The following is a 70822-nucleotide window of genomic DNA, read 5'->3' on the forward strand; positions in this document are numbered from 1 at the left end:
CCTCATCGTGCGATGGACTTGGGGGTAGCCACAAACCGGTCAACCTGGCGCCCTTCAGCTGCTTTGGAGGCCCCAATGCAGCTGCCCAGCTGTTGTGTTGGGCCCAGAAACATCTGGAGGACCCCAAGACGGCAAAGGCTGCCTTCGAGGAATTCTCTGCGCAAGCGACAGAGGAGTGAGGTGCCGGCAGGAGGAGACCATTCTGGTGCAAAGGGGCAAATGAAAGCTTGGCATGTTTGGGCAGTCACTTTTCTTCTGGTGACCATGGGGAACCGATTTGACCAAGCCAGACACTTGGCTCCATTCAGGGCAGTGCTGCCGACTCTGACCAGCAGTGTCTGCCTCCAGGCTTTCAGAGGCAGGTTGTTTTTTCTTCAGCCTGCTTGGGACGGGACGGGGAACCTTCTCTGCATGCAAAGCAGGTGCTTTTGCCATCGAGCTGCCACGCTTCCCTGAAGCATAAAGTAAGATCCTAGTCCTCAAGCTCCGGAAGGAGAGCTGGTTTAATGAGCCACACAGGGAAGTGCCTTCGACTCGGCCTCTGGGGTCTTTCCTAGCCGCACCTGGGGTGGTCTCTGTGCAAAGATGGCACTGCCACTGAGCAAAAGGAAATATTCCCATGCAACCTCCTCCCTGGGCACTGTCCAGGTGCCCACCCCCTTGACTTGGAGAGCGCTAGAGCAGCAAGGGCCAGTGGTGGGCTTGGCAACATTGCCAGCTCCTCAGCCAGCGCCCAGAGGTGAGCTAGTGTGGTGTAGTGGTTAGAGCATCGGACCAGTGGCGTAGCGTGGGGGGTGCAGGGGGGGCCGGCCGCACTGGGCGCAACATCTGGGGTTAGGGCAAATCCACGGGTTAGGGGGCGCAAATCCACGGGTTAGGGGGCGCAAATTACTTGCCTTGCCCCGGGTGCTGACAACCCACGCTACGCCACTGCATCGGACTAGGACACAGGAGAGACCAGGGTTCAAATCCCCACTTAGCCATGAAGGTCTCACCTTGGGGGCCAGGCACTGCCCCTCAGCTTCACCCACCTCACAAGGTTGTGGTGGGGATTAAATGAGGAGGGGTGAGTCGTGAATGTCACCTGGATCTCTTGGGGGAAAGGACAGGATATAAATGCCATCAGTCCCTCCTTGCAGCTGCACCAGTTGCAGAACGACCCTCAAGCTCTGTTGACTTGGAGTCGCTCGGAGGATTGATTGATTGATTGATTGATCGATGGGTGGATTTTACTTATATACCTCTTTTCCACAATGAGCTTTGCCCAGAACAGCTTACGCAGTGGTGTCCAAACTTTTTTCAAAGAGGGCCAGATTTGACGAAGTGAAGGGTCGTGGGGGCCAACCAAAGTTGTTTACCGTTTTTTAGGATTGAAGTTGTTGGTTGTTGTTTTTTTACAATTTTACCCCAGATTAGGCCCCCGAAACAGACTTTGGACATGCCTGGCTTACAGCAACCTATTGAAAATACAGATATACAAAACATGGAGCCAATAGTTTGGCAAACAGAATAAATTCAGTATTGCAACAGATAAAACAGAATAAATTGCAAGAACAAAACAATCCAGGCTTAAGTACAGAAATGCAAAGCAAAAGAGAGTTAACCTCCGTTGCGACTTCGGATGCCACGGAGCACCTCGAAGCGGGCAGGTGCCTGGCGAGGCGGCTGCCAAACCGATGCACCTTGCTCTCCACTGGCAGCAGCCTCACCATGCCAACAGGTGCACAGAGTACCAGGGCAGCCTCATGCCACACCCCACCTTTTGCTCGGCTCTTCATCCAGAGGGAAGGAGGCAGGCCCAGGCAGGCATCGGAAGCATGCCTGGTGCGGAGCGCTGGTGTGAAGGGATGGGAGGATTGCAACAGGGGACCCAGGGGCAGGGCTGGGCAAACACCTTTTCGGCAAGCTGGAGCTCTGCAGGTCTCTAGCCCATATCGGGGCAAATCGTGGGCAGCAATCATTCCGTGGCTTCCCAAGCCCTCCCTGTTAAGTGACGGAGAAGGGCAGCTTAAGTGATTGACAGGGTGGAGCAGCTCCCCTGTGAAAAGAGGCTGCAATAGTTTGTAGACTTGTGGAGTTGAGAAGGGAGGCAATGCAGGAATCTCAACTAAGGGATCCCCACCTCTGCTTAAAAACCTGCAAGGAAGGAGAGTCTGCCATCTTCCGAAGGAGTCTGTTCCACTGTCAGGTGGCTTTTGCCATCAGAAAGTTCTTCCTGAGCTTTAGTCAAAATCTCCTTTCTCGTCATTTGAATCCATGGGTTCGAGTCCTCCCCTCCCGATCAGGAGCGAACAAGCCTGCTCCACCCTCCATGGAACAACCCTCTAGATATTTGGAGATGGCCATTGAGCTGCCTCTCGGTCATCTCTTCTCCAGGCGGAAACACCCCCAACTCCCTCACAAGGCTTGTGGGGTTTTTGCTTATTAGTTCAGAGCAAGTAAAAGAGGGCATTCAACGGGGGTCTAAGGCAGGGGTCAGCAACCTTTTTCAGCTGTGGGCCGGTCCACTGTCCCTCAGACCTCGTGGGGGGCCGGACTATATTTTGAAGGGGGGGGGAATGAATGAATTCCAGTGCCCCACAAATAACCCAGAGATGCATGTTAAATAAAAGGACACATTCTACTCATGTAAAAACACGCTGGTTCCTGGACCGTTCGCCAGTCGGATTGAGAAGGCGATTGGGCCGCATCCGACCCCCAGGCCTTAGGCTGCCTACCCTTGGTCTAAGGCAGCCTTTCTCCACCTGTGGGTCCCCAGATGTTGTTGAACCACAACTCCCATCACCCCTAGCTAGCAAGGCCAGAGCTCAGGGATGATGGGAGTTGTAGTCCAACAACATCTGGGGAGCCACAGGTGGAGAACGGCTGGTCTAAGGTTACACATGGTGGTGGTGAGAAGTGGATTGGCCTCTCTCATCATACGGGAACCCAAAGGCGTCACTTGCCAAAGCTGAACATGGGAAGATTCAGGACAGGCAAAAGGAAAGAGTTCTTTCCAGCGATGGAGTTCACTGCCACAACAGCAGCATTCTCCTCTCTCCTGAGCTGTTGTGCTCAGTCCTGCAGGTGGACCTCCCCACCTGCTTGGCTGCTCTGGGGACCGGATGAAGCCCTTGTGTTAACTAGAGGATGCAATGTCCTTCATCAGGGTTGTATCCAGCATGAGTCATACTCAAAGTAGACCAGCCGAAATGATGTCCCAGAAGGCAGTGGACTCTCCTTCCTTCGAGGTTTTGGTTGGTTGGTTGGTTGGATGGCTGTCTGTCAGGGATTCTCTAGCCATGACTCTCACATTGTGGGGTTGGACTACATGGCCCTTGGGGGTCCCTTTCAACTCTAAAAGTATCTAATTGTATTAGTATTAGTATTATTATTTCACTCCATTAGTAGCTAAAAGACTAGCATAAAATTAATAGATTCAGGTAGATAGCCGTGTTGGCCTGACACAGTCAAAATAAATAAAAAAAATTAAAAGATGTCCAGTAGCACCTTAAAGGTAAGGGTAAAGGGACCCCTGACCATTAGGTTCAGTCGCAGCCAACTCTGGGGTTGAGCGCTCATCTCGCTTTACTGGCTGAGGGAACCGGCATACACACTTCTTCAGATCCACTGAAACACAACTCACCAGACCCTTATATATAGTAGGAGGGTGGGGTTTTTCTCAGAAGGGTGGTAGGAGATGGGTGATTGACTCAATGGGTATGGTAAACCAAAAATAACTTTAGCATATGTAATGAGACAAGAATATTCAGATTCTTGCCTCATTACATATGCTAAAGTTATTTTTGGCCATCTGCATACTATCCCTTTCTTTTTCCTGTAGGACTAATTGCAGTCGTTAACAGTCGTCAACAGGTTGACTATACCCATTGAGTCAATCAGCCATCTCCTACTTCCCTTCTGAGAAAAAACCCACCCCACCCTCCCAACTATATCTAAGGGTCTGGTGACTTCTGTTTTTTCCATGTCTCTGAAGAAGTGTGCCTGCACACGGAAGCTCATACCCAGAACAAACTTAGTTGGCCTCTAAGGTGCTACTGCACAATTTTTTAATTTTTTAAAATAAAATTAATAGGTGCAACTTGCTGAGATCCATTTATTTCAATTCGGAGAAGATCACAGTCGGGTGCAATCTTCAGATCTAGTTATTTGTTTTAAATTAAGCCAAGGTCAGAGGCAGGAGGGAGGTGGCTCTGTGGAGAATGCCAAAACCAGCAGAAAACGGGCCACTGTTTGCCAAGAGCAGAAGCCAGAAGTGATGCAAAACAAGTTGACTTTTACAAAACGTTTGGCACCTGGAAGTCAGTCACCCTGCTCTGTCTCCCAAGGCAGTCATTACAAAGAGACATCAGAGTGCCCAGCTGCCTGCAGGTTTGGCCTCCTTTTTTAGATTTGTGACATCTACCTTTTGGCAGGTCCACAGACTCCTGGGTGGCAAATACTGGGTGTCCCCCCAACCCGACAGGAAAATTTTGGAGCGCAGGAACCTGGCCTATACTGCAACACAGGAGTGCTACAGGGTTCCAGACAGAGACAAATATATCACGCTATTCTAGGCTGCATCAGCAGAAGCAATAGGGAAGCCTTAGTCCTGCTCTCTTCTGCCTTGGTCAGACCACAGATGGAATTTGTTGTTGTTGTTTAGTCGTTTAGTCATCTCCCACTCTTCGTGACCCCCTGGACCAGAGCATGCCAGGCCCTCCTGTCTTCCACTGCCTCCCGCAGTTTGGTCAAACTCATGCTGGTCGCTTCGAGAACACTGTCCCACCATCTCGTCCTCTGTCATCCCCTTCTCCTTGTGCCCTCCATCTTTCCCAACATCAGGGTCTTTTCCAGGGAGTCTTCTCTTCTCATGAGGTGGCCAAAGGATTGGAGCCTCAGCTTCAGGATCTGTCCTTCCAGTGAGCATTCGGGGCTGATTTCCTTCAGAATGGATCGGTTTGATCTTCTTGCAGTCCATGGGACTCTCAAGAGTCTCCTCCAGCACCAGAATTCAAAAGCATCCATTCTTCGGCGATCAGCCTTCTTTATGGTCCAGCTCTCACTTCCATACATCACTACTGGGAAAACCATGGCTTTACTATACGGACCTTTGTTGGCAAGGTGATGTCTCTGCTGTTTAAGATGCTGTCTACTGTGTCCAATTCTGGGCACCACAATTTAAGAAGGACGTTGATAAGCTGGAGGGTGGGCAGAAGAGGGCGACCAGGATGGTCAAGGGTCTCAAAAAACCAAGCCTTATGAGGAACGGTTGAAGGAGCTGGGTATGTTTTGCCTGGAAAAGAGGAGATATGAGAGCAATCTTCAGATTGCCACAGGGAAGAGGGAAGAAGCTTGTTTTCTCCTGCTCTGGAGGGTAGGACTCGAACCCATGACTTCAAGTTACAAGATGAAAGTTCTTCCTGATGTTTAGTCAGAATCTCTTAACGGTGGAACTTTTTTCCTTGGGAGATTGTAGACCAGGGGTCAGCAACCTTTTTCAGCCATGGGCCGGTCCACCATCCCTCAGACCATGTGGTGGGCCGGACTATATTTTGAAAAATAATAATGAGCAAGTTCCTATGCCCCCAAAATAACCCAGAGATGCATTTGAAATAAAAGCACACATTCTACTCATGTAAAAACACGCTGATTCCCAGACACGCTGATCCATCCAGGAAGGATGGAATAAGGGGACAGGGGCACTGAATATTTTGTGAATGTCCCATTCCCCGCTGCCACCCACCTGCCCGCCCACCAAGTGTTGTCTGGGGAATTTGAATTCAGAGGGATGTTCTCAGTTCCTGTGTAGGATATTAATGTAAGGTGATAGTGTAGAGTTGCCCCCCCCCCAAAAAAAAAGTACAGAAAAGGGCCGCCAAAATGATTTGGGGGATGGAGCAGCTTCCCTGCAAAGGAAGTTTGCAGCGTGTGGTACTTTTTAGTTAAGAGAAAATATGGCATGATATAAGTTTGTAAAAGTAAGCGTGGCATCAGAACACCAGAACTCCTGGGCATCTAATGAAGCTGACTATTGGAAGATTCAGGATAGATAAAAAAAGTGACGTATTCATGAACTGCGTAAATGAACTGTGGAACTCCCTGCCACAGGAGGCAGTGACGGCCACCAACTTGGATGGCTTTACAAGAGCCCAGGTGGCTGGGCTCTGCCTCCACGCTCAGAGGCAGAAATGCTCCTGAAAGCCCATTGCTGGAACCGGCAGGACGGGAGAGTGATGTCCTTGCCCTTCGAATTCAGCTTGGGGGTTCCCATAATGGGCATCTGATTGGACCCTGTGAAGACAGGAGGCTGGACTAGATGGGCCCCCTTTGGCCTGATCCAGCAAGCTCTCCTTAGGTACTTGGTGGGGATCTGGGGGTCCTGAAGAGGCAGGGGCAGCCTTCATTTGGAGGAAACCTTTGGGGAAATTAATTGGGGCTTAATAATAATAATAATAATAATAATAATAATAATAATAATAATAATAATTTATTTATATCCCGCCCTCCCCAGCCAAAGCCGGGCTCAGAGCAGCTAACAACAATAAAAGTAACACAGCATTCTAAAATCAAATCATTTTAAAATCAAATCAAATTAATGGCAACCATTGGGCTAGAGTTCTGTGAGGATTACAGAGAGAGGGAGTCAGGCTGTGCCTTGGCCAAAGGCCTGGTGGAACAGCTCTGTCTTGCAGGCCCTGCGGAAAGATGTCAAGTCCCACAGGGCCCTGGTCTCTTGTGACAGAGCGTTCCACCAGATCGGGGCCACGGCTGAAAAAGCCCTGGCTCTGGTTGAGGCCAGCCTAACCTCCCTGTGGCCCGGGATCTCCAAGATGTTTTTATTTGAAGACTGTAAGGTCCTCCGTGGGACATCCCAGGAGAGGCTGTCCTGTAGGTACGAGGACATTATCTCGGGAAGATCTGAAGTGGGACGAGCGCAAACTGAAGGAATAAACTGGGGAATTTGGAGCGGACCTTGATTGGCTTGCTTTGGGCAAAATCTAAAGGCTAGATTTGCATCTCTGCATATAAATGAACTGTTGCAAATCTTATGCAGATTTGGGCCCTGCCCAAAATCTTATACATACCCAGAAACTCTGTTGCGGCCCCAGCATCCGGACCTAGAGGTTTGCTCCTTGCTGATCCGGGCCCTGATTCATTCCTTGGCATCTGCAATTTGGGCTGGGAGAATCCCCTGCCCCAACCCCTGGAGAGCTGCTGCTAGTCAGGGTGGCCGACCCTGATGTGGTCTAAGGCAGCTTCCTATGTTCCTGTTTCTGTGTTCGTCTAGAACCATGAGGACTAGAGCCTTGCTTCCATTTCAGGGGCAGCGCCATCTCCAAGAGGGACAGGGAAAGACCTCCGTATGAAACACTTGAGCTGCTGCCAGTCAGTGCAGACAACACTGGGCTTAATGGGTTTGACACAGTAGAAGGCATCTTTCTGTGACTCCCAAAGCTGCATTGCAAATGTGAATAGGAAGCCTCCGTTTCCCTTGACGCCCAGCTGGATTCATGTTTTATATTGTCAGCCGCCCAGTGATCCTCGGGCAAAAGGCAGTATAGAAATTTAATAAAGAGCAGCAATAATTTCACCCCCCGTTGTGCCACAGAAGGTCCCTGGCAAAACACACAGCCTTCGGAGGCAAACAGAAAGCCATCTGCAGTACAAATGTCTTTCTGGCAGGAAGAGCTGTTCAAGAGCGGAGCAGATTTTCACTGGCACACACAAGGCAGCCGGCAGGCAGGATGGCATATGCCAAGGCCTCCCAGCCTGGGCGAGACTCTCAGCTCCCTCCTCCTCCTTCCACCTTGAAGAAATGAATTAAGTCGCAGGGAGAAGAAAAGGAAGATTAATCCTGGAGATTGCGCTGGCGAAATTAGCGGCAGAAGAAAATGACAGGGCTTTGATACACCTTTCCCCCTCCGGCGCACAAAGGGCCACGACTTTCTCAGCCGCCGGCCCCCGAGCGGAACGGAGGGAGCAACGTGCGAAGGGATCAGTCCCCGTTTTCACAGGCTTATTCTCCCTGATGACGACAGCGGGTGGGCGGCAATTCTCAGCCTGCTCCTCCGAGACGGGGGCAAGGTGGGCAAACCCATTTCACACACACCCACACCCCAGAAGGGGAACCAGAGACCAGAAATTGGGACAATTTATAGATTCCTAGAATTGTGGAGTTGGAAGGGACCCCCCAAGGTCATCTAGTCCAACCCCGATCAATGCAGACGTCGCAATGACCCTAAAGGCAAGTCCCGGGACTGCAATCTGGGAAATACGAAAAACAAAACACACACACACGCAGAGGTTTAAATAGACTGAGATTTCCATCAGCCCTGGCAGAGTGGGTGTGGAGGGTGAATCACAGGCTTATGAGATAGCCCTTATACAAGCTGATTCTCGCAGCTTTGCAAAATAGGGAGAACCAACTCCGGCCTACTTTGCAAGGCTGCTTGCAGAGATGACTGAGAGAGGTTTTGGGCAGAGGCAATGCTGGGTATTGGTGAAGGTGGCAAGATTTCAGAGCGGGGGGGGGGCATCTTTGGCCCTCCTCCAGAGGCCATGGGGCTCTCTACTCCCATCAGTGCCCAATGGGCAGAGCGGAGGGGTGTTGGAGCCCAGCAACAACTCCGCCCTCGATTTAGGGAGCCAGTCACTGGACACAACTGAAGGTCTGCCCAGATGTTTAGAAAGTTGGTGAGAGCTTTAACGAGCTCTTCGTCTAGTGTTGTTTTAACTTTTTGAGATTTGCATTTTTCCCCCTAGTGATAATATTCTTTGCAAACCATTTTGAGGGAGGCTTTTTACAAACAAAACAAGCAGTGCCTAAGTTTTAGGAAGTAAATAGATGAGGTCGACAGAAGGCCAGAAAAGGAGATTTAAAAGAATGGGTTATAGCCTAGCTTTTACTCAAAGTAGATCCTAACTACTAACGTTACTCAGGTCAAGATACAGTAAGGGCATCAAGGAGGAGGACGAGGAGGAGGAGGAGGAGTAGAAGACTTTCCTGTGGCTGCCAGCCAGGGGGGCTGTGTTCTTCCTCTGCTGTCAGAGGCATAAGAACAGCCAGTGGATCAGGCAAAACGGCCACATCTAGCCCAGCACCCTGTTCTCACAGCGGTCACATGCCCTTAAGAACCTAGGAATCCAGATAGACTGCCTCTGGAACTGGAAGCTCCATTAGAACATCAAAAGAGCCTGCTGAATCAGGCCAAAGCGTAGGAGCCATTTCTGTAGTTTAAACATTTGCTGTATGAAGAAGTCCATCCTTTTATCAGTCCCGAATCTTTCCATATTCAGTTCTATTGGATGTCCACAAGTTAAAAGCTTTCCTTCACCCACTTTCTCCAGGCCAGGCTTGATTTTATAAATGTCTCTCATTCATGTCGCCTCTTCCTCGCCTTTCCGCTAAACCCAAAATTCCCAAACACTGCCACCTTTCACCATAGGTGAGTTGCTCCATCGCCTGGACCATTCTGGCTGCCCTTTTATGAACCTTTTCCAACTCCGTTTTGAGTTGAGCTGACCAGAACTGTACCAGCCCTCCTGATGCGGCTGCATCACAGATTTGTGCGATGGCATCATAACACCGGCAGCCTCAATCAATATAAGATTAGGATGGCAGAGGTGAATAAGTCACTTGGCTGCTTGTCGCCTCCTGCACCCGGTCCCAGAAGCCTCCAGCTGCCTGGGGCACCCTTGGCCTGGGATGGTGCCTGGCGCCTGTGTGGGCTGCCCTGAATGTGGCCAGGATGCCGATCCTTTGATAGCCTCCTCCATTCCCAGCAGCGGTGGGTGTGCCCCTTACCCAGAAAAAAGGGCTCTGAGGCAACTGTGGCCGCAGCCTCACCAAGCATCCTGGGTAGCAGCCCATCCACCCCACACCCCTCTCTCTCCCTCCCCTCCTGCAGCGGGGCTGGGTCTTCCTGCCCTCCTGATGCCAGGGACTGCCAGCCAGCTCGCCCAGGCCTGCCTTGGCAGGTCCCAGCCAACCTTCTCCCTGCTCGGAGCGAGCGAGAGGCAGCCAGGAGACGAGAGAGAGAGAGAGAGAGAGAGAGAGAGAGAGAGAGAGAGAGAGAGAGAGAGAGAGAGAGGAACCTGTTCTCCCAAGAATGTAGCAGCCGCATGCCATTCGTGGAAGGAAATCCCCCCCCCCCCCCCCGGGTTCCCTGGCTGGCTCACAGGAGAAGAGCCTGCTGGATGGGGCCCGTAGTGGCCCCGCTGGCCCAGCAACCAGGTGCCTCTTCTGAGCACCAGAGTCCTCTTCCCTCCAGAAACTGGGGTTCAGGGGCATTGCTGCAGAGCCATCTGTGGCTAGGAGACACAAGGGCACCTTTTCTGAGGACTCTGCTCTGTTTATTAAGGGCTGAAGTGCCACAGAGGAGGAGGAGGGAGGGAAGGAGAGAGAAAAAGCACTTTTAAATGCACCAAGTCCCTACCCCAGCCCGGAGCAAGTCTCTCTGGGAGGCTGCAGTTGCTTACTCACCAGCAGAGCAACTCCTTTGAGGCTCCTTCCCAGCCGATCCTTTGCTTTCCCAGGACAGGCAAAAAAATCCAGAGATAAGAGGACAGAGACTGAGGTTTGTGAATCATGCAAGGATCTGGGACTCATTTGGGGCTTTTTTAGGTTCAGGAAAGGGCTACCAGAATGATCAAGGGATTCCCCACCGCAGAAAGGTTGTGGCGCTTGGGACATCTTAGTTTGGAGAAAAGGCGAGGGAGAGGGACCGCGAGGGTCATCTAGTCCAACCCGCTGCAACCCAGGAATCTTTTGCCCAACACGTCACTTGAACCCACAACCCTGAGATTAAGAAGGTCGGGCTCCACCAGCTGAGCCAGAGATGTATAAAAATTATGACTCTTTCCTCCCTCTCTCATGACACTCATGGGCATTCAGTGAAGCTGAATGCTGGAAGATTCAAGATGGATAAAAGAAAGTCGTGCAGAGTTAAACTGTGGAACTCCTTGCCATAGTAGGCAGTGATGGCCAATGACCTAGATGGCTTTAAAAGAGGACTGGGCAGCTCCAGGGAGCGGCAGGATCAATAGCAACATAGTGCACCTTTCTAAGCCATGGGGACATTTGGATTTTTGAGTGAATGTCCGCAGGCACCTCCCACTCTCCCAGATTATTCCCCACAGAAAGAAAGAACCCAATGACCCAGTTTAATTTTCCAAAGGATTTGAGTCCAATCCAGCAGAGTCGCTCTGTGCCTTGAGAAGCACCATTGAGTGGAAGGGGGAAACCACTCTTCCAACTTCCTCCTCCAGCTCTATGCACTTTCCAGAGGTGATGGAGGGGAGTTGTGGGCAACTTGGGGCAGCATGATTGGTGACCCTTGTCTTAAAGGCCACCAGATTTATCCTGGCACCAGTTTTCGTGGGCTAGAGTTCCCTCAGTTGGATCATAAATGATCAAGGGATGTATAAAGTACTGTCAGGGGGCAACACAATTAAAGCTGAAATAGTTGTGGTTCCTGCATTGTGGCGGGTTGGACTGGATGACCCCGGGTGTCCCAACTCTACAGGCCTATGATCCTATGCCTGCAAAAGGAGGAGGAGGACCATGTATGGGAGCCATAATGTACACACTCATCCTCGCCGTCCGCCATGAGTTGCTCATCCCTTTTTAGAAAGCTGGCTGGTGGCCGCCAGCCATGCCGCGAGGTAGCCTTCCCCGCTAATTATGGGCTGCCTGCACCTGAGATGTCTTACTCTCCTACCTGCAGAGCCAGTGGGGGAAGACGTGGGGAGGGAGGGATTGCTTTGGAGAAAAGGTTGCTGTTGGCTTTTTTTCTGGTGCGGATCCAGGGTTGGATGGGCAGACTTATGCAGTGATGGGGCAAATTCCTCTCAGCTTCAGGTGTCCTGAAGGGCTGTGACGCAGGGGCAGAGCAGCTGCCTTGCATGTAGAAGGTCCCAGGGTCCATTCCTGACAGCATCTCCAGGGAGGGCAGGGAAGGACTCCCTCCCGGAGACCCTGGAGAGCGGCTGCCAGTCAGTGTAGACAATACTCAGACCTATGTTCCTATTTTGGTTTCATAAGGTAAAGGGACCCCTGACCATTAGGTCCAGTCGTGGCTGAGTCTGGGGTTGCGGCGCTCATCTCGCTTTCTTGGCCGAGGGAGCCGGCGTACAGCTTCCGGGTCATGTGGCCAGCATGACTAAGCCACTTCTGGCGAACCAGAGCAGCGCACGGAAATGCTGTTTACCTTCCCGCCAGAGCGGTACCTATTTATCTGCTTGCACTTTGAGGTGCTTTCGAACTGCTAGGTTGGCAGGAGCAGGGACCGAGCAACGGGAGCTCACCCCGTCGCGGGGATTCAAACCGCTGACCTTCTGATCTGCAAGTCCTAGGCTCTGTGGTTTAACCCACAGTGCCACCCGCTTCCCTTTGGTTTCATACCCTGGTGTATTTGTTGTTGTTATTTTTTAATTATTCAGTTTCAGATTTCAGATATTCCATTTTATAGGTTTTCAAAAAATCACTAAGGCAAAGAGTCCCAGGACCTGCAGTCACTGGCCGTTAGCGAAGCATAGTAAATGAAATGAATTTCCCATCCAGAAGCCACAGACTCCGTTCTGGAAAGCCCTCTCCAGAATCCCAGATCCGTTGGGTCTGACTTTCCCTCACTTCGGAGCACTACTCTACACATGCTCCATGACACCTTGTGCCTGACACGCTTCCACACATTCCACAGCTGAGTTCTGGGAATCAAGTTCTGGGCCTGAGTCCCTGCCCTCTCCATCCCCCAGAGCCAACTTAGCTTGTGCTGCTGCCCCCCACCCCTGCTAAATGACCCGGGGGGGGGGGGTTCCCTCCCGGCTCTGCTACGATCCTGCCCATTCCTTGGCGCTTCCCGCAGCCTGCCAGGCTTTTTCTCCCGACTCAGCTCCCCAGAACCCGGGTGCGAAAGATTCCCAAACCCGTCCCGCAGATCAAATAAAGGTAATTGCAACGCAGGATGTGGGTGCTTCCCAGTGGGAGGGTAGGAGTGGTCCCAGGTGGGGCAGCAGAGGGAACGCATGAAAGGCACAGCACCAGGCCACACCCGGCATAAAACATGCTGCCGCAGCCAGAGACAGAAACCATTAGGGCGGGTCACGGCACACACCTTCCTCGTAAAAGGAGGAACATGGCACTGTCCCAGGATGAGCTCACGGGAAGGGAAGGATCCCGGAGGAGGATGAGAAGGTGCAGGAGAGGATGGAGAGGCCTGACACAGGGGACCCTTGGCCCACAGGTACCCACACTGACCAGCAGCAGCGGAACGAAGCAAGATTCTAGTCCTCATGGTTCCGAATTAAATAGGAACATCAGAAGCCGCCTTAGATGTTTGGTGTTGCCTGCGCTGACTGGCAGCAGCAGAAGCTCTCCAGGGATTCAGGTGGGGGGGTCTTTTGTCCCAGCCCTGCCTGCAAATTGAACCAGGGGCCTTCTGCATGCAAAGCAGCTGCTCTACCGAAGCAGCTTCCCCCCCCCCCCCCGAAAGCGAAGCAAGATTCTAGACCTCAACGCTCCAGATAAAGTGCTGGTTGATAAGGGGTGGAAGTTTGGAGGAGGAGCTTTGGCTCAAGCACTCCAGTTCCCATCAGTCCCAACCCCAAGGGATTATGGGAGTTGTAGTCTATTTCCAAGAAGAGGGCAAAAAGTGAGCACGTCAGCCGCCAGGGATGGAAGGATTTGCCCTTCTCTCATTTGCCCCCAGTCTTAAATTCAGGATCTCCACATTTCTGTGGAAATCTGGAGATTGTTGTTACCACATTTACTCGAACCCAGTGCTCACCTTTTTTTGGCCAGATTACGTCGCGAAAATTAAGATGCACATTAAATTCGATGGCACATTTGCATTTGCCAGCAAATACTTTTTGGGGTTTCAAGGTTCTGAAAATTGAGGTGCGCATTGGATTTGATGGTGCATTAGACTCGAGTAAATACGGTATTTAATCCTCAGCAATTTAGTGCAAATTTCTCTCAATTGACACCATTTTGACTGCTCTTGGATGCAAGCCGCTTTTCCGTTTTAAAGGCCATTTTCACGGATGTCTTCCGTTTCATGCGCGCGCACACACACACACACACACACACACACAGAGCTTGTTCATTTCTGCAAACTCTGCTTGGTTGGAAAACTGCATCGCAAAATTCAGATGAGAGCAGATGTCAAAGAAAGGCTGTCATTCAGAAAGTGGGAATGGGAATGTGATAGCTCAGCTAATAGAGCATGAAACTCTTAATCTCAGGGTTGTGGGTTCAAGTTCCACATTGGATGAAAGTTTCCCACATTGCAGGGGGTTGGACTAGATGACCCTTAGGGTCCATTTCAACTCTACAGTTCTTTGATATAGTGGGAGTTAATGTTTTTGTTTGTTGTGCAATGTTGTGTTTGTAGATTGCAAACTACCCTGTGATTCTCAAAGGAAGGGAGGTGTACAAAGTTAATTAACAACAGCAGCAGCAATTTTATTTATTTGTTGAATTTATTGAACATACCTACCGCCCTTCGTTTGAGAATCACAGGGCAGTTTACAGCATAAAAATCTGGCTTTAAGTGTCAACTGAATCTGGATTCTGCTCCATCCCTGCTTGCTCTAAAGCAGCCTTTCTCCACCTGTGGGTCCCCAGATGTTGTTGGACTACAACTCCCATCACCCCTAGCTAGCAAGGCCAGAGCTCAGGGATGATGGGAGTTGTAGTCCAAGAACATCTGGGGACCCACAGGTTGAGACAGGCTGCTCTAAAGCATCGTGGAGACTCCTGTTCCCCTTTCCAGCCTTTCCCCGGAGAGGACTGACAGTTAAACTACTCTGGAAATTCTCCAAAAAGGGGCCTCCTAACACCTCCCAGCATCACCCCCCACAAACTACACTTCCCAGGATTCTCTGGGAGAAGCCATGTGCTTTAAATGAAGTGGTTGGATCAGGTCCGTGGCCCGTCTAGTCCAGCACCCTGTTCTCCCAGGGGCCGACCAGAAGCCCCCAAGCAGGACCTGAGCACAAGAGCATCACTCCCCCCTCCTGGGGTTTCCAGAATCTGGTCTTCAGAAGTATCACTGCCTCCAACCATGGAGACACAGAGCATAGCCATTCTGGCTAGCAGCCATCAGCAGCCCTCTCTTCCTCCAAGAATGGTTTAATCCTCTTTTAAAGCCATCCATGTTGGCGGGCTTCATTGCTTCCTGTGGGAGGGAGTTCCATAGTCCAACTCTTTGCTGCGTGAAGAAGGACATTCTTTGGTCTGCCCTGAATTTTCCAATATTCAGCTTCACTGATGCCCTGAGCTCTCTCCCAGTTAGATCCTTGGAAAGTAATAAACATAAGTTGGCCGCATCTATTAGTTTCAATGATTCTACTCTGAGGAGGACTAGCAGTGGCAACTAACCTGCATGTCGTGTGACTGTTGGCTGACACTGAATTTTCTCTCTTTTTTAAAAAAGTAATATTTATTGAATTTTCCACTTTTATCATATTCACATTTTGTTAGATAATTCTATAGCTTAATGCATTACTCTATAAGAGCACCGACTTCCTTCCCTCCCTCTTTCTGACTTCCACACATCTTTCTATATTCTTCGCATTTCTATATATTTACCTTCTATCTTATTACAGTATTTCACCTTGTTATCGGTAAATCAGTTCCTTATATTTGCATTACAAAACATTTCCATTCAAGCCTACAAACGTTTTCAAATGTTTACAATTTTCTGAATTTTCTCAGTGCAACCCAATTCTTCAAAGATTGTGGGTTGACTCTGCTTTAAATACAGATGGCATCCGAACGTGGCCTGCTATTGGATCGGCTGCTGCCCGTCACTGGCTCTGGTCCCGCCTACCGCTGGGGCTGCCTGTCGCCCACCTTACTAGCCCCAATGGGCACCAGCAGCCACCGGCTCCAGAAGAGAACAGAGCACACTGGCAGAGGAAACAGTGCGCCAGAGGAATCTCTCCTCAAGGTATGCAAAGATCTCCCTGAGATACACTTGAGGCGCACCACCTTGGCTTGTTTCAAATGACAGGTTGCCAGGACCATCTCGCTCCCTATTGCAGGCGAAGACATTGCAACACTTAATTGTACAGGAGGATGGAGTTAGGCTGGCTGGCCGGCCTGCTAGGAATGACCTGTTTCCCAGTGCTGTGGTGTTGATCCATGATTACACACACACTTCAACCCCATGATCATTTTTTTCCTTTTCCATTTTGTAATATACGTTCACATCATAACACTCCACTATACATCCCTGGCTCTTTAGAGCCTGTCAACTTCCTTCCCTCCCACCTCATGGCTTTCAAAATTAACCTTTATATCATTGCGTTTAGCACGTTTTCCAGTTCTCGTTACATACATTATAAAATAACTCAAAATTTAAATACAGTGGTACCTCGGGATACAGACGCTTCAGGTTACAGACTCCGCTAACCCAGAAATATTGCCTCGGGTTAAGAACTTTGCTTCAGGATGAGAACAGAAATTGCGCAGCAGCGGCAGCAGGAGGCCCCATTAGCTAAAGTGGTGCTTCAGGTTAAGAACAGTTTCAGGTTAAGAATGGACCTCCAGAATGAATTAAGTACTTAACCCGAGGTACCACTGTAAATATAGAAAGGTAGAAAATTTCTCATTACAAGTCTTCAGACAACCCTGCTAGTGATGTTAATTGCTTACAATAATCTTTCAGATATCGTATAAATTTGCTCCAGTCCTTTTGGCATGCTTGATATTGCTGGTTTTGGATTTTTCCCGCCAGCTTCGCCAATTCTGCATAGTCCATCATCTTCATCGGCCCCTCTTCTTTCGTTGGTACTTCTTCTTGTAAAGAATTATTGCCGCAGTTGTTGCATACATAAACAATCTTTTATCTTCCCTTGATATCTCTTCAGCCACTATACCCAATAAAAAGGCTTCTGGTTTTTCAACAAAAGTCTTTTTCAACATTCTCTTTAACTCATTCTATATCTTTTCCCAGAAAGCCTTTACCTCTTTACAAGTCCACCACATGTGGTAAAAGATACCTTCCTTTACATTTCCAGCACTCATTAGTTTTTCTCTTATACATTTTGGCAAGTTTGGCTGGTGTTAAATACCATCTATATATCATTTTCACAACATTTTCTTTAAGTGCACTGCATGCGGTAAAATTAACACCTTCCCGCAGCATTACTGTTTAAGCTGTTAGCATGAAGCAGAAACCGCATCAAAGAAAAGGAGAGACGTAACTAGCCTCTTCTGGGTGATTTGTCTGCTTTCTCCGGCTTCTGTTATCGCCACCCCTGCTACCAACTCGAAAGCCACGTTATCACGCCATTCACTTGCTGGAGTCAGTTAGCCTGGCACTCTGAGAGATGACCTGTGAAAAGGATTGAGGGTCTTGGTGGACCACAAAGGTAACATGAGGCAACAGTGTGATGCAGCAGCAAAAAAAGCAAATGCAATTCTAGGCTGCCATCAAGAGACGTCTAGCGTCCAGATCTAGGGAGGTAATAGTATCACTCTGTTCTGCCTTGGTCAGGCCCTGCCTGGAGTCCTGTGTTCAGTTCTGGGCACCCCAGTTAGAAAGTGACATTTGCAAGCTGGAAGGTGTGTAGAGGAGGGCAACCAAGATGATCAAGAGTCAGGAAGTGAAGCCTGATGAGGAACGGTTGAAGGCGCTGGGTATGTTTAGCCTGGAAAAGAGGAGACTGAGAGGAGATAGGAGAGCCATCTTTGAATATCTCAAGGGCTGTCACCTGGAGGAGGAAGCAAGCTTGTTTTCTCCTGCTCTGGAGGGAAGGACTCGAACCCAGGGCTTCAAGTTGCAAGAAAGGATTTTCTGACTAAAAATCAGGAAGAAATTTTAACAGTTCAACGATGGAATGATCTCCCTTGGAAGGTGGTGGACTCTCCTTCCTTGGAGGTTTCCAAGCAGAGATTGTCTGGGATTCTTCAGCTCTGCTTCCTGCAATTGCAGGGGGTTGGACTAGATGTCCCTCAGGGGTCCCTTCCGACTGCACGATTCCATGAAATTACCAGGGATGTTCTGGGCACGTGTGGAAATCCAAAGGTGGAGCCTTTCACACCACCAGGCAGGAATACACACTTTGTGGGCCAAACCTGCCGCAATCTGGATCTGATGGAGATCAGAGACAAGGTGTTTTGACTCAGGAATCCAGAGGCCAACCATTCCCCCACCTCGCCCTCCTGGGCCCGTCCCCACCCAGCTGCTGACTCAACCCCTGAACCCCACCCTGGAAGGCTCAAAGGTGCCGCACAAAGCTGCCTCCTCCTCCTCCTCTTCTGAGGTCATGCAGAGCCTGTGTTGCTGTGGCTGCAAAAAAGGGAATCTGCCGTGGTTTGTTTTGTGGCTGCTGTCGAGGCTCTTATCTCTCCTGCCACGGAGCCTCCCTTGCTGATCCCACAAGGCCGTCTGCCTGGTTCTCCAGCCACACTCTTTGCTAGAGAGACAGTGCGGTGTAGTGGTTAGAGGGTCAGGCTAAGGCCTGGGGAGAGAGCAGGGTTCGAATCCTCCCGCTCAGCCACGAAGCTCTCACTGGGTGAGCCTGGCCCAAGTTATTGCCTCTCCACCTGAGCTACCTTGCGGGGATTAAAGGATGAGGAGAAGAATCCCGTATTCCCCCTCCTGCTCCTGGGAGAAAAATGCAATAAATGAGGAAATGAGATGGAACTTGATGGTGGTGGTACCATCTAGAACCAGAGGATTGTGGAGATGGAAGGAACCCGCCAGGATATCCCAGCTAAAGAGTCCTGGTGTGGAGGTGATTTGGGGTCCTATTCCAACGCTCCGGCTCTTCCTCGAAGCGAGAGGCATCGGAGTGAATCCCAGAAGGAAGGAAGGTGGGTTGGGAAGAGGGTGATTGAGTGCTTTGGGGAAGGGGTGGGGGAGAAGGGGGAAGATCAGAAACACCGGTGTCAACCTGGGATCACGCACCTCCTCGGAGGCATGTAGAGCAGAGGATGAATTACGAATTGGGGATCATCCAAACACCACGCCGCCTCCCAGTGAAAGTTGATCTCAGCCTCCGGGGACACGGGAGGCCTGCTCAGGAGAAGCAGCAGCACCTGGCATCCAGCACAGCAGCGGTGCAAGATGCGCGAGCGGCAAAGAGGTGTCGCCAGAATAGCGGCCCTCGGGAATCCAAGAGCGAGAACGGAACGGGGGCCGGGTTCAGGCCTGGCTCGCTGACGGGACCCGTCAGTCACGCAAGCGAAGGAGCTTGGCCAGCGTCGCCTCTCCAAGCGCTTTCCACTTCCTTGGTTTTTTCAAAGCAGGCATCTAATCCGAGGGGAAGTGGCGATGGCCACGCACCATTTGCAGAGTGCGGCGGAGACACGGGGCTTTGGTCGTTGGTCAGGAGCCATCTCAGCCTTGGCTGGCTCCCATCTGTCCCGCTAGAAACTCGAGCAGCCGTGCCTTTGCTCTCCTAAGTGGGGCTGCGCCTCCAAACCCTGGAAAAATACCGCAACGCCATTATGTGAATCTATGGCGCGACCTCGTTTGGAAGAGCTTGTGCGGTTCTGGTCACCTTTGCACAAACAGGAGACGCACTTTATGAGAGATGCTGAGAATGGGACCTAAAAATATGTTATGCAGCCCGTGCTGTAGGCCAGCAATAGGTGGGAGCTGTGATGATGCTTGCCTTAAACCTTGGGGGTATGCACCCATTGCTGGATCCGGCCAAAGGGGACCACCGACTCCAGCATCCTGTTTTCATGGTGGCCAACCGGTCGGGTGCCTCTATTGGGAAACCTGCAAGCAGGATTTGAGCCCAAGGGCCCTCTCCCCTCCTGTGGTTTCCAGACCAGTCGCATGCAGTCAGTGGACTAGGGGGGTGAGGCTGGTCCCCTAAATGTTAGAGTATTATTAGAGTATTGGTGCCTCTTGCCCAAATTCCTGGCTTAGGAAGGGAGGCACATTGCTCATGCGCGCAACCACAGGACACCGGGATGCCACACGTGTGGGACATCAGCCCCCACAATTGCCCTCGCAAGCTGGCACCTCTGGCAGCCCTAACTTGTCCCCCTACAGAATATTTCACCACACGCCACTGTCCCAGATCCCTGTTCAGAAGCACGCTGCTTCCGACTGTGGAGAAGAGCCATTGTTGACATCTATAGCTAGCCCTCTCCTCTTCCATGGATTTCTCCAGTCCTCTTGCATAATAATAATAATAATAATAATAATAATAATAATTATTATTATTATTATTATTTTAAAATTGACTGTTAGGAAGGTAGATGAGGCTTACAAATCTGGTTGCCCTTACCACAGTTCCATTGAGTTTTCTATCATTCACGTCTGGTTTTCTTTTTCCTTTTCCCCTTTTCCTAATTTTAAGGCGGTGCCATCTTCTCTTATCAATTGCATAAATGGCTCATTAACTTGTTATTTACAAAGCACTCATCCTTGCAAAGAGGAGTGTGGCGAGTGAAATGAAATAAGTTCCCTGTGGAAAACCCCAGAGCGTCAAATCTAGGCAAAGGAGAGGGCAGGGCCCTTGGGTGTTTTTGTTAGGGAGCAGAGAGAGATTCACTCGGTTCGCAACCTGAAAACAAACTGAACGTGTGAATGCAGCTGTCTCGTAACAGTTGCATTCCTCCAAACATTGTGGTGTGGTTTTCCAGCGAAGTGGGGGAGAGAAATGTGTGTTATTAGAGGAAATAAGATAAAGGATGCTTCTGGGGAAGGTTCTTTCAAAAATCCATATATTAAGTAAAATTGTGTGCATGTGTACACTGAGGAGAAATTTGCAGAGAAAATGCTGATGAATCTCCATCCGGATTTATGTTTGGAAAGGTTACAAGCAGATGTAGAAACCAAGCAAAACCAAACTGCCCTGTGGCCCCAAGAAATCTGGGGAGCCCTCCTCGTGGGCCCTGTCAGTCTCACGCAACTTTTGCCCAGATTTTGCACCCAAAGGGTTTATCTCTGGAAGTTCCAGCCTCATCTATCAGTTTCGGATTAAACAAAGAGGCAGGGTTGTAAAAATGCTAAAAAGTCTCTTTTGTAGTTCAAGGGGGGGGGGGCGGTGTGGGGAAAAAAGGATGTTTTATCATGAGTAAGTTCTGCTGAAATGTTTGCCGCCCAGGGGGATCAGCAACGGAAACCGGGTGTAAAAGCCCCGGGAGGTTCAGAGATTGCGAGGAAGGCATTCCAGGCGAAATAAAAAAAGTTTGCAGGTGCCGCTCCGGATTGTCAGAGGTGCCGGCTGCATCCTGCTCCCCTTACAAGAGCCGTAAAGCAGTCGCCTTTTCATCCCAGGTTTCGCAAAGGAGAGCTCAAAGTTGCCGGAGCCAACTCTTCTTAAATATCAAGAAGTAGGCAGTTTTGGGGGATTCAAAGCCGCTTGTCTGGCCAGGGTTGTGGGCTTCTGCAGGTGGCAATGGTGGGCTTTTGGTCTGTTTATATGCTCTTGTATGGCGCTTTGATGGAAAGTGGATGGGGAAATCCTTTTATTCCGCTCTCACAAAGTTACAACGCAGGGTCATCCCCTGAATATTCAGGACCGGGGAAAGAAAGACCTCCTTCGTGTAGAGAAGAGTTGGACTGTGGAACTCCCTCCCACAGGAGGCAGTGATAGCCGCCAACCAGGGTGGCTTTAAAAGGGAATTGGACAAATTCATGGAGGAGGAGATGAGTCTTGATGGCTGCTGGGCAGCTGGAGGCAGTGATGCTTCTGGCTCCCAGTTGCTTGTGCTTGGATCCTGCTAGGGGACTTCCCTTTTGCTCGCCCTGTGAGGTGGGCCAGTGGCCTGATCCTGAAAGGCTCTCCTGGTGCACTTATGGAACCTCCATTCCCAGAGGCAGTCTGTCCCGAGTCCTAGGTACTGATGGGCATTTGACGACTGTGAGAACAGGATGCTGGACTAGATGGGCCATGGGCCTGATCCAGCAGCCTCTTCTTACCTCCTGAACCCACCACCTGGCAGATGAACAACTGAGCGAAAATTCACCCCCTTGTCCCCTCAAAACCAACAGGACCGGCGACAGCCATCCTCTTGATTTCAGGGAGCTGGAAGCCCAGCTCCTTTCCTTGGGATCAGAGGCACTGAAGTGCATCCTGTTGTGAAGCTCAGAAAGTCTCCAATTCATCTGAGGTCGTGTATTTATTTCCCCGCCTGGCTGTTTTTCTCTGTTGAAACAGGATTCTTGGCTGGCGTCGGTGATGGTTTCACTGCTCCAAGACCAATCTAGCATTACCTTTTCGCCTTCGGATTCTCTGGACAGCAACCCACGCGGCGACCGGATGCAGACCCATGACAACTCGGGGTCCCCCATCCAGCAGGTGAGAATCCTAGAAGGGACCCCCGGAGGCCATTCAGTCCAGCCCCCTGCAACGCAGGTGAGAATGGCTGCGCGTTTTCTTCCCCGCTTGACCAGTGTCAGTCCAGAAGAGGTGTTCCTGCTGGACATCAGCTCCCAGCCCGCCTGACCATTGGGGCCACGGGGGCTGATGGGAGCTGGAGTCTGTTGACATCACGTAATGAGCCAGCGTTGCCTAGTGGTTAGAGTGTCGGACTAGAACCCAGGAGAGACCAGGGTTCAAATCCCCCACTCAGCCATGAAGCTCACCTTGGTTGTTGTGAGGATAAAATGGAAGGGACCCCAAGGCTCACCTGCCCAAGTCAGAAATCTCCCCTAGGTCTAGGGGGTCTTTTGCCTGTGGAGTTTATGGTGTGCTCACCATAGTGTTTGACTTACTTATCTTGTAGGGATGGTAGGGAATGGTGTCCAGCTGGGTTTGGGGGGGGGTTGCGGTGGGGGGGGGGATAGACTGGATGAGGAGTTATTGCCTGGGTAGGCCGGGACTCCCTACCTTGTGATGCCGTTGGGGAAAGAACCTGGGACCTTCTACCTGCCAGGCATCTGCTCTCACAGTGAACTAACCCTCCTCAATCATGTTTGGTGGCTTTCAGGCAGGTGCGTCGCAAGGGGGGGGTGCGGTTCGTCCCAGGTGTCATGCCTGGGAGGGGTGACAAAATCCCTCTGGGTGGATCGTCATGGCGGCGCTTGCACCCCCAGCTGGTGGATTTTTGCGATTGGCGCGATCGGCGTTGGGAAAATCCGTCTGCTGATCGTGCAAATACGGCCAGCGATCAGCCTGGCACCCCGGCCAGCGGTGTTCGCACCCCCAAGTGGCCGGCACTTGCATTCCCGGTGGGAGGTTTTATGCGATCGGCAGTCAGATTTTCGTGATCAGTGGCCAGCACTGGCACCCCCGGCGGGCGATGCTTGCACCCCCATCTGGCGGCGCTGATACGGTTCCATGTGATCGCCAGTCGGATTTGCATGATCTGTGGGCATACAGTGGTACCTCGGGTTAAGAATTCGTTCCAGAGGTCCGTTCTTAACCTGAAACTGTTCTTAACCTGAAGCACCACTTTAGCTAATGGGACCTCCCACTGTGCTGCCACCGCACGATTTCTGTTCTCATCCTGAAGCAAAGTTCTTAACCCAAGGTACTATTTCTGGGTTAGCAGAGTCTGTAACCTGAAGCATCTGTAACCCGAGGTACCACTGTATCTGTTTCATGCCAACCCTCCCTTTAAAAAGCTCGACAACTCAGTGATGGTTTCACTGCTCCAATGTTCCCCAAAATTGCAAAAATAAATTCACACTGGGTACCGCCTGACCTTGCTATGCCTCTGCTTTCAGGAGACCCCCGGCTTCTGCTGCCCGTCTTATGATGGCGAGGCCCGGACCGAGAGGACGCACTCGGAGTCCTCCCCGAGCTCCAGCACCTCCTCCCCGCCCCCCGAACACATCTACGGGAGGTTCTCCGCTGGCCAAGGTGTCCCAGCTGAGCAGGAAGCCTTCAAGGTCCCTTCCAGCAGTGCCGAGAAGTTCAGGCGCTACAGCTACGAGGAGAGCGCGGCCGGCACCTGCGGCCGGTTCAAGAGCTCCCTCCGCAACACCCCTTTCCACCCTTACAAGAGGCAGTTCCCGGAGGAGACCTTCCCAGAAGCTCAGCAGGCCCTGGCCATGGACGGACACCTGTTCAAGGCAGCCAGCATGGAGGGCTTTGAGGAGATGTGTGGGCCCACCATGACCAGGGAGGCGGAGATGTATCTGGCACACCTTCCCAGCCTCTCCTCCGAGCCAGCCTGGTGCAATGGCCTGCAGTATGGCAACCCCGGGCAGGAACACCACCCCCAGGCTATGGTGAGTTGGGCTCGTTCTAGTTAAATGGCGGCATTCCTTAGGAGGTGGGTTCAAATTCGGTTATGATTGGGGGTCCCCACACTACGGTTCTATGCTTCCATAACCTCAGAAGGTGGTGCACTCTCCTTCCTTGGAGGTTTTTAAGCAGAGGTTGGGTGGCCACCTGCCAGGGATTCTTCAGCTGTGATTGCAGCAGTTCGGACTGGATGACCCTCAGGGTCCCTTCTGGATAATTTTTTTTTACAGTTATTACATCCACCAAAATGATCAATGGGATGGGGAAAGGGTTGCAGCATTTAAGGCCTTTTAAGAGTCAAGGAAGGCGCAAGATGATCGCTGGCCTCTGTCTGTCTCGGCAGACAATGGAGGAGTGTGCCTTTGGGGGTGAAGTCGAAGCGTCTGAGAGTTGCAGCGCATGGCAGAGGTATAGAAAACCGCGCAGGCCGTGAAGAAAGTGCACAGCTCAATGGAGATGTCAGTGCCATATGCGGCAGCCGTGAAAAATGCAAACGCCGTGCTAAGGATCATTAGGAAAGACGTTGGAAAGAAAACTGCCAATATCATAATACAAATCTCTGGTGAGATCAGATTTGTGCCCTGGCTGCCTCCCCTCAAAAGTATATTGTAGCGCTGGAAAGGGGTCAGAAAAGGGCCAAATGATTGAGGGGAGGAAGTGAGTCCCCTACTTTTCCGTTTAGAGAAGTAGTGATTAGGAGGCGACATGGTTTAAGTTTGTAAAATGATAAACTTGGCCTGGAGAGAGTAGATAGAGAGAAGTTTTCCTCCCTCTCTCGTAACACTAGAATTCCTGGACATCCCATGAAGCTGAATGCTGGGATGTCCCGGTGAGACGAAAGAGAAGTTTTTCTTCACTCAAAGTTAAACTGCGGAACTCCCTGCTGCTGCGGGAGACAGTGATGGCCACCAACTTGGATGGCTTTGAAAGAGGCTTAGGTGAATTCATGGAGAAGCAGCAACACTTCTGAATGCCAGTTTCTGGAGGGTTTGGATCCTGAAGGCAGGTTGCTCAAAACGGGCATCTGGTTGGCCACCGTGAGAGCAGGAGGCTGGACCAGGGAGGCTCCCACTGGCCTGATCCTGCAGGCTGCTCTTCTGGTCTTCTTAGGTGCCCAAAGCTGTTTCAAGGAGATCACCCCCGAAAGCGGCCCATCCACACACTCCTCTCTCTGTTTAACTTTCGGTCTTAGGCTCTACAGACCGGCCAAAGAAAAGAGAGGAAAAGAGATGCGTTATACCCATTAATTAAGACATTTTAAAATCACTTGCTGCTTTAATTAGAGGTGTAACAGTCACAAGGTCTCCTGGCTGGCAAGACGCATTCTGGAGTTGCACAGGATTGCAAAGGAGTCGCCAGCTGCCAAGCCTTCTCTGTACAGTACATTCCGGCTGCAACTGCAGCAGAATCAGTGCGAAAGGTGTTTCTTAGAGACACCGAAGAGTCCGCTGGCCCTTTCCCAGCGACCAATCTCTGGGCTCCTCCCGCTTGCCCCATCCAGGCCTAGAAAACAGGAGTCCGAGCTGCCTTCCTTTTGTCCAATGCTTTTCCTATTTTCTTTTCTTCTTCTTCTTTTTGCTTTTTTGCTCTCCCCCCATTTTTTAAAAAAAATTATTCACACACGATATGATCTGTTTATTGTCATTGTCCCATACAGAACAATGAAACTGAAAAATCTACATAAGACATTCAAAACACCCTAAAAACTCTGAAACCCCATTTTAAAATACAATATACTCCTATAGAGACTCCTTATACTGCGTTTAAAACCAGAATTGCATTTGGGTAGAAACTGTTTCTCAGGCGGCTAGTCCTGGTCTTTATAACCCTGTACCTTCTTTATATACATTCTTTATATACATTCTTTACAACAAACAACTCCAAAATAAGCAGACAACTCCAAAATAAAATCATATGTAACAAAACCATAAGTCTCACGTTTTCATTTACACTGAGCTCCTCTCTGATACCTTTACTTGATATTTCTTGCTGCTTTCTGCTTTCCTTATAGAATCTTAATGAAAATTTAAATCTCTTAAATGCTATACCAATCTTTAACAATTTCAGTTAATCCCTTCACCTCCCTCCCCGCAGCCCAGTACTTCCCTCCACACACCTGCAACTTCTTTACCTACTTTTATTTTTGTTATTGTTTCATTATTCAATTTATTTGTTATCCCACCCTTGATATATTATTATCATATCTCCTTGCGCCTTTTAAACTTTTCCATGTTAATTTTTAAACTCCAGCTCCGGCCTTTTTTCATTGGACAAATATATATATATATATATGCATCCAAGCGGTTTTGCCTTTGGAAAACCTGCTAGATGGGAACAAATGTTAATGTGCAGAAAACCCAATTGCCGTTTCTTCCCGGTGTTGACAGCCACCATCTTGGATGGCTTTAAAGGAGGGTTAGCGGGGATGGCCGCACTCTGCCTCCACAACTGGTGGAAGGAAATGCCCTTGAATTCCAGTTTCTGGGAACCGAGCGAAGGAAGAGGGCTCTTGTGTCCGGCTTGTGGTCTTCGTTTGAGGACAGGAGGTTAGACTAGACACAGGCTTCCTCAAACTCAGCCCTCCAGATGTTTTTGGCCTACAACTCCCATGATCCCAAGCTAGCAGGACCAGTGGTCAGGGATGATGGGAATTGTAGTCTCAAAACATCTGGAGGGCCAAGTTCAAGGAAGTCTGGACTAGAGGTCCCACTCTGGCCTCATCCTGCTGCTACCTGCTTCTGATCCTGTTATTGTTGAATGGCACCCCAGTTTCTGACCAGTGCGAGATTCTGGGGTCCCACTATTTCTGTTTCCTTTTGGAAATGAAGCAGAGCGGAGACTGTGGTGTCTTTATGATATATGTCTCTGAAGACGGTTTGGGAACTTTAGCCGGTGCAGAATTTGATGGCCAGGTTGCTCACCGGAGCAAGGCGGTTTGAGCACATTACATCGGCGATCCTAGTCTGACCGCACTGGCTGCCAATTAGTTTCCAGGCCCAGTTCAAAGTGCTGGTTTTGACCTATAAAGCCTTAAAGGGCTCAGGACCGCAGTACCTCAAGGACCGCGTCTTTCCAGATGAACCCACCCAGACCCAGAGATCATCTTCTGAGGCCCTTCTTCATGTGCCACCTTCTCAAAAGGATCAGAGGGTGGCAACACGAGAGCGGGGCCTTCTCTGCAGTGGCTCCCCATCTGTGGAATGCTCTCCCCAGGGAAGTTCACCTGGTGCCTTCATTATACACCTTCAAGAGCCAGGCAAAAACGTTCCTTTTTAACCAGGCCTTTGGTTGATCTGATTGACATCCTATGCCCTTTTCAAATGTGGTTGTTGCTTCTTTGGGGGGAGGGAGAATTATTGGGTTGTTGTCTTTATTTTGATTATGTATTTTGTGGTTTTATATTTTGATTTTATTCTGTGAACTGCCCTAAGACCTCCTTGTATTGGGCGGTATATAAATTCAATTATTATTATTAATAATAATTAATAATAATATGGCTTGTTTACACACATGTACAACCTGAGCCTGCAATGGAGGAGTTTCCAGCAATTTAGGGAAGCTTTTAATGTTTGACGGACTATTCTATTTTAATATTTTGTTGGAAGCCGCCCAGAGTGGCTGGGGAAACCCAGCCAGTTGGGTGGAGTATAAATATTATTATTATTATTATTATTATTCCCAAAAAAGGTCTTGCTGCTCGCATAGCAGCAGTCAAACAGAAATCAAATATGGCTCTCAAATGTTGCTGTGGCTCTTTACCCCGGTTGCTGTTTTACTTCTAGGTCACATTACTGCCCATCCCTTTGCACGTCTGGCTATTCCAAGAATTAGGAGCCTAGAATGGAGTTTAACATTTGCTGGATCCAGGGATTAGAAGGGTTTTGCATACAGTCTAATTCCCCCAAACTCATAACATTATGGGTGGAAGAATCAGGATGTTTCAGTTTTTCATTTTTCCACCTTTCAGCCCAATTTGCTTCATTTCTTCATCAGCTTGCAATTTTTTTAATACTAAAAAAAATCCTACATTTCTGTGCCTTTTTCTTCCAATAGACACTTTTCTACATAAACACATTTCCCGGCAAGCCGTTTCCACTAACAGAACACATCTTTGAACTTTATTTTAACTCACATAAACATTTGGTAGCCACTTTCCCCTAATATATGCATTAGGCTTGCAAAAGCCATCCCAGTTGGCCTCCTGCTGGAGTGAGTTCCACTGTTTATTTATGGGGTTCATGAAAAAGTCCTGTCTTTTATCAGCCCTGAATCTTCCAACACTCACCTTCATGTCCATGAGCTCAATCGCTGGTCCTCCTCAGGGTAGACCCCTTGGAACGAATGGATCTAAGCTACCAATGGACATTCATTTCAATGTGGCTCTACTCTGAGTAGTAGTTGTTGTTTAGTCGTTTAGTCGTGTCCGCCTCTTCGTGACCCCCTGGACCAGAGCACACCAGGCACTTCTGTCTTTCACTGCCTCCCGCAGTTTGGTCAAACTCATGCTGGTAGCTTCAAGAACACTGTCCCACCATCTCGTCCTCTGTCGTCCCCTTCTCCTTGTGCCCTCCATCTTTCCCAACATCAGGATCTTTTCCAGGGAGTCTTCTCTTCTCATGAGGTGGCCAAAGTCTTGGAGCCTCAGCTTCACGATCTGTCCTTCCAGTGAGCACTCAGGGCTGATTTCCTTAAGAATGGAGAGGTTTGATCTTCTTGCAGTCCATGGGACTCTCCAGAGTCTCCTCCAGCGCCATAATTCAAAAGCATCCATTCTTCGGCGATCAGCCTTCTTTATGGTCCAGCTCTCACTTCGGGTAGTACCAACACTGAACACAGGCTTCCCACACCTGAGGTCTTGGGGTTTGGGGTTTTTTTAACATGGCACCATGATATTCTTCTCTCATCCACCAGGAAACAGAGGTCAAGCTGAAGACCCCACCGTTGGAGGAACAGACCAGCCCCTACTGCTACCAACCTCAGGCCCCCCAGATGTATTGCCCCTCTCATCCTTTCCACCAGGTAAGGCACGATGGGGCGGCCCCCACCCACAACAAGAGTGGCACCCAGATTGCAGTGTGCAGCAGCTGAACTGCGGAACTCCTTCCTGCAGGAGACACTGACAATCACTAACCCTTTTTGAAAGAGGATTGCACACGTTTCATGGAGGAGGGAGCTATTGAGGGCTTTGCACAGCTTCCACGGTCAGAGGCAGGGAATGCTTCTGAATACCAGCGGCTGGAGACTGCAGGAGGGGGAGAGTTGCTCTTGTGTTTGAATCCTGCTTGCACGTTTCACATTGGGAGATCTGGACTGGATGGGCCACAGAGACTAAGACTCTCAGTGCCTCCCAGTCACAATGAATCTGCTCTATTCCCACAGTCCAAGGCAGCAATGCTCCTTTATATGAGTTGCTTGAAAGTGCAGGAGACGAGAGTTGCTTTCGCACTCAGCTCCCACTAGTGGGCTTCCCCAAAAAGGCATCTGGTCGGCCACTGTGAGAACAGGATGCTGGACCAGGCAGGACAGGGGCCCGATCCAGCAGAACGAGCCACTTCCAGGTTGCCGTCATCGGATTCCTTCCGCAGAGCATCCTGGCCTCTGACTGCCTGACCAAGCTCTCTGTCATCTAGGGAGGTCAGCGTCTCGTTCGTTTCTGGCCCTGACCAGCAGAACGGATTCGCCTCGTGTTTTGCTGGGTCAAGGCTGACTCAGTCAGAAACCATCTCCCGGCTGGCCTGGAGTCACCTGCCCATCCGCCTTACGAGGACGGTGGTGCCAGCCTTGCCATCGTAAAACTCCCGAAAGGCGGTTGGACCATTCTGCTGTCCTTCATTTGCCTATAAAAAATGAAATAACACACCTGACACCGACTGCCTTGAAACTCATAAAACAGAAATGGCCTTTCAAAACAGCCCGTAATGAGGACACCTCCGCCAGCTCCTTCCCCAACTTCTGAAGGAGAGACTGAAACCAATAAAATCGGAATTGCAGAGCAAAGAACTTCCTCGCCTGGCCCCAGAACCGCAGGTGAGCAGGGTGGGGCAGGTGACCCCTGGAGCTTCGCTGGAGGGCAGCATGTGGCCCAAGATGCCAAGAAAAGCCCTGGCGCAGGGTCTGACCCCCAAGCGCACTGGAAAAGCTCCACTTGATCAGACCAGTGGCCCTTCTGGCCCAGCCTCCTGCTCTCCCCATGGCCAAATAGCCTAGGAATCGAGATAGACTGCCACTAGGCCTGGAGGTTCCACGAGAGCAACAGAAGACCTCTGTTGGGTCAGGCCAAAGGGGGCCCACCTAGTCCAGCACCCGCTTCTCACAGTGGCTCACCAGATCCCCGATCAAATAATAGAATCATCCGTTTGCAAGGGGCCATGAGCATCATGCAGTCTACCCCACATCAATGAAGGAATCTTTCACCCAACATGGAGCTTGAGCCCACAGCCCCAAGATTCAGAGCAGGAAGCCCACCAGTTGGACCTGATCCTTGCTGGATCAAGCCAAAAGTGACCCATCTAGTCCAGCAACAGCCGTTTAGGCTCCTTGGAGCCACAAACTGATAGCAATAACTAGGCAAGGCTTTGCCATCCCATGACTGGGACCTTGCAACCAATGACCACGTCTTTGGTAGCATACATGCCAGACATTTAAAAAGAAGGATTCTGGGAATTGAAGTTTGTTGATGTTGTTGGGAATCGTAGCCCTGCAAGGGGCAAGGGGCAGCTCCCATGTCGGGGGCTCACACAACCTTCTCAGCATCCCAGTTGAGCTATTAAGGCAGGGGGCTCAAAAACGATTTGGACACCTCCCTGGATGCAGAATGCGCACGTCGGGGGTGTGTGTGTGAACTTGTGGCCCTCCGTTTCTTCCTCCAGCTCCCATTGTAAGATCATAAGCTGATCTTACGTTGCCCGTTTAGTCCAGCATCCTGATCTCACTGCGTCCAGCCGCATGATCTCCTCCTTCCAGAATTTGTCTGGTCTTCTTTGGAAGTCCTCCAAGTTGGTGGCTCTCACTGTCTCCTGTGGGAGGGAGTTCCACAGGTTAACTCCGTGCTGCGTGACGAAGGACTTTCTTCCATCTGCTCTGCATCTCCCAACCTTCAGCTTCATCAGAGTTCCAATGTTATGAGTGGGAGAAAAAAATCACCTCTGTCTGCTTTCTCCTTGCCCTGCAGAACTTTATAAACTCCTGTCGTGTCACCTCGCTTGCCTAAAATGCCCCAAATGCTGCAAACTTTCCACAGGGGAGTCCCTCCGTTCCCTTGATCATCCCTAACCATTGGGCATGCTGGCTGCCTGGAGCTAGTACAGCAACATTTAAAGGGCACACCGTCTCCTTGCCATTAATATTCCTCTGTAGGGCTTTGCAGCTTTCACAGGTAAATCTCCCCAGGACGGGCTGCAGAGAGCAGAATATCGCCCACAAGACAAGACAGCATCTTCCCTGGGCTCGGTTCCTGGGGCCGCCTCCCTCCCCTCAAGCATCCTGGGCTCCCTCGGCCTTGAGAAGGGCTCTCCCTGTTCCCTTAGATATGCGTAAAGGCAACGGGAATGCTGCTCCTTCAGGAACACTAATCATGGATAATGAGACGCAGAACCCTCCGTGTTCTTTTACAGAGTACAAGGAGTTAGCACATGGATGGACTGTGGAACTCCCTCCCACATGGAGGCAGTGAGGGCCTCCAAGCTAGATGGCTTTAAAAGACAAGTTCGTGGAGGAGGAGAGGGCTAGCAAAGGCTACTAGCCATGGTGGCTGCAGACCAGGGCCTGGGCTGGCCGCCTTCATAACCTCTTTGTGACTTTACTTCCCTTGATGAAGGTTCATGCAGCAATTTTGATTTTAATTATTTTCGGTCAGGGATTCTGTAGCTGTAATCCCTGCATCGCAGCGGGTCAGACTTCCAACACTACAATTCTATGAATGTTTTAAATAGTAGTTTACCTGTGTTGTGTTTTTTTTAAAACTGATGGGTTCATTGTGTTATCCTTTCTGTAAATCTCTTGGAGTTTGTTTTGGTTTTTTGCTCTCTAGCCTTTGATACAATGAAGGTACATCTCTCGTCTCCTTGTGTCTCTAGTATCCTGCAGGGAACAGCTACCCGTTCTCCTACATCTCCAGCTCGCAGTACCCCTACCAACGCATCGCCCCGCAGAGCAGCCAAGAGCGTCACCAGCCCTTGTTCCCCAAGCCCATCTACTCCTATAGGTAAGCCTTTGCACCTTCATTGTATTTCCTCCTTGGGATGCGTAGAACCTGCTCTTCCGTCAGATCCCCCCAAGGCATCTTAAAACAGACAGAACAGCAAGATCAATAAAACGACCCATAAAACCATAATGGAAAGCATCAGTAGATACTGGCTGGTGAAAAAAGAGAAATTCGCATTTTTCTCTTCGATTTTTGGAGTGATGTCTAAAAGGACATCAGAAGAGCCTGCCAAACCGGGACAAAGGCGACCCATCCTGTCCTCACAGTGGCCAAATACCCCCCCCCCAAGAACCTAGGACTCAAGATAGACTGCCTCTGGACCTGGAGGTTCCACGAGAAGAGGCCTGGCTACCAAAGGGGGCTGACCAGGCCAGCATCCTGTTCACACAGTGGCCACCAGAAGCCCACAAGCAGGACCCCTGAGTGCAACAGCCTCGCCCCGTCTTGCAGTTGGCAATTGGAGGTAGGCTGCCCCTGTGCCTGGAGGCTCTGTCGTGATCCTAGCCAATAGCCTTCCCGAAGGCCCATTGAGTCCGGCACCCTGTTCTCACAAATGCCCCACAGAACAGAGGGATCTGGCTAGACTGCCTCTGCACCTGGAGGTTCCATGAGGACGTCAGAAGAACATCAGAGCCAGCCATTGACTAAGCAGGTGCGTGTAGGAAGCCCACCAGCAGGACTCAAGCCCAAGAGTCCTCATTGTTCAGCTGCAAGCTGGGCCAAGAAGGACCTGGTCTGTCCTGAACCTCCAAATGTCCAGCTTCATGGGGTGCCCCCAACGAGTTCCAGTATTAATAATAATAATAAATTAATGTATTACGTATACCCTGCCCATCTGGCTGGGTTTCCCCAGCCACTCTGTGCAGCTCCCAACAGAATATTAAAACCACGACAAAACATCAAACATTAAGAACTTCCCTAAACAGGGCTGCCTTCAGATGTCTTCTAAAAGTCAGGTAGTTGTTTATTTCCTTGACATCTGGTGGTGGGGCATTCCACAGGGCGGGCACCACCGCCGAGAAGGCCCTCTGCCTGGTTCCCTGTAACCTCACTTCTCACAGTGAAGGAACTGCCAGAAGGCCCCCAGCGCTGGACCTCAGTGTTCAGGATGGATGATTGGGGTGGAGACGCTCCTTCAGGTATACTGGGCCTCAGCGTAAGAGCAGGATGCTGCAGCACGGCTGCTGACAGGGAGTATCACACCTCAGAAATCTGCACCAGTTGCTGGTCTGCTACTGGGCCATGTTCAAGGTGTTACTATTAGGACATAAAGCCTTTAACAAGTTGGACAAGTTCACCTGACCCCCTTGACCTGCTGCGCTCAGTCAAACTGGCTCTGTTCCAGGTGCCACATAATCCCTGTTCCACATTGGTAAGGACACAATATTTTTGTGTGGCAGCATGTACCCTGTGGAACTCCCTGCCTATTGATGTCAAGCAAGCGCCTTCGCTGCACTCTTTTCAGCGCCTGCTAAATACATTCCTCTTTAGACAGACCTTTCCAGATGCCTAGAAAGTCGAGGTGATTTTAATCTGCCTCCGTATTTTAACTTTTTGTATGTTTGAAAGTATGGCTGTAAGTTTTTCTTGATTTTCTTATTTTATCTTTTCATAATTGCTTTGAGGGTTGTTGTTTTTTACAGTCAAGCCATGTAGACATTCTGTGATATAAATGATTCATTGAATAAATAAAAATAAGATGAGTCTGTTTGCCAATCAATCCTTCTATTGCCGGACTTTGTGTCCATCTGCTATATATTTTGGAAAGTTGCTTGCCTGTCCGCAATGTGATTGGACACCTCTTAAGAAATCAGAGCTGCATGTTGCCTGACTTTTCCTGAGAGAAAGGAACCAGTTATTTTCTAGGTTTGGACCCCATTGGGTCCCATTTTCAATCAAGACGGCCCACAACCTTTCAAAACTGTCCTGATTTCAACCAATTTTTTCATGATAGTTTCTGAGATCAAGGAGCAGGATTTTTGCTTAAATTTGGAGACAATTGGACTGAGCTTCTCAAAACAGCATAGACTCTTTTTCATTCCTTGTCATTCCCAAGCAATGCGAGGCATTTGCTCGTTTATTTAGTGAAACGTACACCCCGCTTGATTGTAAAAAGATACACCGCAAAGCGGTTTACAGTTTAAGACCTTTGAAAAGTTAAAGTGACAATAGGCTAAGATTAGAAGTCGCATCAGTCAGCCATGTCTAAAAAAGAATGTTTTTAACAGGCTCCCAAAAGTGAACAGCGAAGGCGCCTGCCCTAATATCAAGAGGCAGGGAGTTCCACAGACTAGATGCTGCCACACTGAATGATCAAGTTCTTACGAATGCAGAAGGGGGGGCATGTGGCTCCTGCAGTAGTGCCAGTTCCACTGCCTGAAGGGGTCAGATGGGCGTCTGTAGGGGCAAGACGAACCCAAAGCTAAACCGTACCCTCCAAGTGTCCTGATCTTCCAGGGACAGTCCTGGAATTACAGAAGCTGTCCTGGTTTCTGATCTGATCCTGGACTGTCCTGGTTTTCCTTATTCCTGCCCTCCTCATCTTGATTAAAAGTGATGGAGAGATCAGGTGCCCCAATCAAGACCTTTTTGGAAACAGGAGCCTTTGCTGTGTGTGTAGGTGCAAAAACGGAGCCCTGTTCATACTGAAAATAAAATCCCTGCACCAAATGAAGGAAATGGCGAGGCTGGCATGCAAAGCTCTCCCTATAATCTGGCTCATTGCAGTAATCCAGTTTTGAAGTAAGCAGGGCTACAGCTGCCAGAGTGCCAAGTTCCTAGTCCCTCTTAAGCAAAAGCAGAGAAACTGAAGGTTGAAGGAAGCTTTAACATCCCTTTCTTGTTTTGTTTTGTTTTCCTCCTTTGACCAGCATCCTCATATTTATGGCGCTCAAGAACAGCAAAACTGGCAGCCTCCCAGTCAGCGAGATTTACAATTTCATGACGGAACACTTCCCTTATTTCAAGGTAAGCTCTTGTGGCGAGCGATGGATCGTTGCAGATCTGTAGGCCGGGAACTTGGATTGGGAACATTCCCAGCTCTCCCTGGAGACTGAACCTTCTGCATGCAAAGCAGGTGTTCTGCCCCTGAGCTGGGGGATTTCCCCCACCAGACCTCGTGCCACTTCCTCCAGAAGGAGGCACTTCCAGGAAACCTGCCCAATGCAGGGCACCGCCTGGCTTGATTGGTCGGTTCTTCTTCAGTCTCACAGGAGGTGCCCAGATTTCTTTGCAACAAACGCAAGATAAAGAATTTTTCGAGCAAAATTGGGCATCGTAGAAGAAACAGCAAGCAATATTTCAGCTAAGGACGTAGGGGGGAAAGCCTGCTGGCCCATTGAGGCCAGCTTCCTGCCAGATTGGTGGCCATCTCTGCCTCATGTGGCAGTGAGTTCCACCGTTTAACTCTGTGCTGCATGGGAAAGGGCTTCCTTTTCTCTGTCCCAAATCTTCCAACGTTCTGTTTTCTTGGATGCCATCGAGTTCCAGTGTTATGTGAGAGGGAGGAAAACTTTTCTCTCCATTCCTGGCAGAATTTTATGAGCTTTCCAGTTGCCTCTTACTTGCCTATCCTGCCCTTTCTCCTTCTCTTGTGTTTCCACTCTCAGCCTCACAGGGCAAATCCTTGCCAAAAAAGGCAGTGAAGGAAATCCCTCCGTTGCTCTCGGAGCAGAGAGAGCCAAGGGGTGGAGGAGAGCACAATTTGGGAATAAAATACAAAGGGAGAGAGGGAAAGGACAACCAGCACTTAGGTGGCAACTGCAGTGATGCAACTGGCCCCTTTTCTAGTTGAAACACAGCAATCTGACTCCCACGTCCGTGGGGTAAAAAGGGGCAGGGAAGGTACGCACACAATTTGAGCCGCTTTGAAGTGCCTCTCCTTGCTCAGCAGAACCAGATTTCTGAAAGGGAGAGAGTTTTGCAAGAGCCCAATAACTTTCCAAAGATCAAGGGGTTCTTGCCAGGCTCAGTGAGCGAGGGAGCGAGGGAGGGTGTGCGGCAGGCAGGAGGAGAAAACGAATGTCAAGCTGGGAATCTGCTCGTGCCAGGGACTCTTTGTCGCTTTGCGCCCAGCAGGGTGGCAGGCAGAGAAGGTGGTCTGGAAGGGCTTATAGATGCACAGAATTGTAGCGTTGGACGGGAGCATCTAGGCCAACCCCCTGCAAGGCAGGCTAGCTTGGGTGGGTGCAAATGGTTTGGCTTGATTGATTAGTACAAAGGGAGGTTATTCCATTTGTTTAGTTCTGTAACAAACAAAATCTGCCCTCATTCCCTTATGGGGGACACAAGAGCCCTTATAGAGTCCTTTATAGGTTCTCCATCAGTAGGAAAAAATAACAGAGAATATTGAGAAGCAAAGCAGCTAGTAAGCCTGATCTTTATTGAACTGTTGCAACAGGGTGCTCCCCTCACACGCAGGAAAGGAGGAAGACCCAGAACCCAGGTGTGCCTGCCCTTATATAGACCTTTTAAATTCCCTGCCTTGGAGCTCAAGACCACCCCTCCATACATCATACATACGTCACAGAAAAGGTGGTCTACAACAGAAATTTGAATTATTTTTCCTGTCTGTCAGGTTATCGGATAACGCCTTATCTGATTGCCTTTCCTGGTAGTCTGGCCATTCCTTTGAGATGGTGATTACCCAATTCCTGAGACAATGGGAAGGTTCCCTCACCCCCCTCCCTCCTTGCAGAGAAAACATTTGGTCAGTTTGGGAGTCAAAATGGTTTTAGGGCGGTCTTCCTGTGCTGCTCCAGACATGTGGTCCACATATCCATGTACGCGCCTGGCCGGCACATTTATGAACAATATATATGGAAATTTGTTATTTCAGTTCACAAAATCTATATTCCAATGGCTTGTAAAAGAAAACTCAACAAACACCTCAGAGTTGTTTACTAAAAGAATAAACAAATTATCAGTAAAAACCCAGCTATTTAAAACATTTAACAATAATGATTATTAATAATAATGGTTTGAAAATTCAGGAGGCAGTAATGGCCAGCAACCTAGAATTGGACATTTATAAAAGTGTCTAAAATTATGCAAAGTGCAGAGAAAGTGGAGAGAGAAAAGTTTTCCTCCCTCTCTCGTAACACCAAAACTCACAGGGATCCCATGAAGCCGACGGTTGGAAGATTCAGGACAGATGCTGTGCATCGTTACACTGTGGAACTCCCTGCCACAGGACGCAGGGATGACGGCCAAAGTGGTTGGCTTTTAAAAAAGGATTGAATCCAGGGAGGAGGAGTGAGGTGTTGGTGGCTACTAGCCAGCAGGCTCTTCTGATGTTATTATAAGTAAAATCAGTGGTAAGATGAAAACCAGATGAAGGCACTGGTCAATGGTCTGTGTTCCCAGGGAGTCTTTGCCCAAACGACAGAGTTTTTGGCTTCTCTTTGGGGACGTGGGCTCGGCCACTGGCTGGAGTGGAACGGGGCCCCCTTTGGCCTGATCCGGCCGCAGCGCTCTCCCGAAGTCATTTCCTGGGGGAGACCATTGCTCACCGCAGAAGATGACACAGGAAACAAGTTGTAGAACCTGACAGATTCCCAGGAATATGTCAGAGACAAAACAGAGAGCCAGAAATTTAATTATAAATGCAATTAGCTAATCAGCAGAAACACCAGCGTAGGACAACGAAGGCAGGCCTAGCTAGCTTTCTGAAGTTGGAGATTTATATAATCGCGCTGCCACTCCAAGCGAGGAGACATCATCGCCTCACTGACCACTAACATCACGCCTCTTGCCGGAGAACCAGATCCCAGGTTTCCCCATTGCCCAGCGAGAGACGCCATCTCACCTGAAATGCACCTTTGTTTAAAAGGGACTGGTTATCCTCCCCTTCCCACCGCGGCTCAAGAGGAATTGGTGGTGCTCTGTTTCTTTTTTAAAAATGATTTTTATCAAGTTTTACATTTTTATCATAATAACACCACATCAAAAAACAAAAGATACAATTCCCAAATATTCCCCGCCCTCCCACCAGGACTTCCCTCAACTTCCTCTTCTTGTTTTTTAACATATTAGCTCCTCTTGCTTGCTTTTTTATCTCTTAATTTTAAAATCTTTAAATTGTATATTATTGTAATTTTATCGTATCAATAATTTCTGTATTCATTTTGTTCATTGTAAGTGTTTAGTCAAATCCTGCCTTAGCATACAGAAGGTCCCAGGGTCAATTTCTGATGCGGCTGGGAATGTCCCCTGCCTGAGACGCCAGCCAGTTTAGGCAATGCTGAATTATATGGACTAATGCTCTGGTTCCATATGTTAAGGGAGAAATCTGAGGGCTCCCTTGGGCAAAAAACAAGGACACCAGGCAGGAATACCAGAGCAAAACAGCAGCCAGTAGGCTTGGTCTTGATTGAAGACTGTCGCGACAGGACTCCCACCTGCCACCAGGTGGAACAAGATGGAAGCCCCAAACGAAAGAGCCCCCAAACTGTTATTAGCTGCTAATCCCCATGTTACACCCCCCCCCCAAACTACATCACTCATACATCACGGTTACATCATGAAAGGGGAGGTCTGGTGGCAGGAATCTGAGCATCCTGGACCCTGCCCCATGGTTCCCCTTGCCCTCCACCAAACACCCATCATCAAGTGGAACAAAAAAGATATTCACATTTCCCTGTTTCCCAGCCAAGTTCATCCCACCCTTTTGTCTTCATCTGGGTTTGGTATTTCTGGAATGGCTACCTGTCTGGCACTCAGGTATCAGGAGGCCAGGGATTATCACTCAGGCAGAGGGGCTGCTGAGGAGCTGAGCTCACCTGTCTATATGAATTTCAGAAGTTTTCCCAAAAGCACCTTAAAGACCAACTAAGTTAGTTCTTGGTATGAGCTTTCGTGTGCATGCACACTTCTTACGAAAGCTCATACCAAGAACTAACTTAGTTGGTCTTTAAGGTGCTACTGGAAGGAATTTTTTTTGTTTTGACTATGGCAGACCAACACGGCTACCTATCTGTAACTGAAGTTTTCCCAGTGAGCCAGTACATAAATACATTTATCAGTGAATTCTTACGTTTGGTATCATGCCGCAAAGGCCCTTTGAATAGATAGGAAGAAACTGTGATGAAGTGTTTTGTGGGGACAAATCACAGAAGTCACAAAAGTGAGCGTGCTGGTTTTGGTAGTGGGCTGCATGTGCATGATATCTGCTGGAGGGGCAACCCCCCCAACCTGTATATAAATTCCTGCAACCCATATAAGGCAGCTTTCTGTGTTCCCCGTCCCCTTTATTCATGATGTCCAGAATCCTTATTTTTACGGGAACAACTATATGGCAGGGCAAACATTTCCAGAGGACGGACAGCTTAGACCCCTGAACCTGTCAAGTGCTGGTAAACTCCTGCTGCAGGTTTATTATTATTATTATTATTAATTTTGGTAGACACATGTATCCATCATCCCCCCCCCCCCCACTTTCCAATTGAGGCGTGATTAATTACACAGGGAGCTTTGCCTGAGGCAGAGGAGAGCCGTTTGTTTATCTCATTAACCAGAGAGAACATGAATTTTAAAAGGAGGAGGTTATTTTGCAGAGATAATTAAAGTGCATTGTCCCAGCAAAAACAGCCTTCTGGGTTTTTGACCCCAGAGTTGTTTTTTCTATTAAAAAAACCATAACATATGCAAATGTTAAAACTGGGATTCGGTTGTCAAACTGCTCTTGTTAATTAGCCGTCTTCCAAAAAAATGGCGCCTGAGCTCCCGAAAACGCCGCGGTGCCAGGCACTGGCTGACAGCAGCCTTTGCCATCCTGGACGCTTTGAGCCACACCCTCGCCCAGCCCCAGCCAGGATGGGTGCAAGGGAATGTGGCTCTTCTAGAAACACAATCCTCCTCATACGTTTCTACCCTTGCCACTTCCCATCCGAGGATCCCACGCTCCGCAATTAGGTCTGAGGTATTGCTATTTATAAAAGCTACAGGGCTGGGCTGATGTCTTCATCGCTGTCATGTTCCATATTTAGGAAGCTGCTCTGTACCGGCCCATCGAGCTCAGTGTTGTCTGCACGGGCTGGCAACAACTGTCCAGGGTTTCGGGCCTTTCCCCGCCCTACCTGGAGATGCCAAAGGGGACTGAACCCGGGACCTTCTGCATGCCAAGCAGGGGCTCTGAACCGCCGCCCTTCTGCAATCACCGCGCGATTCGGCCCAAGCTCTTTGGCAGACCACATTCCCCCCTACAAATCTGGCCAGCCACCCAGATCTTTGGGGGAGGCTCCCTCTTTGTCCTGCCCCCCTCACAGGCCTGCTAGTTATGAATGAAGGAGAGACACTTCTCGGTGGTGGCTTCTCCCAACCTTTGGAACTCCTTCCCTAGAGAAATCAAACCAGTGCCTTCCATGCTGCCCTTTCACTGGCAGGTGAAGAGATTCTTATTTGGGCAGAGGTGACTGGTGTCTTTTGTTTTTTTGCTTTAATAGTGTGGTGCTGCTTTTATTATCTGTATTTTAATAAGGTAAAGGTAAAGGTACCCCTGCCCGTACGGGCCAGTCTTGACAGACTCTAGGGTTGTGCGCCCAACTCACTTAAGAGGCCGGGAGCCAGCGCTGTCCGCAGACACTTCCGGGTCACGTGGCCAGTGTGACAAGCTGCATCTGGCGAGCCAGCGCAGCACACGGAACGCCGTTTACCTTCCCGCCAGTAAGCGGTCCCTATTTATCTACTTGCACCCGGGGGTGCTTTCGAACTGCTAGGTTGGCAGGCGCTGGGACCGAACGACGGGAGCGCACCCCGCCGCGGGGATTCGAACCGCCGACCTTTCGATCGGCAAGCCCTAGGCGCTGAGGCTTTTACCCACAGCGCCACCCGCGTCCCCTTATAGATCAGCTTTTTTTTTTACCTTATTTTAATTCTATCAGAGCTGAAATACTGTTTTAACAAGGAGCGTCTCCACCCCCATCGTTCTGCCTGGACACTGAGGTCCAGCTCCGAGGGCCTTCTCGGGGTTCCCTCACTGTGAGAAGCCAAGTTACAGGGAACCAGGCAGAGGGCCTTCTCGGTGGTGGCGCCTGCCCTGTGGAACGCCCTCCCAGCAGATGTCAAGGAAATAAACAACTATCTGACTTTTAGAAGACATCTGAAGGCAGCCCTGTTTCGGGAAGCTTTTAATGTTTGATGTATTATAGTATTTTAATATTCTTTTGGAAGCCGCCCAGAGTGACTGGGGAAGCCCAGCCAGATGGGCGGGGTATAAATAATAAATTATTATTATTATTATTATTATTATTATTATTATTATTATTATCTGTGCTGTTTTAATTTGTGTAAGCTGCTTGGAGTCCTGGCCTGGGGAAAAGAGGGGAAGTTAATAATATCAGTTAATAATCGTTAATCAGAACGAAAGAGCCCAGGCACTGCTAAGTGTTTCTGCTCCAGGTTTTCTGAAACACTTGAAAGATCTGGTGATGTTCAGCTCTGCCTTTGACAACCTCCAGATGTTTTGGAGCACAGGCTCCAGCAACCAGCATGCCCAATGGCTAGGGATCACATGCTCCTGGAAGGTGCCAAGATTAGCTGGGCACAAATCCTGTTCAGGCTGGCTTTTGCCTTCATCAGTTACAGAAATCGCAATCAGTTGTAGGAAGAACTGAAACTGCTTATTGCTGTCTACCCCAGATGGAAGTTTCTGCCGCAGGAGAAGTTGAGGAATAATAATAATAATAATAATAATAATAATAATAATAATAATAATAATAATAATAATAATAATTAATAATTAATAATTTATTATTTATACCCCACCCATCTGGCTGAGTTTCCCCAGCCACTGGAATGGTACAGATGTAACAAAACAAAGCCTTTCTCCTCCCCAATTAACTTCCGCTCATTTTTTGTGCCTGTCTCCCTTCCTAGACAGCTCCGGACGGTTGGAAGAATTCTGTCCGCCACAACCTATCCCTGAACAAATGCTTCGAGAAAGTGGAGAATAAGTCAGGCAGCTCCTCGCGGAAAGGCTGTTTGTGGGCGCTGAACCCGGCCAAGGTGGACAAGATGCAGGAGGAGCTGCAGAAGTGGAAGAGGAAAGACCCCATCGCCGTCCGGAAAAGCATGGCCAAGCCAGGTGGGCAAGGGGCAAGATCGTAACAGCCCCCCCCCCAAAAAAAAACATCCTTTGCAGGTGGTGCGTTCAGGAGTGGCTGGTTCCCTTTGGGACTGGCAGGGCAGGAGCCAACAGCAGGGGGCGCCAGAGCCAATGAAGGGCAGAGCCAACTCATTCTGGCTTTGGCCCTTCCTCTTCCCCCTCCTTGCTGAGTTCCAGAAGGGGGGGGGATGAGACTACGGCAGTGGTTTTCAGCCAGTGGGCCATGGCACCCTGGGGCAGGCAGCAAAAGGCTGTTTGGTTAGGGACAACACTGAAACTAAGGGGGAGGAGGACGCTGGCAGCCCCAGAGACTGGCAGGCAGCAAAAGGCTGTTTGGTGAGGGACAACACTGAGACTAAGGGGGAGGAGGACGCTGGCAGCCCCAGAGACTGGCAGGCAGCAAAAGGCTGTTTGGTGAGGGACAACACTGAGACTAAGGGGGAGGAGGACGCTGGCAGCCCCAGAGACTGGCAGGCAGCAAAAGGCTGTTTGGTGAGGGGCAGGGACGCGGACTTATAAAAAATATTGGGGGGGCCCGGGAAAGCTCATGAATAATAAATAAGCTCATGAATATGCAAATAAAGTGGCGCCGCCTCCTCGTGAGCGAATAGGGGAGAGCGTGCTGCGCCTAGCCCCATGGAGTCGGCGCCTATGAGAGAGCCAGAGAGAGAGAGAGAGAGAGAGAGCCCGAGAGAGAGCGAGAGAGAGAGAGAGCGCAGCCAAGCCCCCTTCACCGCCTGCCCCCTCTCCCCTCCTCCCTAGGCGGCAGCTCCGCCATGACCACAAACGGCGGCGGCAGCAGCAGCAGCCGCGCGCGGCCCGGGCTCCCCTCGCCGGCCGCGGGAGCCAAGGCGCGCGATAATTTTTTTAATTATTGGGGGGGCGGAGCCCCCCCAATAAAATTTTTGAGGGGGCTCGGGCCCCCTCAGGCCCCATGGGGTCGGCGCCTATGGTGAGGGGCAACACTGAGGCTAAGGTGGAGGAGGACCCTGGTAGCCTCAGAGACTGGCAGGCAGCAAAAGGCTGTTTGGTGAGGGGCAACACTGAGGCTAAGGTGGAGGAGGGCACTGGCAGCCTCAGAGACTGGCAGGCAGCAAAAGGCTGTTTGGTGAGGGGCAACACTGAGGCTAAGGAAGGGGGAAGATGCTGGCAGCCCCAGAGACTGGCAGTTAGCAAAAGGCTGTTTAGTGGGGTAACACTGAGACTAAGGGGAAGGAGGACGCTGGCAGCCCCAGAGACTGGCAGGCAGCAAAAGGCTGTTTGGTGAGGGACAACACTGAGACTAAGGGGGAGGAGGACGCTGGCAGCCCCAGAGACTGGCAGGCAGCAAAAGGCTGTTTGGTGAGGGACAACACTGAGACTAAGGGGGAGGAGGACGCTGGCAGCCCCAGAGACTGGCAGGCAGCAAAAGGCTGTTTGGTGAGGGGCAACACTGAGGCTAAGGTGGAGGAGGACCCTGGTAGCCTCAGAGACTGGCAGGCAGCAAAAGGCTGTTTGGTGAGGGGCAACACTGAGGCTAAGGTGGAGGAGGGCACTGGCAGCCTCAGAGACTGGCAGGCAGCAAAAGGCTGTTTGGTGAGGGGCAACACTGAGGCTAAGGGAGGGGGAAGATGCTGGCAGCCCCAGAGACTGGCAGTTAGCAAAAGGCTGTTTAGTGGGGTAACACTGAGACTAAGGGGAAGGAGGACGCTGGCAGCCCCAGAGACTGGCCGGCAGCAAAAGGCTGTTTGGTGGGGGGCAACACTGAGACTAAGGGGGAGGAGGACGTTGGCAGCATCAGAGACTGGCCGGCAGCAAGGAGGCTGCTCAGCGAGGAGCAACACTGAGACTGAGAGGGAGGAGGGACATGCAAGGCCACCTCCTGGGTTGGTTGCACAGTAGGAAGGCAGGCAGGTGGGTGATGGATACGGAAACTTCTATGGTGGGGAGGTCACCTAACCTGCAGTCTTTCAGATGTTGCTAGACTACAACCGCCATCATTGCCAGTCCTTTGGAACTCCCTGCCTCTTGACATCAGCACTTTCACTGTCCTATGTCCGGTGCTGCTTCAAAGCACTTTTGTTTACGCAAAGCCCATCAAGACACTGACATGTGTTTTAATTTGGTGTTTAGGTTATTGTTGGTTTTAATGCTTGTTGTAAATAGTTTCCCAGAAATAAATTCTGAGGGAAATGGTTTCTCCTTATACAAAATAATTGCCTCCCTGAAAGGTCACAATGCGTGGAGGAGAGAGCCATTGATGGTACCAGCCATGACAGCTCGGCTCTGGGTCCATGGCTGTGCCATAGATGATGGGACACTGGCCTGATCCTGCAGCCGGCTCTTCTTATGTCCTTAACTAGCTTTTGGTATTTCTCTCCCCCCCCCCCCCCACTTTAGAATAAATGTAATTTTACATTAGGGGACGCGGGTGGCGCTGTGGGTAAAAGCCTCAGCGCCTAGGACTTGCCGATCGAAAGGTCGGCGGTTCAAATCCCTGCGGCAGGGTGCGCTCCCGTCGCTCGGTCCCAGCGCCTGCCAACCTAGCAGTTCGAAAGCACCCCCAGGTGCAAGTAGATAAATAGGGACCGCTTACTGGCAGGAAGGTAAACGGCGTTTCCGTGTGCTGCGTTGGCTCGCCAGATGCAGCTTTGTCACGCTGGCCACATGACCTGGAAGTGTCTGCGGACAGCGCTGGCTCCCGGCCTCTAGAGTGAGATGGGCGCATAACCCTAGAGTCTGGCAAGACTGGCCCGTATGGGCAGGGGTACCTTTACCTTTTTTAATTTAACATTAAGTCATATTTTCCTCCTAATAATAGATCAGGAAAGAAGAGTTATTAAAGAAGACTGGGGGGGAATTGTTGAATATTTGAAAAAATTCTGTAAACAGTTTAAAATGTTAGCAGGATTAGAATAACTTGAGCAGTTATACTATAGACTGAGGGAAGAACTGGAAAAGAAATAATAAAGAATAACACAGCAGTGAAGGGAAATGGAAATGAACCAGGGAAGGGAAGGGTAGAGTTTAAGTTTTGTAATTTGTGCAAATGTTGTAAAAGGATAAATAAAAATGTTAAAAGTCATCTTTTCCTGCAGAATAATATGATTGGATGGAACTTTTCCTACAGAAGAATTTTATGGATTATTGCTGATAATCATAAAATAATCAGTAAACGATTAAAAATAGTAATAAAGGCCCAATTCCAACATGATTCAAAGCAGATCTCCTGGTCTCTTGCAGAAGACCACCCCAGGCAGAATTAATACATCTTAGAAACATAGAACTACAGAATTGGGAGCCCCAAAGGTCATCCAGCCCAACCCCCAGAAACGAAGGAATAAACATGGCTTGTTTTGTTTTGTTTTTCTTTGTGTTTTAGAGGAACTGGACAACCTGATAGGGGACAAGACGGACAAGCTGAGGTCTACCCTTCTGGCCTGCACCCCGACCAGCGGCTTGGCGAGTCCTCCCATCTCCCGGGGGCTGCCGCTCCAGCATCACCCCCTGTGTGAGCCCCCCATCTCTTCCTCCAGTTCCCCCCATGCCCATGGGGCCCTCCCCTCCAAGCCCCCGCAGCCCGGCATGCTGGGGGCCCCACAGACTTCCTGCTACGGGGTCCCTCCCCAAGGGTTTTCCCAGGTCTCACCCACTTTCCTGCAGCCGGATGGCTCTCAAAGCCTTCTCCCTCCCGCAGACGCCCAGAACGGACACCAGGGCCAAGACTCCCCACCGGGGGGCGCCCAGGCCCCTCCGGGACGTGGGATGAAGATGCTGGCCATGGCACGGGCCGCCGTGCAGGAGGTGCCCATGGCGGAAGGCGACCTCAGCCACGACGTGGACGCCCTGAACCCTTCGCTCACCGACTTCGAGCTCCAAGGTGCGCAGCCCTGCTTCAAGGGAGTCCAATCAAGGTTCTAGTCCTCATGGGTCCTGATTTGAATAGGAGCAGAGGAAGCTGCCTTCTACTGAGTCAGCCCACTGCTCCATCTAGCTCAGTAATGTCTGCACTGTCCGGCAGCAGGGGCGCTCCAGGGTCTTGGGCAGGGAGCCTCTCCCAGTCCTAATCCAGTGATGGCCAAGGATTGAATCCATATTGTGATGTCGGTTTCATAATTTTTGACCTGGCAATACAGTATTATCACAAATCGTGTGTATGTGTGCGTGCTTTGCTATGTGTGTTTTGCTATGCAAAAATCACAATGTGGGGAAAACCGTGCAGCCAGCCAAAGCTTCTCCTTATTTCAGACATTGCGATATACAGTGGAACCTCGGTTTTTGAGAGTAATCCGTTCCGGGAGACCGTTCGACTTCCAAAACGTTCAAAAACCGAAAGCTCAATACGGAAGCCTCAATACAATAGGGAAACTCAAAACAGAAGCCGCGTAGCACGTTCGGCTTCCGAAAACCGGGGTATTTACAGTGGCACCTCTGGTTACGAACACTTCAGGTTACGATCTCCGCTAACCCAGAAGTAGCTGCTCCTGGTTGCAAACTTTGCCCCAGGATGCGAATGGAAATCACGCACCGGAGGCCCCGTTAGCGAAAGCGCGCCTCAGGATAAGAACGGTTTCAGCTTAAGAATGGACCTCTGGAACGAATTAAGTTTGCAGCCAGAGGGACCACTGTACTTCCAGGTTTTTGGCATTCAAAAGCCGAAACGTTCGACTACGGAGGCGTTTAACGACCGAGGTTCCACTGTATCGGTATATTGCGACGTTTAGCTAGTGATCTAGCACGATGTTGAAAACCAGATATTGCCCTGCCCTAGTGGGTGGCATCCATCCTGCTTAAACAGCCAGGGAGGACACAAAAAACCCCAGTATCTTCCCTCGCTGACCAGACAGGTGCTGATCAAATGCCACAGATCAATGGAACAACGTCCATCAACCCAATGCATGCCGCAAATGCCTCTGAACTGCAAGCGAGGAGAGGTGCTTTGGCCTGTAGGTCCAGCTTGCAGAATTCCCTTTGGGGAGACCTGGTTGTCCACATAGTGAGGCTGGATTAGAAAGGACTTCAGCCTAATCCACCAGGGCTCTTCTTACGGAAGTCTGTTGTGATAGCAGAACCTCCCTGCTCAGGGACAGTCTACCACTGCATACCAGAGTTGCTGTTGCACTCAGGTTCCACTTATGGCAGCCCTGTTTAGAGAAGCTTGTAATGTTTAATAGACTGTTGTATTTTAATATTCTGTTGGAAGCCGCCCAGAGTGGCTGGGGAAACCCAGCCAGACGGGCCGGGTATAAATATTATAATATAATATAACATAAAAGTCATACCTCGGGTTGAAGTTGCTTCAGGTTGAGCCTTTTCAGATTGCGCTCCGCGGTGACCCGGAAGCAACCAAATGTGTTACTTCTGGGTTTCGCCGCTCGCGCATGCGCGGATGCTCAAATTGATGTCACGTGCATGTGCGGAAACGACGAATCACGACCCGCACAGACGTGGGTTGTGTTCGCTTCAGGATGCGAACGGGGCTCCGGAACAGATCCCGTTCGCACCCAGAAGTACCACTGTATATTAATGGGCTTGCAATAATGGTCATCTGTGAGCACAGGAGGCTGGGCTAGATGGGCCCCCCTTGGGCCTGATCCTGCAGCAGCCAGGCTCTTCTGTCCTTATGGAACCGCCAGGCCCAGAGGCAGTCTGTCCCGGTTCCTAGGTCCTTAGGGGCATTTGGCCATTGAGATAACAGGACGGTGGCCTAGGCGGGGACCCCTTTGGGCATGATCCAGCAAAGTCTGTTTCTGTCATTGCAGGAAACCTCTGGGAGGAACTTAAGGATGACAGCCTGGGTAGCGACCCCCTAGTGCTCATCGCCTCCTCCTCTTCCTCCTCCTCCTCCTCCTCGGCGCCTGGCCCCTGCTTCTCGACCCTGTGCCAGATGGATGACGACAACAGTGGGAAGTTCGGTGCACACGGGGACGCTCAGCACCACAGCTTGCCTGAGATCCACCTCACCACCCTCTACTCTGCCTTCATGGACCTGGAGACGGGATCGCCTTCCTTCCTGAATAACTCCGGCTCCAAACCGGTGGCTTTGGTCTAGGCCGCCAGGCCAAACATCGCCCGTGCCAATGTTGCCCAGCAAGGAAACAAAACTCACTGCTTCTGGACCCGGACTGCAGAAACCCGAGGCGTGCCCAAGTGCCGTGGTGCAAATATGTAGATATGCACAGAACCTTAGAATTGTAGATTCAGGAGGGACCTCCCAAGGTCATTCAGCCCAACCCCCTGCAATGCAGGAATTGCAACTAAAGAACCCCTGACAGATGGCTGTCCCACCTCTGCTGAAAAACCTCCGAGGGAGTCCATTTCTCCATTGAACAGCTCTTACGGTCAGAATGTTATTCCTGATGTTTCGCTGGACTCTCCTTTCTTAGCAATTGAGTCCATTGCTTTGGGTTCTCCCTTCAGGAGCAGCAGAAAACAAGCCGGTTCCATCTTTTCAAAACCCAGATTGTCGTAGGCCCCTGGAACGGCGAACCACAGGTAGCCAGAGATCTGTTAAGACCATGTCGGCGTCAAGCCAGCGTTCCTGGAGAAAACCTGGCCGAGGCTCGCAGGGAAGAAGTCAGGGGGCAAGCAAACTCCCGTTCCCCTTGATTTTCAAAGCCCGTCTCTTTTCAAATACCCCTCAGCCTGCCACATTCTGCTCAGCAACCACAAACTTCAATGCCCTTTTGGAAGTAGGTTTGGGGGCCTCGAGGGTGTGTGATGTGCAGAGGCTGTGGCAGGGTTAGGAAAATATATATGTGGATGAAGTCTCTAACCCAGTGGGCCACCACCACCCTCGGCTCCATAAATTTATCCCTGGTGCCCCGTGCCCTATCCTCCCTTATCAAAAGTTTTATTCTGAAGAGGGTGACCTACTGCAGAAGACAGTACAGTCGTACCTTTGATCCCGAACGCCCTGGAACTCAGACATTTTGGCTCCCGGACGCCGCAAACCCGGAAGTGGTTGTTCCGGTTTGCAAACGTTCTTTGGGAACTCGAACGTCTGACGGGGCTTCCGATTGACTGCAGGAGCTTCCTTCGTCCAATCAGAAGCCGCGATTTGGTTTTGGAACATTTTGGAAGTTGAACAGACTTCCGGAACGGATTCCATTTGACTTCCAAGGTACGACTCTAACCCAGTAGAATTCAAGACAGTCACAATTAACTATGCATTTATTCCAAATCAACTTAAGGCTATTTAGCTTAATTCAGTAAAATGGATCAATGTAGAGTCATAGAACTGTAGAGTTGGAAAGGATCCCAAAGGTCATCTAGCAGGAATCACAGTTCGATAATCTGACAGGTGGATATCCAGCCTCTGTTTAAAAACAGAGAACCTGCCGCCTTCCGCGGTCATCTGCCAAGGTCAGGCGTAAGCCTCCTTGATGTCAGTGTAGCTTATTTCTGAATGGGCTCATCCTGGATTGCACTACAAATCCCCCACAAGAAAACACACGCCTTGTTCGTTTCAATAAAACAGTGAACCTGCTCATTTTTAACTGCTTCTTTTCCTTATATACAGCAGGAAGTCGATGCATTTGCTTTCTTTCACGTACGCAGACTGAGCCATAGGTAGCCTGCGTAAAGTCTTGCCCATTAATTTCACCAGATTTTCTGCACTGGGGGAGAAATCCAATTCAGTTCACATTTATGCATGGGCTGGCCTGATTCTCACTCTCCACAAACAAAACGCCTGCGAAAATTGCATTTTGCCGAATTTTGTAATGGTTCCAAAAATGCATGTATTGGAATAATGCATGCTGAAAAATGGATATAACAGAGAGAAGGAAAACTGTGTTGCAAAAATGTGCCTTTGGGGCACAGTTACCTACAAAAAAGGTTTTTTATAAGAAATCCACGCTAAACTGCTGATTGCTATCACAATGACATTATATATATATAACAATCTGACATGGCCTTGTGGAGAATGGAACTCAGGTCTGAAAAAATGAGAAATTGAGAAGAACTGAATTTGACAGGTCACCCATCACTACCTGCCAGCAATTTGCCACCAGATTCCTGCTCCGAGAAGTCTTACATGCAACAAATGTATTGCTATGGGCAAGGAATAAGGGTCATTTTCTTGAAAGGAAAGCCATTTGCTTTGTACAGCTGCAGATACAAACACATATAGAACGTTACCAGCAGGGAATGAGCCCAGCACTGCCTTGGATTTAAAAAAAAATATCCCTCAAGATTGTGGGTTTTAAATAGATGGTGTAATTTGTGAGTTTCGACCAGTCACACCAGTGACTGGTCAATGAAAATAGCTACACCCACCCCACTGGGCAAACGCTTGGGCCAAGTTGGGTGTTGATCTCTCAAGTGACGCCCAAACCTGTGGAGAACAAAGAGACAGGCAGCCAAACCCCTTTCCCCTTTCATAAAATCCTAGATTCATAGTGTTGGAAGGGACCCTGGGGTCATCTAGTCCAACCCCCCGCAAAGCAGGAATCCCAGCTAAAGCGTAATTATTGTTGTTTAGTCATTTAGTCGTGTCTGACTCTTCGTGACCCCCTGGACCAGAGCACGCCAGGCACTCCTGTCCTCCACCGCCTCCCGCAGTTTGGTCAAACTCATGCTGGTAGCTTCAAGAACACTGTCCCACCATCTCGTCCTCTGCCATCCCCTTCTCCTTGTGCCCTCCATCTTTCCCAACATCAGGGTCTTTTCCAGGGAGTCTTCTCTTCTCAGGAGGTGGCCAAAGTATTGGAGCCTCAGCTTCACGATCTGTCCTTCCAGTGAGCACTCAGGGCTGATTTCCTTAAGAATGGAGAGGTTTGATCTTCTTGCAGTCCATGGGACTCTCCAGAGTCTCCTCCAGCACCAGAATTCAAAAGCATCCATTCTTCGGCGATCAGCCTTCTTTATGGTCCAGCTCTCACTTCCATACATCACTACTGGGAAAACCAGAGCTTCAAGTATACGGACCTTTGTCAGCAAGGTGATGTCTCTGCTTTTTAAGATGCTGTCTAGGTTTGTCATCGCCTTTCTCCCAAGAAGCAGGCGTCTTTTATTTTCGTGGCTGCTGTCACCATCTGCAGTGATCATGGAGCCCAAGGAAGTAAATCTCTCACTGCCTCCATTTCTTCCCCTTCTATTTGCCAGGAGGTGATGGGACCAGTGGCCATGATCTTCGTTTTTTTGATGTTGAGCTTCAGACCATATTTTGCGCTCTCCTCTCTCACCCTCATTAAAATGTTATTTAATTCCTCCTCACTTTCTGCCATCAAGCCAGTGGCTCTTTGCCTCCCCCTAGTGGCTCCCATGGGCCATGCCTGCCGTCAAGTGATCTCCGCCTTCCCAATTTTCCCACAGATACAGACCTGGCTCTCTTGTTGCCTGCCCACCCCCCAGGGGGGATTTAAAGAGACAGAGGCTTGCCAGAGATGCAGATGTTCTGAGCCTCCCTCTCCGCCCAAGGGAGGGGTATTTATGGGTCGCCTGGCAAAGCATGGAGGGCGGGGAGGAGATAAAAGGGGGAGAAAGGGCTGGTGACCTCCGAAGCAGCTGGTGGAGAAATCTCCGGCAATGAGCAAGCAGCGTTGCAACACAGGGTTACGCAACGGGGTGTGTGGCAAGAGCCGACGCTCCCTGAGAGCTGGTGCTCCTTCTCCGCCTTCTCACCAAAGTAAATAATCCTTAATTATTATTATTTATTAAATTTATATGCCACCCTTCATCTGAAGACCACAGGGCAGTTTAAGGGTATAAAAATGCAACAGTCACACTTGCTTAGTGATAAACAGCCAGCCAGCCCCTGTGCACACACACACTCACACTTGCAGAGTCAAGGGCTTCCCGCGGATGTTGCACACAAGTCCTGCACATGGATTTCCGCTATGGGAAGAGGAGGCTGGACTAGGCGGCCCCCTTTTGGCCTGATGCAGCCAGGCTTTTCTTAGGGAGGTCTAGTCTGATAGCAGAACCTCCGTGACCAGGGACAGTCTACCTGTGGATACCAGAGGATGGGGAACAGATGGAAGGTTGCTGCTGTCGGGCTCAGGTTGTGCTCTGGGGCTTCCCTTAGGGGCCTCTGATTGGCTGCCGTGAGGACAGGAGGCCGGGATAGATGGGATGCTGATGCAAAAGCCAGGCACTTTCTTACATTTTTAGGACCTCAATCTGTTGGCAATCACCACCTGAGCTTCCTGATAGAAGGAACAGGGCCAGATTTAGGTTTGATGAGGCCCTAAGCTATGGAAGGTAATGGGGCCCTTTATATGTCTGGCTGTCCTTTATCAACAACAAATTGTTGCTGTTTTTTGTGTTGAATATATGCTATATACATGGTAATTTATGGACCTAATAGGTATCTAAAGCCATTTGCACATAACAAATAGGAGCCTACACAACACAAAACACTGTATGTAGGTTTTATTTTATTTTTATTATCTTATATTTTGGAAATGCATATCCAGTGGTTTTTTTCCTTTATTTTTTTTGGGGGGGGGCCAAGAGACTGGGGCCCTAAGCTATAGCTTGTTTAGCTTATAGGTAAATCCGGCACTGAGAAGGAAGGGTGTTTGAAACCCACGGGGAGAGCCAGGGGAAGCAGGCCCCGTGAGCCAGAGTGAGTCCCAATGCTTAGGTGATATATAAATATTGCAAATAAAATAACTAACGGCAAAAGCGTCTGGGTGGTTTGCAAAGGGGAAAATTAAAAACGTAAAATACAATAGAAAACTTAGCTCTAACACAGAATAAAACCAGTGACAGTGAAGGGCAACGAATTTAAAAAGCAGTGGGAAATATTTACGACTGGTGAAGTCTTCACCTGACCCCTATGAAGGTCATTGTAGAGGCACTTGGAAGACCCCCTGGGGCTGCCAAGACCAAAAAGCGTCTGTCTCTAGTAGCTGACCTCATAACATCTTATATTTGTAGAGTTGGAAGCAACCCCCTGCAATTCAATTGTTTCCCTTCGTTCTGCCTTGCCTTCGAACGCAACACAATTGGCAGAAGAGAAACTCGCAGGCATGGGACGTGCATGCTCATAGCATTGGGTAGGGGCATATTTCAAATTAAAAGCGAATTAATTTGTTTCGAAAGAGCTGCCTGCGCGTCGCCAGCACCAAATGGAAGTCCAGCAAGGGAAGTGATGGTTTTCAAGTGAATTCCAGAGGACTGGGCCTGCGCCTTTTCCTTTCTGCACATTTTCGCACTGAGCATTGGTCCATGGCAAAAAGGAACCCCAGACGGCGCATATGCTTTTGCCATGTTGCAAACACGGAATCCACCGCTTCATTCCACCCCCAGACCTGATTTGGTACATCGTTCCTCCTGGTCCTTGCTGAAGAACGCTTCTTGGGGGGAAGAGAGACCTATATAAGCAACTCATCTTCTTCCTGCCGGTTTGTGTGAACGGGGTTGCCCAACCGTTTCCCTCATCAAGGCGCACATGGCTTGCTTTGTCAGCCCTCCGTCATTGTGCAATGCCAGCCAGTGCCCAGCACACCCACCTGCAAGACATGCCTTTTCTAGCTTTGGGTGATTCACTGGGACTCCCATTCGGCAGCCCAGGCAAAACAGATTCAGGCAGGCAGCCTGCTCAGAGGCCTCTCTGCTGTTTCCCGTTTGTTCTTAACCTGAGGACCACTTTAGCTAATGGGGCCTCCTGCTGCCGCCGGAGCACAATGTCTGTTCTCATCCTGAAGCAAAGTTCTTAACCCGAGGTACTATTTCTGGGTTAGCGGAGTCTGTAACCTGAAGCGTATGTAACCTGAAGTGTCTGTAACCTGAGGTATCACTGTACAGTGGTACCTCGGTTTAAGAACAGTCTGGTTTAAGAACGATTTGGTTTGCAAACTCCGCAAAACTGGAAGTAGTGTCCCGGTTTGCAAACTTTACCTCGGTCTAAGAATGAAAGCCGTTTAAGAACGGTTTCGGTTTAAGAACGGACCTCCGGAACGGATTAAGTTCGTAAACCAAGGTACCACTGTACTGCCCTTTATCCAAGGACCACAGGGTGGTTTATAAAATGAAAATACAACACATACCATAGTAACAAACAAAAGCTATGCCAGACACACACAGAGATGGTTTAATTAGCCAAAGGGATGTTTTTGCCTGGCAGCTAGAGATGGCTCTGTGCCTCCATGCTCAGAGGCAGTGATGCATCTGAATACCAGATGGCGGGCACAACAGGAGGGGAGAGAGCTTTGGTGCACGGGAATTATAGAGCGGGGACACCGGGGGGTCATTTAGTCCAGCCCCCTGCAATGCAGCAACCACAACCAAGGAAATCCTGACAGATGGCCACCCGGCCTCTTGAAAAACCTCCAACGAAGGAGTCTGCCGCCTTCTGAGGTGGCCCATTCCACTGGTGAACAGTTCTTATCAGCAAGAAGTTCTCCCTAAGGTTGAGTCAGAATCTCCTTTGATTCATCGGTTTGCTGGAGGTCTTTAAAGAGAGCTTAGGTGGCCATTTGTCAAGGATTCATTAGCTGGGATTGCTGTGTTGCAATTCTACGATAGGCAGCGATAAGACCTGTGAGAGTTAGCTCACTCATACGCCCATTTTACAGATAGGGATTGGCGAGGCCAAGATGGAGAGACGTCTAGCCGTGCCCGAGACCACACATGGAGGTTTTGTGGTTCAAGGTCAGCAACCTTTTTCAGCCGTGGGCCGGTCCACCGTCCCTCAGACCATGTGGTGGGCCGGACCATGCATTTTAAAGAAAAGGACACATTCTATTCATGTAAAAACACACTGATTCCCGGACTGTCCGTGGGCCGGATTGAGAAGGCGATTGGGCCGCATCCAGCCCACTGGCCTTAGGTTGCTTACCCCTGTTCAAGGGGACGCGGTGTCAGCCCCAGGTCAAATCAGTTCTTGCGAAAGTCAGGCTGTCTCGCTCCGCAGCTGCACATTTTCCACGATGCCTGCAAAGGCTGCATTTCTGCACACAGAAAGATGGGCACTTGCCCAAATGGTCTTGTGATGGCCCTAACGCCCTGAAGTTTATCCAGGTAGCTATCTTATTCTTCCCCAAGACTCCTTTCAGAGCGAGACCCAAGCAAGAGTCTTTCAAGGAGGGCATTGCTCAGTGGGACCCCCCCTTTCCCTCCAACCATTCATTCATTTGAGGCTTTTAAACAAAGGTCAGATGGCCATGATCCAGGAGGCTCCTCTTATAGAGGTCCAGTGCTTTTTTGCTTTTTTCCTGGGGGTACGCATACCCCCCAACATTTTGTGCGTTCAACTTTGGCCTCATTGAAGGGCAGCATTTCAATATGAGTAGGAAAATGAGAGTACCCCTAAACATTCTTCTTTAGAAAAAAAAGCACTGTGGAGGTCTATTGTGACAGCAGAACCTCCAAGCGCAGCAGCAGTCTACCTCCCAATACCAGGCAATGGGGAACAACTGGAGACTTGATGTTGCACTCAGATCCCATTTGCAGAATTCCCTTTGGGGCATGAGGTTGACCACTGCGAGAACAGGATGCTGCACTAGGCAGGCCGCCATAATAATAATAATAATAATAATAATAATAATAATAATAATAATATATTATTTGTACCCCGCCCATCTGGCTGGGTTTCCCCAGCCACTCTGGGCGGTTTCCCACAGAATATTAAAATACAATAACCTATCAAACATCAAAAGCTTCCCTAAACAAGGCTGCCTTCAGATGTCTTCTGAAAGTCAGATAGTTGTTTATTTCCTTGACATCTGATGGGAGGGCGTTCCACAGGGTGGGTGCCACCCCCGAGAAGGCCCTCTGCCTGGTTCCCTGTAAGCTCGCTTCTCGCGGGGAGGGAACCACCAGAAGGCCCTCGGTGCTGGACCTGTGTCTGGGCGGAACGATAAAGGTGGAGACGCTCCTTCAGGTATACTGGACTGAGGCCATTTAGAGAAGAAGAAGAGTTTGGATTTCATATCCCGCCTTTCACTCCCCTTCAATCTCCTTTCCCTTCCTCCCCCACAACAAACACTCTATGGGGTGAGTGGGGCTGAGAGACTTCAGAGAAGTGTGACTGGCCCAAGGTCACCCAGCAGCTGCAGGTGGAGGAGCGGAGACGTGAACCCGGTCCCCCAGATTACGTGACTACCGCTCTTAACCACTACACCACACTGGCTCTCAAGGGCTTTAAAGGTGAGCACCAACACTTTGAATTGTGCTTGGGTTCATCCAGCTGTTTCGGGGATCATGTGACATTCTTATATATGTCTCTGTGTGTTCGTGTACATATAGAAATCTGGGAGTTTCAAAGGGCTGCCGTGTCACCTGCTACGGACTTCATGCAGCCTTGGCTCCGCCCACCTTTGCCTCTGGCTCCGCCCCACCAGCATGTGGCCCTGAGGAGGTTTCTGATGAGGGAATGTGGACCTCCAGCTGGAAAGGGCTCCCCCTGCCTGCTGCAGAGGGAAGAGATTTGCCCCACTGCCCTGATTTTGTCCTTTGGGTGCCTCCACACTCGCAGGTAGTCTACCTCTGAAAACCGGGCAATGGGGAAGAACTGGAGAGCTTCATGGCTGAGTGAGAGGCTGGGGGTAGGATTTGAACCTTGGTCTCTCCCAGGTCCCAGGTCCTCACACTCTAACCACGGCACCACACATCCTCTAGAGACGTCCTCAAATAAAGGAGAGTGAAAAACAGGCAAAGAAAACACCAGCTCGTTTATTTTTGATCACTCGTTTACTTTCGAGTGTTTGGAGAGGGATGTTTGTGCCACTGCTGGGCGATTTATCATTTTTACAGTTTTACAGGAGAGCAAACATTTGTTCCGGGGAAAGTTTGCTTTTTTTCCAAAGTCCTTTCCCGTCCCACCCGGAAAAAGCACACCCCATAATCTGTAAGTGGAAACGCAAAACGGTTTTGAAACAATTCCCCTTTTGCCCAAGGATGAGGTGCATCTGTGATGCCTTCTAGATATTTGTGGGCTGCACATCCCTAACCATTGGTCATGCTGGCTGATGGGAGCCCAGCCACGTCTGGAGACTGGCCGTAGATGACCAAGCAGCTCTGCCTTCTCCCTGTCACCCAAAAGCGATTCTCCATTTTCCACCCCCACTCCTTGCTTATTCTCCCTCTTGCTTTGAATAAAGCCAGTGGGGAAAACCTTTTAAATTTATGACCTCTCCTGCAAGCCTGAGCTCCTTCAGAGCCTTGGCCCGCCTGACCTTCTCCCTGCAAGAGTTGCTTACTCACTTATACCCTTCCTTCGTGGTTTGCCCTTTCTCCCATTTCTTATACGTGGCCCTTTAAAACCTCCACTCATCTGTAATCTCTTTTAGGCACCTCCGATTCCTACAAGGAAGACCTGACTATTATAAATCCTATTTTACTTTCCCTGGAATAATCACCCAATTCTCTTGGTCCAAATTCAGCATTGCAGACCACTCAGCGCTCTGGCAGCTCGCGTTGCATGTTCCTAGGAAATCTGATTCCGGTAGCTAAGCAAGAGGGGAACTGATCCAGTGGACATTACTACCGTGTCCCCAAGGAGGAATCCTAACGTCTACCGTGTCACATCCGGAACTTGATTCCCAGTGACTGAATCGGAGAACTACTTGGAGGGGACCCCAAAGGACATCTAGCCCAACCCGCTGCGATGCAGGAATCGCAGCTAAATCGTTGCATTCAAATATTATTAACACAGCAGCTGGGTCATGCGAACGCGCACACCCACAACTCAAAAGAGACACACACACAAAAGAAAATCAAAACACTTCTTAAGAGCGTTTTGCCAGGTGGTGCTAAAAATCTATCTCCCCAAAGCCCAATCAATGAAAAGCTTCTGTGCATCTAATATGTCCGTTTTGTGGCTCTGTGGAAGTCTTGCGGCACCTGAAGAGACTTCTTAGTATTATTACAGGAGTTTTTGTGGGCGCCTTCCATCGGACGGAGTGGGAGGACGTGAGCAGAGTGAGATGAATGAAGTAGGGACACAGGGCGCTGCTTCAGCCGATCCCTCCTGTCCGACCAGCGAGGCTGCAATGTGGAGTGTTCCCCCACTCCTTTGGGAGGCTGGGGTCCCACCTGGCTGCCCCCAGGCAGAGAGCTTTTCAGACTCCTCCTCTCCCTCCCAGCCTCCTGTCTTAAAAGCACTTCTCGCCAAGAGGCCTGGCTGTTCACCAGGGGAGTCACTGGTCCGAGCCCACCCAGAGACGGCTGCGGGCAGGATCCCTACACTGCTGGGAGCTGGATGAGACGACCTTTGGGTCCTTCCCAACCTACAATTCCATTATTCTACATAGCTTTCCATTTGTGAAAAAGGTGACCAGAAGGGCACAGAATGGAGAATGCAGCTGTTTCTGTAAGAAATCCTGCAGACCCCCTTTTTTCTCTAGAAATCCCAGAAACCAGGCAGGAGGGGGGATATCATGAGCCTCTTGCCAGGCCCATCTAGCTCAGTATTGCCTGCACTGACTGGCAGCAGCAGCAGCTCTCCAGGGTTCCAGACAGGCCTGCCGGGAGATGCCCATAGAATTGAACCCAGGACCTTCTGCATCCAAAGCAGGCACTCGACCACTAGAGCCCTTCTTTTAAAAATAAAGATTCCAGTCCTCATGGTTGTGAGTGAACTTAGGAACATGAGCAGCCGCCCGTTTGCCGAGTCAGACTGCTGGTCAGTATTGCCCCCACTGACAGGCAGCTATGGCTCTGCAGGAGTTCAGGCAGGTCTCATCCTGGGACTTTGAACCCAGGACTTTTGTGCTGCTCCTGCCACCCAAAGAAAAGAGGTGGGGAGGAAAGAACTCTGCCCAGTGTGAATCATTTTCCTCCGACGACAGAGAATCGTGCTGCTTACAACACAGCCAACCTATTTTTTAATGCTATAAAAAAAATAAACCGCGGCAATTCTGCAGCCGAGGAGAACTGCCGGCAGAGCCATGGCCTCTGCGTAGAGAAGCAGTCCCCGTATGGCGCCTCTGGCTTGCCCCATCCTTGCCGAAGACAGGGTCTTTTGCGTGCCTCCGTTCGGCTGCAAGGTAATTCCTCCAATCTTCCATAAGGAGATTGTCTTTTTCTTAAGTGACAGGTGCCAAGAAGGATCACCCTTGAGCGCTTAAAACTCTGGCACACTTATCGCAAGCTGCAAGATGCTGTCGTGATCATTGCTAATGGCAAACCGCTTGGGTTGAGCCCCAGAAACAGGTTCTGCCATCTCTTCTTCTGCATTGTCATTTTGACATTTCAGTTAGGGCAGAACGGAAATAAAACAAGAGCACCATCTCAGCTCATGTTCTGCCCCTGGTCCAGACTTAGGCTTGGAAATAGAAAAATGGAATTCATGTGACTGGTCAAAAACTCAACCAAGAGATGATATGCACACACACACACACAGAGAGAGAGAGAGAGAGAGAGAGAGAGAGAGAGAGAGAGAGAGAGAGAGAGAGAGCTTTCCCACCCACCTCCTGCTCTGGACTGCCAAACCCCCCTCAGTTGACACCCCCCCCCCTTGGCCCACTTTCAGGAGACCACAACGCAAAGATCCACAAGACTCTCTGCCTTTTCCGTTTGGACTTCTTGCTTCAACAAGGCTGCATCCTGAGAGTGAGTGAGAAACAGGACTTAATCTGCTGTCTGGTAAAGTCCCCCTTTTCGGAGGCCGGCACACGGCTGTTTCGATTAACTCACGCTTAGTATTTAAAGAGCCCCTTACAGAATGGCCAACACACCCACCCAAACCCCAGTGGCCTGGAGGCTCCACGATTACACCAGGAATAAAGGGGACTCCTTGTCTCCCACCCAAAGGCTGCTTGCATTTTCGACTTCTGAGCCCCCCGCCTTCCTCTCCTTGGACGTTCTGGAGAGTCACATGCCCACAGAGAGCTTGGGCCCCACACAGGCACCCCAGCACCCTAAGTCGCTTCCGACCCCTGACCTCTGGGCTTGCGCATCTTCGGAGAAGGGACGTTTCCCAGGTGATTCACACGGAGAGGAAGCCAAAAGAAATAAATAAGTCACACGCACACAGAGAGAGAGTGCTTAAAATAAGAAAATCCCATTCCCCAAATCCCCATTAACAGGGCAGGCTACTCTCCCCCCAAAAAGCCCCCCTGGCTGGAACGTCTATAGGATTCTGGTCTGAGTGGCTCTCCTTTAAGAAAGAAGTTGGGTTTGGGGTAAGGAGTTGGGGTTCAGTCGGCCAGTTCTGTATGGGAAGGAAGAGGTGTCTGCGGAAGGGGCTGAGGACGAGGGGAGACCCATGAAAGGGCTGGAGACCCCCAACTCTCCAGGATTTGCACGGAAGATGGAAGAGGCCTGGCAGAAGAGGAATACCCCGTCTGGTCTAATATACCCACAGCTATCTTTCTAAGTGCAAATGACATCAGGCATTGGAATGCAGAGATTTGCTGGGCTTGGAGTGGGGAAGTATGACAATGGGAGCAATAGATCCCAGCGGCCCGTTTCTGTGACAAGCCTCCAGGACCCCCCCAAGAGAGATGGCAAAGGGTGGGGCACCCAGGAGACCCTGGGATTGGCCTGAATGAGGTGATCTGGGATCTGGGCTCCCACCCAGCCTGAGACGCACAGTTGCCGCCCTTTGCAAGTGCCAGAGGCTCCCACAGCAAGACCCCTCTTCAAAAAAAAACCACACACCTATCTAAACGTTGTCCTGATTTGCTTCCGCTTCTCAGAACGCTGAAGGGGCAAAGGAAATGGGAACGGGAGGTTAGGACTCTGCCCCGAGGACCACACAGGTCCTTCGTCCGACCAGAGGGAAGGTGCACGTCTCAGAGTTCGCATCCGCCTGCCACCGGTTCCGAGAAAAAGGGGGTCATCGAGGACGCCACTCTCTTGGAGAGAGCGTCTGGGGTGGGTTTTCCACACAAAAAACCAAAACCAAACCCCTGGGCCAAAGACAAAGAGAGAGAGAGAGAGAGAGAGAGAGAGAGAGAGAGACCATAGCCGGTATGAAACGCAGACCTCGTTGGCCTGGAGTTACCTACGTGGAGCTATTTCAAGCCACAACTACGGGGTTAGTGGTGTGAGGAGGCTCTCTCTGGGAGAGGGGGTGGGCAGGGGGGGTTGCCTCAACAGCTCAAGGAACAGTTAACGACTTCAGCTAATTTTAGTCCCGAAACTCCAGCTCCTGGCAGGGTCCTCGGATCCTGGCTCTCCATGCCAACGCCGGCCGGCGGAAACCCATTTCTACAGGAATTTGCGGGGAAGGCGCCTGGCGGTTCCTCGTCAGGGTCCCCCGCTGTAGGAATAATCCGCTTTGTTGTGCATGACCAGCTTGCTATCCACAAAGTAGAAACTGTCTGACTGGGTCTCGTAGGGGTGCAGGATCATCTCCTGAACTGCAAAGGAGGAAGGGAAAAGAAAGAGGCTCACAGCCGGCAGCCTGGCTATAGGGTGGACTGCAACGCCCCAAACAAAGATGCCCAGCCCAGGGGGGGTCTCTTCTCTAGGTCCCACCACCCTCACAGGCCCACTGGACGTGGGGAAGGCTTCTCCCAACCTTTGGAACTCCCTGCCAAGAGAAACCAGATTCGCCGCTTCCTTTGCCAGCAGGAGAAGATCGCTCTATTCCAACAGGCTTTTGGGGACTGACTGGCTGGTTTGCTTTTTTAAGGAAAGGGCTTTTAAACAGTCCTGTGCTGCTTATATTACCCATATTTTAATAAATCAGTTTTGTATATTGTTTCATTTCTGTTAGAGTTTGATTAATGATTCTGTATGCTTTTAGCTTTTTGTGTCGCTGTTGTTTTAATTGGCAGAAGCCTTGGGCAAAAGGTGGGATATTATTATTATTATTATTATTATTATTATTATTAATACAGATGGATAAAATGATTTGCCAATAGTGACCTTGCCCAAAATGGAGCAGGTTGGTACAATCAGACGCCATTTTGAATCAAGATGGCGGAAGGAAGCTGGTCTTTGTGAGTTTTTAGCATTCCCAAGCAATGCCTGCTGGGAGGTGGGGTCCAACGAATTCCGGAGCTCGCCCCCCCCCGGCTCCTGCTGCCCTACTGCCCCCCCCCCCCCGTTGGCAGCCGCTTACTGAGGTCTTCGGAGAGCTGGGGGAACTCGTAGATGTGCTCGCAGGTGTTCTTGCTGCTGGGGATGCAGAAGCCGAACTCGAAATCGAAGCTCTTCAGCAGCTGGTCCCGGAAGTAATGCCTCTCGATCATGCGGAAGTTATTGATGGGCTTGTCGCCCACGGTGAACTCCACCCTGAGAGAGGGGGGAGAGAAAGCTGAGGTCCCTGCAAAACGTAGCGGGGGAAGGCAGACTTTTCAAAACAGCGGAGTCATAAAACTATCAGAACAGAACATTAGCAGACTGTGATTCCTGCCCTGAAGCGGGGTGGACTAGATGAAACCTTAAGGGCCCCTTTCAACAATTATATGATTCTGTGAAAAAGTGGGAGACAATTTCTCAGCGAGGAGTCACTTTTTTTTACTCTCAAAGAGAGGGGAGGTACATAGCTCAGTGGCAGAGCAGCTGTCTTGCTTGCAGAAGGCCCCGGGTTCATTCCCCAATGTTGGACAGAGCAAGACTCTTGCCTGAAACCCTGGAGAGTGGCTGCCAGTCAGTGTAGGCATCACTGAGCTAGGCAGACCAACGGTCTGACTCAGTCTAAGGCAACTTCCTGCGACCCTTAAACCAGCTCTGAACTCAGAACCATGAGGACTAGAATATTGATCTTTCAGAGAAGGGCTTTCACGAAGTGGCAGAGCCCCTGGCACAGTTCATGGGTACAGAACACTTGCTTGGCATGCAGAAGGCCCCAGGTGGCATCTCCCATTAGGGCTGGGCATATCCCTGGTCTGAAACACTAAGAGAGCTGCTGCCAGCCTGTGTGGACCAGCCTTCCCCAGCCGGGTGCCATCCAGATGTTGCAGACTATAATTTCCATCAGCCCCAGGCAGCATTTGGACCCTGGGCTGGAGGCTGCCCCTCCCTGGCCTATAAGGTGCATTTATTCAAACAGACATGGAACAGGGAAGGTTTCTGCAGCCAAGCGAAGGCCTTGCCAGGTCACTTACGTGGCTCCGACCTGACGCAGCCGCAGAAACGCCGGTGTGAATTGGTAGCGCACGAAGCGCCCGGCGTTGGGGTCGACGTCCTTCTTGTCACTGTGCTCTCGCTCTGGAAGGAGAAGAGAGAGGAAATGAAAGATACAGGGCAGGTATCCCAATGTAAGAAGAGCCTGCTGGCCCGTCTAGTCCAGCACCCAGTTCCCTCCCACAGAATCATGAGGACCAGGAACTTGTCTCTCGAAAGCAAAAGCGAGTTCTCCGAAGAGGAGTTCTCGGAGGAGATGGAGGGGAGAGTCTGGCTGGACCAAGCCAAGGGGGTCCATCACAGCCTTTCTCCCCCTGTGGGTCCCCAGATGTTGTTGAACTACAACTCCCATCACCCCTAGCTAGCAAGGCCAGAGCTCAGGGATGATGGGAGTTGTAGTCCAACAACATCTGGGGACCCACAGGTTGAGAACTGCTGCCTTAGATACGCTGTCCTCCTAAACCACACCTGGACCACCAATGGCAGCTGTGAAGGAGATCCAGGGACTGCTTCCTCATGAGGAAACCCCCTGAATCCCGAGGAACACAGTGGCTCGGAGACCACAGACACGTGTTCCGAACCTGGATCTTTTGGTACCGCCGTTCTTGAAGAAAAGGCGGGTGCTGATCCTTCTCTAATGTATCTAAGGGTCTCACACCAGAGGGCTCTTCAAGGGGATCCTGTCTCCTGTGGCAGGGAGTTCCATGGTTTAAAAACAGCAAAAAGCACTAAAACAAAATGCTAGAAATCTGTTCCAAAGCGAGGAAGCACCCAGACCTCTGGGAAGGGGTGTGGCTCAGTGGAAGAGCCCCTGCTTGGCATGCAGAAGGTCCCAAGCTCGATCCCTGGTAGGGTGGGGAATGACATCCAGTCCGAAACTCTGTAGAACCCTTGCCACTGAGCAGACACAGTACGAGGCTCCTGTTTAAAGCAGGACCTTGAGGACTAGAGCCTTGCAACAGCTTTGTATGCAGAAGGTCCCAGGTTCAAACCCCAGGGGCATCTCAAGCTAAGTCTGGGGGGAAAGCCTGTCTGCCTGAATCCCTGGAGAGCTGCTGCCGGCCAGTGCAGACAATACTGAGGCAGATGGACCAATGGTCAGGTTCGGTTGTAAGGCAGCTTCCTGTCCGAAGGAGTCCCTTCCATCAGGATAACGCGGACTAGGAACTTACCTGAAGCCGGCGGCTTGGTGATTTCAAAGAGCACCGTGCCCGACTCCATGTCTCGGATTTTGAACCGGGTGAAATCTATCTTGTAGACGTTCTCCTCCGGGGTGCAGAGGTAGTCTGCGGGAGAGAAGGGGCGTCGCAGTTAGGAGGGCAGGCAGGCCAAAGGGTTCAGGCCTGCCCCATAGGCAGGTGCAGGGTTCAAAAGCTGCTCCACTTTCCTTTTCGGGAGGGGGGGAGAAATTTGGTGCAGGTCAGATTTCACTGATTTGTTTTTTAAAAGTGCATATATAAATTGAGTACAGTAGGAAAAATGTATGTTGCTGATGAATTCCCACAAGGGAATAATAGTAATTGTATAATAGTACAATTGAATAATAGTAATAATAATAGTAATTGCAAATTGATAGATGCTTTGTTTGCAATTCCTGCGTTGCAGGGAGTTGGAATGGATGACCTTCGGGGGTCCCTTCCGACTCTCCCATTCTACGACGCTTAAATGTGGTGAGCCGGGTGAGAAATGAGAAAAGGAGAGACATCAGAATTGCCAGATTCGCTCATCTCTCCTTCCTCTTGCTGTGGGGTCTATGCAGAGAATAGGCCTGCGACTGAACTCAACCTAAATCCACATCAACAGGTGGAAACAGGCTTGGTGTTGTGGCTTTGCGTACACCATAATCCTGCAAAAACTGAATTTTAAGGGGTTTATTTCAAAGCAAGTTTCTAGACCTTATGACTGGAAGCAGACACCGGAAACATGCAGCCAACGCCATCTGCTTGTAACCAGAGGAGGAAGGTGAATACAATTCTTCCCTCCTAACTATTTGAAGAGCAACTGTAATCAACAAATTACGCTAGTAGGACTACAAGAAGTTTTGTAAGGAGGAATATATGAAACATTGCAAAGAAGAGAAAGCAGAGAGACATTAGTTATGATACTTAAATGTAATACTGAAAGTAAGAAATGTAAATTAAGTGGGAAAGATTGGAAAATTTTCAGATGTGATTGATGGAAGTAAAAAAAAATTGTATACGATATAAAAGTATGTTTAATGATTGCTGAAAATCATATGTTAAAAAACTAATAAGAATACAATCCTTTCCTCCTTTCCCTATTCCGCAAGCAGAATAAAAAGCGTTCAAATTTCCCACACAGGTTGCAGAATCCAGCTAATTTATTTCTAGAACTGCTTTAAGGCAGCTTCTAAATTATTATTATTATTTTGTCAGAGTCATGAAGTGGCAACAACCGCTGTCAAATTGTAAATTCTTTAACGCAGGATTTTTGTTTTATTTTATTTTTGTATCAAAGGAAGCCTGGTGCTTTGCCTCTCGCCCTCGTGAGGAACGGCCAGCGCCTCCTTCGCAAAGCCTCTCCCTTCTGCCTCCTCCCTCTCCCAGGCTGGCATTCGGTGCCCCTGCGGCTGCAGCCTTGCCAACCCTAAGAGGCTTTGCCCTCTGACAGAACAAAAAGGATAAGCTCCTTTGCAGCCGCTAAGCCCAATACACCTAAATAGAGGAGGCGGATCTGGGCCCCCGCTCCTCCCCGACAGAGAGGCGCTCTCCCAGGGAACCCCGGGAAATCTGGGCCCACAGTGAGACGCGTTAAATAAGTTGGAGTTCTTCTTATTAAATATACCAAGAAAAAAGCACACCAAGAACTCAGGCCAATGCTAGTTTCCGTAGTGGGAGTGGTCCCTACTCACAAATCAATAGTCAATTTTAACAAAAACTGATCCATTCAAAAGTATGTATTCTGACAAGCATTACAAACTCAAATAGAGATTACAAACTCTAGCAGAGATTACAAACTCAAACTCATAAAGATATGTATAACACAATAATTCGTTTCAATCCTTGAGCAAGTCTGAAGTCAATTATGGATCAGAAACCAGTAAATTCATGTTAGTACATAGTCAGATTCGACGCGAGATGCAGCGGCAAGAAAAGCCAATTCTAAGCTGCATCCACAGAAGTCTAGTATCTTTTATTCCCCTTCCTTCCCTCCTTCTCCCCTTTTTATGAAGATTTCCCGCTCTGGGATCCCACAGCTAATTCTCCCCTGGTCTCCTCGCTGGCCCAAATAGGACTAATTTAGCCAGCTAGCCCTGGTGATCACCTAATGTTTATTGGATGGATTTCCCCCCTAAACTGATTTTTGAATTCTGAATTTATTGTTTTTCATGTTTTCATGTTTTATACTGTATTTTAAGCTGTTTTTTTTGTTGTTGTTGTTGTTTGTCCGACTCAACATCAGGAAGAACCTTCTGGCAGCAAGAGCTGTTCGATGGTGGAACAGACTCTCTCTGGAAGTTGTGAACTCTCCTTCCTCGGAGGTTTTTAAGCAGAGGTTGGATGGTCATCTGTCCTGGACGCTTCAGCTGAGATTCCTGCATTGCAGCAGCGGGTTGGGCTGGATGACCCTCAGGGTCCCTTCCAACAGTTCTCTGATTCCATGAGTCTACAATCACAAAAATCAAGTCGGTCCTAAAATATGTACCCTGAATGTTGCGAGCCTGAGTAGAAAGGCATTCAGCACTCAATGGAAGCAGGACAATGAAGGTGGCAGGTGCACCTCTTTGGGGTGAGAGTTGCCTAGCTTAGGGGCTACCACAGAGAAGGCCCTCTTTCCCTCAGCCGCTGAGCATCCGCAGGGGGAGAAACTACCAAGAAGGCACCGCCTGCCGATCTCAACACTCAATGGGGACTGTGGGGAAGGAGCCAGCCTTCCCTCTATGTGGGGCCTGAGTTGTTCAGGTCTTTAAAAACTCATGTGAGTTAGTGGCACAATTTATCATAGAGTTGTAGAGTTCGAAGGGACCCCAGGGTCATCTAGTCCAACCCACTGCAATGCAGGAATCTCAGCTAAAGCGTCCAGGACAGATGACCATCCAATCTCTGCTTAAAAACCTACGAGGAGGGAGAGTCCACCACCTTCTGAAGGGAGGCTGTTCCACCGTCGAACAGCTCTTATTGTCAGAAAGTTCTTCCTGATGTTGAGTCGGAATCTCCTTTCTTGGAACTTGGAGCCACGGGTTCGAGTCCTACCCTTCAGAGGAGAAAACAAGGTTGCTACATCTTCTATGTGAGATATTTGAATATCCTGAAGATATTTGAAGATGGCTATCCTTTCTCCTCTCAATCTCCTCTTATCCAGGCTAAACATACCCAGCTCCCTCAACCACTCCTCATAAGGCTTGGTTTCTATGTCCTTGGTCATCCTGGTCGCTCTGCCCACCTTCCAGCTTGTCAACATCCTTCTTAAATTGGGGTGCCCCAGGACTCCACGCAGAGTCTGAAGAAGGTAGCATTTATTTTTTATTTAATAAAATTCTTACCAGTTGATGGCAAAAACTTCAGAGTGGTTTACAAGATGACAAAACAAGAAAACCAAGAAAGATTTGCAAGCCTACTTCAAAGCATACAAAAGGTAAAATACTCAAACAGGTTAGAATTACCTTAACTTCCTAAGCATATGGGCAGGTTTGCCCAAACAAAATTGTTCTTAGCAAGTGCTTGATATCAAGAGGCAGGGAGTTCCAAGGTGCAAACGCTGCCACGCTAAGCAGCCGAGTTCTTACAAGGGCAGAACGGGTGTTACCTGGCCGTGCCAACTTCCCCGATCAGAGTGATCAAATGGGCTCAAGTCAATCTCATAGGTAAACAAGGCAAGTGCTTTCAGATTGTTTTGGGTATTGCGTTTTAAAGTTGCAACCTGCGCTCTGTGACATTACAGCAATAAATCAATAATAGCATTTTGCCTTTTTCTTGTTATTGATGCTAACAGAGAGTAGCTCCCCTCCTGCCTTTTGCCCAGAGGCCGCGGCACTCGCTCGCCCTAAGCCTGTCAGAGCGGCCGCCCACCCCGGCCCCCGCGCCCTAAAAGGATTCTAATTCCGGACGGCTAACGAGGTTAGCCGCCCTCATCGGCAAATGGACCATCTGGGCAGATCCCAGATTGGCTGGATCGGATGCAGCGAATCAGCAGGGTGCGGTCAGCTGCGAGGGGGCGGCTGCGCGAGGGTATTTCATGGAGGCAGCCCAAGCGCCCCAGATGGTACTCTGCACAATTGATTAATTGTTATTATTTATCTATTTATCTATTTATTGCACATGTATACTGCCTTGTCCCCACAGGTCTCCGGGCATATCATAAAGTATAAAATATAAAATAATATAAAGTATAAATTTGCATTATTTACACCCCGCCCATCTGGCTGGGTTTCCTCAGCCACTCTGGGCGTCTTCCAGCAGAATATAAAAACATAATAAAGCGTCAATCGTTAAAAATCACAATATAAAATCACACAATACATAATAAAAACAAGAACAACCCAATAATCCTCCCCTTCTACAACACAGTTTAAAAAGGGCATCGGATGTCAATCAGCCAAAGTTATGAATGAATGAATTTTATTATTTTGGTCACAGACCAGTTCCAGTCCATATACAATTTCAAGGAAGTCATAAAACACAATAGGGATACATTTGAATTTGCAATTAGGTATCACATACAATACACATGTAGCAAGTTTAAAAATATATATAAATTAAAACTTAGTCACTAATCTATAACCTAAAATTATCATTTAAGGCCTTAATCATTATGATAGCACAGCTTGTTCCCTAAGTTTTATGGCAATCGCACAGAATTTAGCTACCCTTAACGTGATCTCAGGATCCTTGTCCTCTACAGGGATTTTAGACATTGAAGTTCAGATTCATTTGGAAATTTTTGCATAGCAGGGGTAATAAATACCGAGCGTACATCCCCGTAGAAACGGTAGCATAACAAGGCATGAGAGACAGTTTCTACCTCCATCAAGCCGCAGGGGTCCAAAGTTAATATAACTTGCAGATCTATGGAAACCCTTAAAAGGATACCGGCACACAATTTCCCCCCGGAGGTTGGAATTAAATATAGGAATTACAGCCCTTGAAATCTGTATCTATTTTCCTTAGGAAAAATGACGCACAAGGAAGACATCCTCCTCATTTCCAGGTGTCAAAAATGCTTCTTTCCATATCTCCCCATTGTTGGAGGGGTTGTGATAAACCCAGCATGTTATCATTTATGGTGGCAATGAAAATTGGGCAAGGTTTTTTAAATTTAATCTTGACGGAAAGGATAAATATTACAAAAGAAACAAGTTGTGTACAAACATACGTTTAAAGAAGACAGAAAAACGTTTAATATATGGGAAATAACAGTGTACAGCTGAAAACGCTGGCAGCATTAAGATAAATTCAGCAGTGCAAATAAGCTTTGATGGATGCCATAATGGAATACTGAATGGAATAGTTTTTTGTAAAATATGCAGGGATATATGATATGTAAAATGAACCATGGAAAGCAAGAAGGGAAGTCATTGATATCTTAAGGGTGTAAAAGGAGTATTTTAAATTATGAAGCAGAAAATTTAAATACACACACACACAACCACTGTCCAAAATTAATGTTCCTGAATATTTTTGAGGATACCAATGTAGATATATTTAAAAATAATTGGCCTTCTAGATTATCTGCAAATAGTCATTGAAACTCAGTGGGAAGCAGCTGTGCAGATTCCTTCCCCTCCTGGTGAGTAAGCAGGCTGGCCAGATCTGCTGCCCCAAATACTCGAGGTGTTGCTGCTGCCAGCCAGCGCAGACAATACTGAACTAGGTGCACAAATGGTCTGCCGTGGGATTAAGCCAGTTTCCTCTGCCCCTGCTTAAACCAGCCTCTAGTGCAGAACCATGAGGGCTGGAAACATGTTCTCTTTTTAGAGGAAGTTCTGTGAGAGACCCTCGAAGACAACACTGGGCTGGATGTGAATGGTCTGACTCGGCAGAAGGCTGCTTCCTCTGTTGCTAATTCAAAGCATCTCTTTAATGAGAACCACTAGCACCTCTCTTTTAAGGGTGGCATGTAGATCCGCGGCAGAGCGGCTGCTTGGCATGCAGAAGGCCCAGGTTCCATCCCCGCCGGCAGCATCTCCAGGTAGGGCTAAGAAATATTCCCTGGTGAAACCCCTGGGGAGCCGCTGCTGCCTATCAGTGCAGACAATACTGAGATGGGTGACACCCTTGGACGAGTTTGCATGTTCCTGTAAAACTTCACGGTGGGGGCACCAGGTTGGCGAATGCTGCCCCGGTGAATGGCACAGGCCAGTCAGAGTTGCCCACACTGTTCCCTCCCTCCCAGCACCATGGCAACGGCCATCTCCCTTCAGCAACGGTTGCCATGGAGATGGTGTGGCCATGGCTCAT

The 70822-nt window shown here is 49.7% G+C and overlaps 2 protein-coding genes across 4 annotated transcripts in view; one reads left to right on the forward strand and one right to left on the reverse strand.

Annotated features, from left to right (window-relative positions):
• Positions 1–22117: 22117 nt before the first annotated feature.
• On the forward strand, positions 22118–49920 carry FOXN1 (forkhead box N1). Its single transcript, XM_077919517.1, has 8 exons — positions 22118–22254; positions 23625–24131; positions 29059–29166; positions 32223–32350; positions 35221–35317; positions 42224–42431; positions 45814–46311; positions 48194–49920. Exons 1-8 carry the CDS (start codon positions 22135–22137, stop codon positions 48481–48483), a joined length of 1956 nt encoding a protein of 651 aa, XP_077775643.1. The 5' UTR covers positions 22118–22134; the 3' UTR covers positions 48484–49920.
• Positions 49921–60168: 10248 nt separating this feature from the next.
• UNC119 (unc-119 lipid binding chaperone) overlaps positions 60169–70822 on the reverse strand; it is a 24138-nt gene continuing 13484 nt past the window's right edge. For all 3 annotated transcript variants that reach the window (XM_028707944.2, XM_077919708.1, XM_077919709.1), the window contains 4 exons: positions 64577–64690; positions 63386–63488; positions 62398–62570; positions 60169–61690 (listed from right to left, as the gene is read on the reverse strand). In XM_028707944.2, coding sequence (XP_028563777.2) covers positions 61578–61690; positions 62398–62570; positions 63386–63488; positions 64577–64690 — 503 coding nt within the window. In that variant the 3' untranslated portion in view covers positions 60169–61577. The remainder of the gene's footprint in view (positions 61691–62397; positions 62571–63385; positions 63489–64576; positions 64691–70822) is intronic.

This window comes from Podarcis muralis, chromosome 15 (assembly GCF_964188315.1).
Source record: "Podarcis muralis chromosome 15, rPodMur119.hap1.1, whole genome shotgun sequence".
NCBI classification, from domain to species: domain Eukaryota; kingdom Metazoa; phylum Chordata; class Lepidosauria; order Squamata; family Lacertidae; genus Podarcis; species Podarcis muralis.

Excerpts from the sequence above, each read along its gene's own strand:
- FOXN1 (XM_077919517.1), top strand. The coding sequence starts at position 22,135 with ATGGTTTCACTGCTCCAAGACCAATCTAGCATTACCTTTTCGCCTTCG. Across the intron at positions 24,132-29,058 it reads AACACCACCCCCAGGCTATG|GAAACAGAGGTCAAGCTGAA; the intron begins GTGAGTTGGGCT and ends CTCATCCACCAG. Across the intron at positions 32,351-35,220 it reads AAGCCCATCTACTCCTATAG|CATCCTCATATTTATGGCGC; the intron begins GTAAGCCTTTGC and ends TCCTTTGACCAG.